This window comes from Macaca thibetana, chromosome 1 (assembly GCF_024542745.1).
Source record: "Macaca thibetana thibetana isolate TM-01 chromosome 1, ASM2454274v1, whole genome shotgun sequence".
Taxonomy (NCBI): domain Eukaryota; kingdom Metazoa; phylum Chordata; class Mammalia; order Primates; family Cercopithecidae; genus Macaca; species Macaca thibetana.
The window spans coordinates 192,695,611-192,767,699 of record NC_065578.1 but is presented as its reverse complement, the minus strand read 5'-3'; the positions used below and the strand labels follow the sequence as shown (position 1 = coordinate 192,767,699).

Genomic DNA, 72,089 nt, shown 5'->3' with positions numbered 1-72,089 from the left:
AAAATTGGTTCATTTTATTTAAGTTGTTGATCTGTTGGATTCTACCAAACATGAAAAGAAGAAGTGTTGTGGGAAGTCAGGGGCCCCAAACGGAGGCACCAGCTGGAGCCATGGCAGAGGGACATAAATTGTGAATATTTCATTTTAATATGGACATGTATCAGTTCCCAAAATTAATACTTTTATAATTTCTTACACCTGTCTTTACTGCAGTCTCTGAACATAAATTGTGAAGATTTCATGGACATTTATCAGTTCCCAAATAATACTTATAATTTCTTATGCCTGTCTTATTTTAATCTCTTAATCCTGTTATCTTCATAAGCTGAGGATGTACATCACCTCAGGACCACTATAATTGTGTTAACTATAAAAATTGATTGTAAAACATGTGTGTTTGAACAATATGAAATGAGTGCACCTTAAAAAAGAACAGAATAGCAGCAATTTTCAGGGAACAAGGGAAGACAACCATAGGGTCTGACTGCCTGCAGGGTCAGGCAGAATAGAGCCATATTTTTCTTCTTGAAGAGAGCCTATAAACAGATGTGCAAGTAGGGAAGATATTGCTAAACTCTTTCCCAGCAAGGAATACTAATAATTAATACCCTGGGGAAGGAATGCGTTCCTGGGGGGAGGTCTATAAACGGCCGCTCTGGGAATGTCTGTCTTATGCAGTTGAGATAAGGACTGAAATATGTCTTGGTCTCCTGCAGTACCCTCAGACTTATTAGGGTGGGGATCCCCACCCTGGTGAATTTGAGGTCAGACTGGTTCTCTGCCCTCAAACCCTGTTTTCTGTTGTTTAAGATGTTTATCAAGACAATATGTGCACAGCTGAACATAGGCACTTATCAGGAGTTTTTGATTTCACTCTTTGCTTTGTGATCTTTGCTTTGCTCTTTGCCTTGTGATCTTTATTGTCCTCAGAAGCATGTGATCTTTGTTCTCCTTTTTGCCCTTTGAAGGATGTGATCTTTGTGACCTACTGCCTGTTCATACACCCCCTCCCCTTTTGAAGTCCTTAATAAAAACCTGCTGGTTTTGCAGATCAGGTGGGCATCATGGACCTACCAATATGTGATGTCACTTCCGGTGGCCCAGCTGTAAAATTCCTCTCTTTGTGCTCTTTCTCCTTATTTCTCAGACCAGCTGACACTTAGGGAAAATTAAAAGGACCTACATTGAAATATTGGGGGCAGGTTCCCCCAAAAGAGAAGTAATACCAATTCTGTACAAACTCTTTTAGAAAAATTAAAGAGAAAAGAATATTTCCCAATTTATTATTTGGTTTTAGGATTATTAGGATTCCAATCCAGAAAAAAAGACATAAAGAAAGATAATGATAAATCTAATATTTATAAACAAAGATGCAAAAATTCTAAATAATACTTTATTCAAGCAAATGCAACAATACAAAACAAAAAAATATATACCATGAGCAAGTGGGGTTTGCTCCATGAATGCAAGATTGGTTTAACATAAAAAATCAATTTGTGTGGTTAGTTCACCATATTAAACTATAAAAACTAAACCATATATCACCTGAATAGATTCAGGAAAAGCACATGTCAATATCCACATCCATTAATAATGAAAACTCTCAATAAACTAGGAACAGAAGGAAACTTTCTTTACTTGAAAAAGGGAATCTATGAAAGATACATTGCTAACATCATCCTTAATGGTGAAAACTTAGATGTCTTCCCCTTAAGTAACAGAAGATAATAAAAATGCCCACTCTACCACTTCTCTGTATAATTTTTTTTTTTTTTTTTTTTTTTGAGACAGAGTCTCGCTTTGTCGACCGGGCTGGAGTGCAGTGGCCGGATCTCAGCTCACTGCAAGCTCCACCTCCTGGGTTTACGCCATTCTCCTGCCTCAGCCTCCCGAGTAGCTGGGACTACAGGCGCCCGCCACCTCGCCCGGCTAGTTTTTTGTATTTTTTAGTAGAGACGGGGTTTCACCATGTTAGCCAGGATGGTCTCGATCTCCTGACCTCGTGATCCGCCCGTCTCGGCCTCCCAAAGTGCTGGGATTACAGGCTTGAGCCACCGCGCCCGGCCCACTTCTCTCTATCATTATACTGGAGGCTCTACCTAGTCCGTGAAACCTGGTAAGAACAATAAATGAAAGTTATCTAGATGGAAAGGAAAAAATAAAACTGTATTTGTTCACAGATAATATGGCAATCTATGAAGAGAGTCATATGGAATTTATGAAAATGCTACTAGAACTAATAAGTGAGTTTAGCAAGATTATAGTATACAAGATTAATAAACAAAAATAAATGGTATTTCTATATACTAGAAACAAGAAATAAATTGAAATAAAAATATCATTTACAATAGCATCAGAAAATATGAACTACTGGAGGATAAAGCTGACAAAAGATTTACAAAATCTATACACTAAAAGCTATAAAATATTGCTGAAATTAAAGAAGACCCAAGGAAATGGAGAGAGAGATTGTATTTGTGAGTAGAGAAAATCAACAGAGTTAAGACATCAAATCTCCCCAAATTGATCTATAGATTCAATAGATTCAAACTCCCAGCAGGTCTTTTTAAAACAATAGAGAAGCTGAGTATAAAATTCATATGAAATTGCAAAGAACATAAAATAAACAAAACATCTTTGGAATAGAATAAAGTTTTAAAGTCAGGACTTATTTACAGCTACACATAAATCATGACATTGTGGTATTTGCATAAAGATATAAAAATAAATCAATGAAAAATAATAGAGTTCAAAAATAGATACAAACATATATAGACAACTGATTTTCTACAAAGATTTCCAAGGCAATTCTGCAGAGAAGGGATACTGTTCAACAACTGGTTCAGGAGCAGTTGAATATTCAAATGCAAAGTATGACTATTATCATACTTTTTATCATATGTATAAACTAAAAAATGATCGCAGAACTAAATGTAAATCCTAAAACTATAGAACTTTCTGAAGAAAAAAATAGGTGAAAATCTTTGTGACCTTAGATTATGCTAAGATTTCTTAGATAGGAAACCAAAAGCATGATCTGTAAAACAGGCCCCCAAAAGTGATAGATTCATGAGAATTAAATATTACTGCTCTTTGAAAGACGCTGTTAAGAACATGAAAAGACAAGCCACAGAATGAGAGAAAATATTTGCAAGTAATACATCTAAAAAAGAATTTGTATCCAAAATCTATACAGAACATGTAAAAGTTAGTAATAAGAAAACAAACAACCTAATTTTAAAAATGAGAAAAGATTTGAACACACACTTCATCAAAGATATCTGTGTGGCAAAATAAGAACACAAAAAGATGCTCAGTATCACTAGTCATTAAGGAAATCCAAATTAAAACCACATCACTGGACACCTGTTAGAATGTGAAACATTAAATAGACTGACCACACCCAATATTGGTGAGGAAGTGGAGGAACTGGAATAGCTGATGGAAATGCAAAATGATGCAATCATTTTAGAAAACAGTCTGGTAGTTCCTTAAAAAGTTAAATATACACCAACCACGTTATTTCTACTCTTTCATAGAAATGAAAGCATATATGCATACAGAGACTTGTATACAAATATTCATAGCAGGTTTATTTGTAATAACCAAAAACCAGGAAACAATTCAAACATCCATCAACAGGAGAATGGACAAGCAATGTGTGTTATAGCCATACAATGGGCTACTACTCAGAAATAAAAAGAAATGAACTCTTGATAAATGCAAAAATAAGGATGTATTTCAAAATAATTATAATGAATGAAAGAAGCCAACAATAAGAGAACATGTACTGTATAATTATATTTATATGAAACTCAAGAAAATCCAAACTAATCTATAGTAAGAGTAAAAGATCAGTGGTTGCAAGGGGAAAAGGAAGAGGGAGGAGGGACTGCATGGGCGAGAGAACACTTGTGGGTGACTGACATACTGCACTCTCTTGATTATGTTGGTGGTTTCAAACATATATACATTTATCAAAGTCTATTAAATTGTGTATTTTAAATACTTGAAGTTTATTTGTGTCGATTAAACTTCAATAAAGCTTCAAAAAGATCCATTTTTCTCAATTGTTTACCTGCCTTTTTCAGTGCTGAAAATTGAACCTTAATTAAATATTTGCTTTCTGTCCCCTATTTCTCCCAGAAACTTACCTTTTGCTTAAAATTCTAAAAAAAAGAATGACTCCAGCTGACAAAGATCTTGGGGATGTTACCAGTGCCACTTAACTGTTGATTAAGAGTATTTCCAACTCTTAGTTTTATGTTTCACTAACTTTTCATATCAAGCTAAGCAAAGAACTATAAGTTGATTATTACAGAAATTATCATAGATATATATCTTCCTGGGGCATAAAAGCCACCAAATTACACTAATTTTTCGTGGAAGACAAAAACTTTCTGTATATTATTTCCATTCACCCATTATTCATTAATTCAAACAAGGGATAATTATTGAATGCCTACTACATGCTAGGCACTATGATATTGTTGAGTGCCTACTACATACTAGATAGGTACTATGCTCAGTATTTAGTCCTTAAACTCTTGAGTGTAGGTATTTATTATTACCAATTTATAGATTAGCAAAGTGAGAATCATAGAGGTTAAACACATGCCAAATTTTATACTACCTAGGACACAGGAAATCTTGGAATAGTGATTTTTTTAACAAAAAATATATAATTAAAAAATCTCTTCCTCCTAGTCATCCACAGGTCTTTATCTGGTTCTCTGGTTTTGTAGAGATGAGTATTTGTCAATTACATATTCACACACACACACACACACACACACACACACACTCAGAGTTTTTTAAGGCATTTGAAATATTTTTAGTTTTGTTACTTTATTCCCATTCACCAGGACTGTTTTCATTCATTTGAGACTCTGTAGTTTCAAGGTTGTGTCCAGCTTCCAACCTTCCCCTGTGAAGTGAAGGTCCCAAAAACATAAAGGAGCTTGGTTAGCAAGTGTCAATAATGTACTTAAAAGGAATTGGGATATAAAAGGAAATTGAAAGCTGTTATTCTTCCTGTAATAGAAGAATTGATTGAAATATTGAATTTTCATTAGAACCTTTCTTGGTAAGATGGGTTACTGCCAAAGGGTCTAAACAACTAGTGGTTTAGTGTATGGTAAATAACACTATACACTAACATAACAGCTGAACAGCATGAGGTGCAGGTATTTTTCAAAGTGAAATAAGATTGGAAGCAAAGGGGTCAAGCACCTTGCAGTAAGGTGAGATATCAGTTTTGCCTCATGGGCTGTTCAAAGGGACACAGCAGCTGTGAAGAAGAGGAAGCTGGACTGAAGCCACATAATATATGCCCTAATTTCATTCATGGAACAGACTGAGCACAGAGCAGATGGCCCCTTACTTTGATGAATGATCAGAAAGGAAGTCCATGGATGCCATAGAAAACAGGAATATACAAAATGTTTTTAGGGGACCATGTGTCAAGAATTCTAGATGAGACGAGATGGTTAATTCCTTCTTCTCACCCTTAGATCAAAATTCATCAAGACATTGCAATTGGAATGAGTGGTCAGTAAAGAGACAAATAAACAATGTTAATGGTATGGAGTGAATGTCCCATTCTTCATCAGCTTTCCTTCCTTGGCACCTAAACCTACATTCTCTCTTTTTAGAGCCTTTGTCCCTACAATTTCTACTCTCGCAAAGCCTGTCCCTGCTGCTTCTACACAATCTGAGCTTACCTGTCCTTCAGGACTCTGCTCAAATTCCATATTTCTTTAGTTTTCTTAGCCCGTAACGATTGTCCCTTCTTTATTCCCAATTTACTCATAGTTTCTATCAACCATTGTTTTTTAACTAATAATAAATGCAGTAAGTGATGTTATTTTTGTATATTCCTAGCAATCAGTAACTTGAAGTCTGAGCTATCTTTACTAAACACAATAAAGTTATCCTGCCTCACACAGTAGTTAGAATACAGCAGATGTGTGACTGTCTTCTTTGTGCCAATTAAGGACATAGTGTAGATATCTTGTCATATTTGAGACTTTTTTACAAAAAAACAGGAAATCCTTAACCCCAGAGAACACACTGAAGTTTGAGAAGCACAGCTCTCAGAGAAAAGCTTTATGGTATGCCCCAGCTATTTGGAAATTACCACAAAATTGATGCCAGGTATTTAATATCCAGTTACCAAAGGCATACAGAAGGAGGCCATTTGGATTCAATGGTGGAAATAAATACAGCAGTACCCCCTTATCCACTCTGGCCGTTTTCACAGTTTCAGTACCCATGGTCAACTGAGGTCTGAACATAGTGAAGGGAAAATTCCAGAAATAAACAATTCATAAGGTTTAAATCACATGTCATTCTGTGTAACATGATGAAATCTCACATTGTTCCACTTTGTCCCACTCAGGATGTGAATCATCCTTTTGCTCAGCATATCCACACCTACCCACCCGTTAGTCACTTAGTAACCATCTCGGTCAGCAGATGGAAAAAACAGTATCTACAATTAGCCCTGCATATCTACAGGTTCTGCATCCGTGGATTTAACCAACAGCAGATTGAAAATACATTTTTAAATAAAGCAATAAAAAATACAGTATGACAACTATTTATATAGCATTTACATTGTATCAGGTATTACAAGTAATCTAGAGAGGATTTAAAGTACATGGGAGGAGGAGCATAGGCTATATGCAAATACTACACCATTTTACATAAGAAACTTGAGCATCTGTGGATTTTGTTATCCACAGGGGTCCTGAAACCAATACCCTGCAGATACTGAGGGATGATCGTACAGGGTTTGGTACCATCCCTGGCTTCAGACACCCATTGGAGTTCTTGGAATATCCTCCACAGAGTAGAAGGGACTACTGTATCTCCAAACTAGAAGCAACTGACTTTTTGGCTTTCCTATTATTCTTGATAATGTTCTTTTATTCATTAGGACTTTCTTCAGTTGCTAGCAACAGAAATAAACTCTAACTGGCTTGTGGAAAATGAAAATTCTTTCATTCACAAAGCTCTGGAGCATACATGAGCAATGCACACAACTGAAATGAGAGATACAAGCATCAGAGCCTCAGGACCTTTAGCCAGAGACTCAAAGCCACAAGATTTCTTCTGTCTCTGTCTGACAATTGTCTCCAGTTGGCTTCACTCTGCAAGCAAATTCTCTCCACACTTCTGCTAGCAGCCCCATGTTCCTATCCTCCTGTCTTGGAAATCTTAAAGAATACATTTAGTTCCAGGGAAGGATTACGAGTGATTTTTCTTGGGTCACGTACCCATCCTACATCCATTCACTGTAACTAATGAAATGGAATACTATAGGTAGACCTGAGCTACCCACCTTTCCACCCTTTAGCCAGGGAACAATATTTGTAACAGGAAAGGAGGAACAGAAAGTTTATTATTCCAAGAAAAATAATAATTTTCATGGTTCACTGTGAGTGTGGCATGCATTGTTGGATGATAGGTAAGAGAGTTCAAATTGAGAGGGATTTGTGAAATTGTTGAAATGAAGGAAGCACTTTTACTTATACAAGCTTTTATCAAAATGTTCTCCTTTGAGCCAGGCTGGGGACATTGCACTGCTGTCTTCCTGGATGTCACCTCCATGTGGAGGACAATAAAATTTCCCAAGTTTCTGTGAGCGATGTGAGTATCTAAGTTATCCTGAAACCCCTAGAATCCAAACCTGTTAAGGAACAAGGTGAAGTAATTTTGTTAGTGATGCCTGACGACAGCTTATCAGGATGATCCCAGAAAGAAATGTGTGTTACTACCTTGAAGGTGCTGTAAGTCCTACAGAACTGACACACAGGTCATATGAAGAGCACTAAGGAAACAAGTATCATGGGGCACCATTCCCTTTGATTTGACACACTGATTTCATATCTACTGAAGAAAGTATAAAGGTAAATCCAGGGAACAGTCTTATTTTTCTTTGTTCTCATTTCCTGTAAAACTTGTTGCCACTATCGCATTAAAAGATGGCAGAAATTCTAGAGAAAGTATAAATTTCTTCACAAAATACTAAGATACTTCTGTTTTTCAAATTTCTTTTTGCAAAGATAAAAATCATTCCAACTGATTGAATATCATTGCTGAGAACATTAACACATCTGTAGGTACATCACCGTAATTTGTATCTGAAAAATGGGCATTTGATTATGTTTGTTTATAAGTATATACAAGAAAAAACAACTAGGAAATTCTGTCTTGCATTTCATTGGGGACCAACTCTCTGCTTTGAAGAAGCACCTTAACTATACTATAGAGCCCCTGTATTGTCTGTTACTCTGCTTCTCGGTTTCCTGGATAGAATCTGTAGCTCACGCTAAACTATTACATTTTTAACTGTGCTATAAGCATCAGTTTGTCAGTTGAGATAGTTTTCCAGCCTCTAGACACATGTTCAAAGTAAAAACAGGCTGGGGGGAATTATCTGTTACGGGTTTACTCTTACCTGAATGGGTCTCCCAGGAATGGATTACTTTGCTGTTTAGCATTCCTCTTTGGGGTCTATTTTCAGAGGGTTCTCAATCTGGCTCCCTTTATTCTCTCAGTAACCCAGAGTTTTCCAAGGTTTCTATACAGAGCTTTCAACTTTGTTAGTTTCTAAGAAAGTTTAATGCCTACCCACCACCTGCATCTTTTCCCACTGGGTCTTTGCACCAGGAGACAGATGCAGTGTTAAATAACTACTCCATATATCAAACAATGACCCATCCTTGGGACTCTCTAGTGCTCTAAATCACAGACTACACTGAGCAACAGGTAAATGGCCACATTTTTCTTCATTAGTCAACATGAATAAAAGGAATGTCTCATTTAGGAAAAGCATTCAAGCCTAAAAGCCTCAAGAATCAGAAGTCATGATTGGAAACTAATTCTAGAAAGATTGAAAAGGGAAATAACCCTTAGACATTGATTTTTTAAAATCTCCAATTCCCATGGAGTAGCCTCCAAATTATTAAAAATTCCTTTAAAGGGAGTCAAGTTCAAATGAACTATTTCCAAGCTCAAATGAACTATTTCCAAACTCCTTTCTCATCTCTTCACAGGAAAAAAAAAGTAGTTTTTCCATAATGTGAACAGAAGTCCCTTCAGAGCATTTTCCCCTTTCCTTTACTGAAGTATACATGTGCTTTCATAGATCTTCTCATAAAAAGGAAAGAAGTATACATGAATCATGATTGTACAACTGAAATGTTCTCAAAGTCAATGCATCCATGTCAATGGGGAAACTATAACAATGAGAACTCATCACAACTTCCAGAAGCTCCCTTGCAAGTCTTTCTAGTTATTATGCTATACCCCACCTCCCAACAAAGGGTAACAACAGTTCTGACCAAAGATAATTTAGGCTTGTTTTTGAAATGTGTACTTCTGTTCAACATATACCCTTTTGTGACTTGTGTCTTTCGCTCAACATTTCGTTGAGTGAGATGCATCTATGTTGATACATGCAACTGTCGTTTGATTGTCATTGCTATTTAGTACTTCATTTTAGTACATCATTGGCACAGCCTATTTAGAAAACTGATACTATGTATTAAAGATGAACATATGTGTTCCCTATGACCTAGCAATTCTATTCTTATATATCAACAGATGAATAACTAATTATGTATCTGTTGATATATATCTGTTTTTAAAAAGTATATCCCTATTCAACATGTACCATTTTGTGTCTTGCTTCTTCTACTCAACATTACATTGAGTGATTTTTATCCATGGTGATTCATTTAACTGCAGTTTGATTATTGTCATTGTTATTTAGTACTCCATTATATATGTGAAGGACTATTTATTTATTCATTCTGTTATTATGAACATTTGGCTTATTTTTTGTTAGACTGTAAGTGTTGTCACAACAAAGAATTCATCTGAACTCAGTGGCGGCTCTAAAACCAAATGTTCCTTCAGAGTTTTACAAGTTGGAGCTAAGAGCAGGGCTTTTATAACCTCCATTAATTAGACAAAGTCTTCCTTGGAAAGGTGGTGTGACATCAGTGGAGGAATTCCAAGAGAAGGCAGACAAATAAATGCTTTTATCTAACAGCACTCCTAGCAGCTAGAGAAATAATTATCCTTTCCACCTCAAAGCAGGGTGTGAAAGTGAAGGTTGGCCACGTAGCACAGTATGCACTAAAAATCCTTTCCACATGCACAAAGATTTCCAAGAAAATTCTTAAGTCAACATTTGCCAAAATTATGAGGTCACATGTCTCCATCATATTATGGTGAAAAAAAACTTATCAAAGGGATGACTAGAAACCTTTACAGAACAAGTTTCTAATTGTAACCCAAATCATAGTAGGCATAAATGAAGTCACGGACATTTAAAAACTCAATTTTTGACTGGGCGAGCTGGCTCATGCCTGTAATCCCAGCACTTTGGGAGGCCTAGGTGGGCAGATCACCTGAAGTCAGCAGTTTGAGACCAGCCTGGCCAACATAGCGAGACCTCATCTCTACTAAAAATACAAAAATTAGCCGGGCATGGAGGTTAGTGCCCATAATCCCAGCTACTCGGGAGGCTGAGATAGGAGAATCACTTGAACCCGGAAGGTGGAGGTTTCAGTGAGCCGAGATCACGCCATTGCACTCCAGCCTGGGCAACAACAGTGAAACTCCATCTCAAAAAAAAAAAAAAAAAAAAAACACACACACACTCAATTTTTAAAGAACTTTTCTTTTTCTGCTCCTGGATACTTTAAACCTCACAATTTCTCTCAGTGATTTCTGCAAGATCCCAAGAGAGGTTTTTCTCTGTGTGAGAAATCAGTAGGCTCATCCATCTCTTTGACAGTCTCCTTGTCAAGGCACTCCACATTTGCGTGTTCTGACAGTGCTCTGCCCTGCCGGGAAAAGCAGTCGGTGCTGATGGACATTTTGCCCCTCAGACTGCTAGACCTGCATTGTAGGATGAAGCACAGAGGGCTTCTTTCCTATTCTATGCTGCATTTTGTCACTGGGCCTCACAGCAGCTCTGCTTGTGTGCAGATTCCTCTAAAGCCTTTCTTGGAAATAGATCCTAAAGTTTGGTCTATAGTATCTCTCTACAAAAAGGCTAAAAACAGTTCATTAGACCAGATGGGAAAAAAAATAATAATGCCATTGTCCTGGCCATTGTTGTTTACCCTGATTTTTGCTCTCACTCCTAACTCTTCTCTCTGCCTCCTACACAAAAGCCTATACATATGGGCCCTCCATATTCATGGGTTCTGCATACCTGGATTCAAATAACTACAGATAAAATATATTGAGCAAAAACAATAAAAAATAGCTACAATAATAAAAATAATACAAATTTTAAAATATAGTATGACAACTTTTTTTTTTTTTTTGGAGACAGAGTCTTGCTCTGTCGCCCAGGCTGGAGTGCAGTGGCCGGATCTCAGCTCACTGCAAGCTCCGCCTCCCGGGTTCACGCCATTCTCCTGCCTCAGCCTCCCGAGTAGCTGGGACTACAGGTGCCCGCCACCTCGCCCGGCTAGTTTTTTGTATTTTTTAGTAGAGACGGGGTTTCACCGTGTTAGCCAGGATGGTCTCGATCTCCTGACCTCGTGATCCACCCGTCTCGGCCTCCCAAAGTGCTGGGATTACAGGCTTGAGCCACCGCGCCCGGCCCTAGTATGACAACTTTTATATAGCACTTACCTTTTATTGGGTATAAGTAATCTAGAAATGATTTAAAGTATAGAAGAGGATGTGCATAGGCTATATGTAAATACTATTCCATTTTATATAAGGGACTTGAGCATCTATGATTTTGGTATCTATAAGGGGTCCTGGAACCAATTCCCCACAAATACTGAGGGACGACTATACTCATATCAGTTCATGCAAACAGTTACTTGCAGAGATCACAGGTCTGTCACCTCCACAGACCACCAGACTATGAGTCTTAGCTTGCACTCACCAGAGAGCCCTGCCACACTATTAGCAGAATCTTTCAAAATGCTTATTGTTGAAACATTTGAGACATATATTTTTTAATTCCTCTATTTTAAAAATTTTATTTGTATAAATATGTAGTGGACAAGAATAATTCTTTTACATGGATATATATTGTGTAGTGGTGAAGTCAGAGCTCTTGTGTGTCTATTACCCGGTTAATGCACATTGTATCCATTAAGTAATTTCTCATCATCCAACCTGCTTCTATTCCCTACCCTTCCAGGTCTGCAGTGTCTGTCATTCTACTCGACACCCATGTGTACACATAATTTAGATCCCACTTATAAAATTGGTAAATGCATAGAATCATAAAAATCACACTTTTACATGGTTATAGGCAGAATTGTGCCCTGCCTCCTCCCACCCCCAAATTCACATGTTGAAGTCCTGATCCCCAGTACCTCAGAATATGATTATTTAGAGACACAAGTCTTTAAGAAATAATTATGTTAAAAGGAGGCCATGAGGGTGGGTCCTAATTCAATATAACTAGTGTTCTTATAAGATAGTAGAATATAGACACATATAGAAGGAAGAGGACATGGAGACACAAGAAGGAGCAGATAGCCACTACAAATTAAGACAGAAGCTTAGAAAAAAAAAAAAAAAAAAAAAAGACAAACCTTGCTGAAACTTTGATCTGGAACTTCTAGTCTCCAGAATTCTGAGAAAATAAATTTCTGTTGTTCAAGCTTCCAGGTCTGTGATACTTTGGTATAACAGTACTAGCAAACTAATACATACATTTTTATTTTTTGTTGTTGTTATTTTTCTTTTTTTAATGGAAGTACGTGTATTTTAGAGAGCTCTATATTGCTTGATAAATAACTTGTATTTAAATATGGGGTTTGATCATATTTCTTTAAAAGGCGGGCATTAGTGGGAGGCTGAGGCAGGACAATCACTTGAACCCGGGAGGTGGAGGTTGCAGTGAGCCGAGATCGTGCCACTGCACTCCAACATGGGCAAAAAGAGTGAAACTCCATCTCAAAAAAAACATCAACAACAAAAATGGGCATTATGACCTTGATCAATATTGTAACCCATCTTTTTCTTTTTATTTTCTTTTTTTTTTCTTTTTACACTTTAAATTCTGAGATACATGTGCAGAATGTGCAGCTTTGTTACATAGGTATACACGTGCCATGGTGGTTTGCTACACCCATCAACCTGTCATATACATTAAGTATTTCTTCTAATGCTATCCTTCCCCTAGCCCCCCCACCCCCAACAGGCCCCAGTGTGTGATGCTCCCCTCCCTGTGTCCATATGTTCTCATTGTTCACCTCCCACTTATGAGTGAGAACATGTGGTGTTTGGTTCTCTCTTCCTGTGTTAGTTTGCTGAGAATTATGGTTTCCAGCTTCATCCATGTCTCTGCAAAGGACATGAACTCATACTCTTATATGGCTGCATAGTATTCCATGGTGCATATGTGTCACATTTTCTTTATCCAGTCTATCATTGATGGGTATTTGGTTGGTTCTAAGTCTTTGCTATTGTGAACAGTGCTGCAATAAATATATGTGTGCTTGTGTCTTCATAGTAGAATGATTTATAATCCTTTGGGTATATACCCAGAAAAGGGATTACTGGGTCAAATGAAATTTCTAGTTCTAGATCCTTGAGGAATCACCACACTGTCTTCCACAATGGCTGAAAAAATTTACACTCCCAGCAACAGTGTAAAACTGTTCCTATTTCACCACATCCTCTCCAGCATCTGTTATCTCCAGCATCTGTTATTTTAATGATCGCCATTCTAACTGGTGTAAGATGGTATCTTGCTGTGATTTTGATTTGCATTTCTCTAATGACAAGTGATGATGAGCTTTTGTTCATATGTTTGTTGGCTGCATGAATGTCTTCTTTTGAGAAGTGTCTGTTCATATCCTTTGCACACTTTTTCATGGGGTTGCTTTTTTCTTGTAAATTTGTTGAAGTTCCTTGTAGATTCTGGATGTTAGCCCTTTGTCAGGTGGATAGATTGCAAACATTTTCTCCTATTCTGTAGGTTGCCTATTCACTCTGATGATAGTTTCTTTTGCTGTGCAGAAGGCCTTTAATTTAATTAGATCCCATTTGTCAATTTTGGCTTTTGTTGCCATTGCTTTAGCTGTTTCAGTCATGAAGTCCTTGCCTATGCCTATGTCCTGAATGGTGTTGCCAAGGTTTTCTTCTAGGGTTTTTATGGTTTTAGGTCTTATGTTTAAGTATTTAATCCATCTTCAGTTAATTTTTGTATAAGGTGTAAGGAAGGGGTCCAGATTCAGTTTTCTGCACATGACTAGCCAGTTTTCCCAACACCATTTATTAAATAGGGAATCCTTTCCCTATGGCTTGTTTTGTTCAGGTTTTTCAAAGATCAGATGGTTGTAGATGTTTAGTGTTATTTCTGAGGCCTCTGTTCTGTTCGTTGGTCTATATATCTGTTTTGGTACCAGTACCATGCTGTTTTGGTTACTGTAGCCATGTAGTATAGTTTGAAGTTAAGTAGTGTGATGCCTCCATCTTTGTTCTTTTTGTTTAGGATTATCTTGGCTATATGAGCTCTTTTTTGATTCCATATGAAATTTAAGGTAGTTTTCTTCTAATTCTGTGAAGAAAGTCAATAGTAGCTTGATGTGAATAGCATTGAATCTATAAATTACATTGGGCTGCAGTATGGCCATCTTCACGACATTGATTCTTCCTATCCATAAGCATGGAATGCTTTTCCATTTGTTTATGTCCTCTCTTATTTCCTTGAGCAGTGGTTTGTAGTTCTCCTTGAAGAGGTCTTTCACATCCTTTGTAAGTCGTATTCCTAGATATTTTCTTTTTGTAGCAGTTGTGAATGGGAGTTCATACATGATTTGGCTCTCTATTATTGGTGTATGCCTGTGGTTTTTGCACATCAATTTTGTATCTTGAGACTTTGCTGAAGTTGCTTATCAACTTAAGGAGATTTGGGGCTGAAACGATGGAGTTTTCTAAATACACAGTCATGTCATCTGCAAACAGAGACAATTTGACTTTCTCTCTTCCTATAGGAATACCCTTTATTTATTTCTCTTTCCTGATTGTCCAGGCCAGAACTTCCAATACTATGTTGAATAGGAGTGGTGAGACAGAGCATCCTTGTCTTGTGCCAGTTTTCAAAGGGAATGCTTCCAGCTTTTGCCCATTCAGTATGATGTTGGCTGTGGGTTTGTCATAAATAGCGCTTATTATTTTGAGATACATTTTATCAATACCTAGTTTATCGAGATTTTTTAGCATGAAGGGATGTTGAATTTTGTCAAAGGCCTTTTCTGCATTTATTGAGATAATTATGTGGTTTTTGTCATTGGTTCTGCTTATGTGATGAATTACATTTATTGATTTACATATGTTGAACCAGCCTTGCATCCCAGGGATGAAGCCAACTTGATCGTGGTGGATACGCTTTTTGATGTGCTTCTGGGTTTGGTTTGCCAGTATTATATTGAGGATTTTTGCATCGATGTTCATCAGGCGTATTGGCCTGAAATTTTCTTTTCTTGTTGTATCTCTGCCAGGTTGTGGTATCAGGATGATGCTGGCCTCATAAAATGAGTTAGGGAGGAGTCCCCTCTTTTTCTATTGTTTTGAATAGTTTTAGAAGGAATGGTACCAGCTCCTCTTTGTACCTCTGGTAGAATTCGGCTGTGAATCTCTCTGGTCTTGGGCTTTCTTTGGTTGGTAGGCTATTAATTATTGCCTCAAATTCAGAACTTATTATTAGTCTATTCATGCATTCAACTTCTTCTTGGTTTAGTCTTCAGAGGGTGTATGTATCCAGGAATTTATCCATTTCTTCTAGATTTTCTAGTTTATTTGCTTAGAGGTGTTTATAGTATTCTCTGATGGTAGTTTGTATTTCTGTGGGATCAGTGGCTATATCCCCTTTATCATTTTTTATTGTGTCTATTTGATTCTTCTCTCTTTTCTTCTTTATTATATTGGCTAGCAGTCTATTTTGTTAATCTTTTCAAAAATATAGCTCCTGGATTCAATGATTTTTGAAGAGTTTTTCATGTCTCTATCTCCTTCAGTTCTGCTCTGATCTTAGTTATTTCTTGAGCAGTGGTTTGTAGTTTTTTAGTTTGTTTGCTCTTGCTTCTCTAGTTCTTTTAATGGTGATGTTAGGGTGTTGATTTTAGATTTCCCACTTTCTCCTGTGAGTATTTAGTGCTATAAATTTACCTCTAAACACTGCTTTAGCTGGGTCCCAGAGATTCTGGTATGATGTGTCTTTGTTTTCATTGGTCAAAGAACTTATTTTTTTTCTGTCTTAATTTCGTTATTTACCCAGTAGTCATTCAGGAGCAAGTTGTTCAGTTTCCATGTTGTTGTGTGATTTTGAGTGAGTTTCTTAATCCTGAGTTCTAATTTGATTGCACTGTTGTCTGAGAGACTGTTTGTTATTATTTCCATTCTTTTGTATTTGCTGAGGAGTGTTTTACTACCAGTTATGTGGTCAATTTTGGAATAAGGGCTATGTGGTGCTGAGAAGAATGTATATTCTGTTGATTTGGGGTAGAGAGTTCTGCAGATGTCTATTAGGTTTGCTTGGTCGAGAGCTATGTTCAACTCCTGAATATCCATGTTAATTTTCTCTCATTGATCTGTCTAATATTGACAGTGGGGTGTTAAAGTCTCCCATTATTATTCAGTGGGAGTCTAAGTCTCTTTGTAGGTCTCTAAGAACTTGCTTTATGAATCTGGGTGCTCCTGTATTGGGTACATGTATATTTAGGGTAGTTAACTCTTCTTGTTTCATTGGTCCCTTTACCATTATGTAATGCCCTTCTTTGTCTTTTTTGATCTTTACTGGTTTAATGTCTGTTTTATCAGAGACTAGGATTGTAACCCTGCTTTTTTTTTTTTTTTTTTTTTTTTTTTTTTTTTTTTTTTTTTCCATTTGCTTGGTAAATATTCCTCCATCCCTTTATTTTGAGCCTATGTGTGTCTTTGCACATGAGATGGGTCTCCTGAATACAGCACACTAATGGGTCTTGACTCTTTATCCAATTTGCCAGTCTGGGTCTTTTAATTGAAGGGCATTTAGCCCATTTATATTTAAGGTTAATATTGTTATGTGTGAATTTTATCCTGTCATTATCATGCTGGCTGGTTATTTTGCCTGTTAGTTGATGCAGTTTCTTCATAGTGTCAATGGTCTTTCTAATTTGGTATGTTTTTGCAGTGGCTGGTACCGAATTTTCCTCTCCATAGTTTGTGCTTCCTGGAGGAGCTCTTGTAAGTCAGGCATGACTGTTACAAAATCTCTCAGCATTTGCTTGTTTGTAAAGGATTTTATTTCTCCTTTGCTTATGAAGCTTAGTTTGGATGGATATGAAATTCTGGGTTGAACATTCTTTTCTTTAAGAATGTTGAATATTGGCCCCCACTCTCTTCTGGCTTGTAGGGTTTCTGCTGAGAGATCTGCTGTTAGTCAGACCACAGTGCAATCAAATTAAAACTCAGGATTAAGAAACTCACTCATTTTTTCCTTCATTTGAACCTTGGTGAATCTGATGATTATGTGTCCTGTGGTTGCTCTTCTCAAGGAGTATCTTAGTGGTGTTCTTTGTATTTCCTAAATTTGGATGTTGGTCTATCTTGCTAGGTTGAAGAAGTTCTCCTGAATAATATCCTGAAGGGTGTTTTCCAACTTGGTTCCATTCTCCCGATCACTTTCAGGTACAACAATCATACGTAGGTTTGGTCTTTTTACATAACCCCATATTTCCTGGAGGCTCTGTTCATTCCTTTTCATTCTTTTTTCTCTGATCTTGTCTTCGTGCTTTATTTCATTAAGTTGATCTTCAATCTCTGATATTCTTTCTTCTGTTTGATCAATTCAGCTATTGATACTTGTGTATGCTTCACGAAGTTCTCATGCTGAGTTTTTCAGCTCCATCAGGTCATTTATGTTCTTCTCTAAACTGGTTATTCTAGTTAACAATTCCTCTAACCTTTTTTCAAGGTCCTTAGCTTCCTTGCATTTAGTTAGAACATGCTTCTTTAGCTTGGAGGAATTTGTTATTACCCACCTTCTGAAGCCCACTTCTGTCAGTTCGTCAAACTCATTCTCCATCCAGCTTTGTTCTCTTGATGGCGAGGAGTTGTGATCCTTTGGAGGAGAAGAGGCATTCTGGTTTTTGGAATTTTCAACCTTTTTACACTGGTTTTGCTTCATCTTTGTGGATTTATCTAGCTTTGGTCTTTGATGTTGGTGACCTTCGGATGGGGTTTTTGTGTGGATGTCCTTTTTGTGGATGTTCATGCTATTCCTTTCTGTTTGTTGGTTTTCCTTCTAACAGTCAGGCCCCTCTGCTGCAGGTCTGCTGGAGTTTGCTGGAGGTCCACTCCATACCCTGTTTGCATGGGTATCGCCAGCAGAGGCTGCAGAACAGCAAAGACTGCTGCCTGTTCCTTCCTCTGGAAACTTCATCCCAGAAGGGCACCTGCCAGATGCCAGCCAGAGCTCTCCTGTATGAGATGTCCATTGACCCCTGCTGGGAGGTGTCTCCCAGTTAGGAGGCATGGGGATCAGGGACCCACTTAAGGAGGCAGTCTGTCTCTTAGCAGAGCTTGAGCACTGTGCTATGAAATCCACTGCTCTCTCCAGAGCTTGCAGGCAGGAATGTTTAAGTCTGCTGAAGCTGTGCCCACAGCTGCCCTTTCCCCCAGGTGCTCTGTCCCAGGGAGATGGGAGTTTAACTGTAAGCCCCTGAGTGGGGCTGCTGCCTTTCTTTCAGAGATGCTCTGTCCAGAGAGGAGGAATCTAGAGAGGCAGTCTGGCTATAGCAGCTTTGACGAGCTGCTGAAATTTATTCAGCATTTCAAGTTGTTTGCAGTTATAACTTCCAGGCAGCTTTGTTTACACTGTGAGGGGTAAACCACCTACTCAAGCCTCAGTAATGTCAGCCACCCCTCCCCCCACCAAGCTTGAGCATCCCAGGTCTACTTCGGACTGCTGTGCTGGCAGTAAGAATTTCAAGCCAGTGGATCTTAGCTTGTTGGGCTCCATTGGGGTGGGATCCACTGAGCTAGACCACCCATCTCCCTGGCTTCATCCTCCTTTCCAGGGGAGTGAACAGTTCTGTCTTGCTGCTGTTCCAGGCACCAGTGGGGCATGAAAAAACAAAAAAACAAAACAAACAAACAAACAAAAAACTCTTGCAGCTAGCTCAGTGTCTGCCCAAACAGCTGCACAGTTTTGTGCTTGAAACCCAGAGCCCTGGTAGCATAAGCACCCGAGGGAATCTCCTGGTCTGCTGGTAACAAAGACCATGGGAAAGCATAGTATCTGGGCCATAGTGCACCGTTCCTCATGGCACAGTCCCTCAGGGCTCCCTTGGCTAGGGGAGGGAGTTCCCCACTGTCTAACCAGTACTAATGAGATAAGCTGGGTGCCTCAGTTGGAAATGCAGAAATCACCTACCTTCTGCGTTTATCTTGCTGGGGGCTGCAGACTGGAGCTGTTCCTATTCGGCCATCTTGCCAGCCACACTCTCTCTTTGTTTTTTAGGAGCTTTATTATGATGTTCCTTTATTATGGTGTGGTTTACTTCATGGTTTTCTATGTGGAATTCACAACTCTTCTTGAATCTATGTCTTGATGTTTTTCAGCAGTTTTGGAAAATTATCAGCCATGTCTCTTCCAATATTGCTTCTTCCCCATTGTCTCTTTTTTTCTTCTTCTAAGATTGTGATTACACATTTGATATTTTCATTATTTCTTATATGTCTCTTATCCTCTGTGCTTTCCTTTGCTTTGTTTCTCTATACTTTTTTCTGAATATTTTCACTGACTCATCTTCTAATTTACTAATTCTATTTTTGGCTATGTCTAATTGGCTCTTAAACCCACACATTGATTTTTAAATTGACTTTTAAATTCATTTATTGCATTTCTACCCTAGAATTCCAATTTCATTATTTTTCTAGATTCCAGTTCTATACCAATTCTCTTTACATTGTCCTTTTAGTTAGAACATTTATCATAGTTACTTAAAGGTCCATGTCTGATAATTCTAATAAATGTCTCTCCTATAGGTCTGTTTTATCTTATTTTTTCCTGGTTTTTTTTTTTTTTTTTTTTTTCTTCTCTTCAGTTTTTATCATTTGCCATTGCCTCCTGGAAGGTGTGGTAATATTTTATTAAATGCTAACATTGTATATGAAATATTTTAGCAATACCTTTATGCTTTTGATGATGTTATCTCCCTCCATATAGTATTTATTTTGCTTTCAGTGTACTATTAGCCTAGGAAAACTGCTTTAATATAACAAGGGATCCAACTGACATGACAGTTTGTTTCAGTAACTGGAAGGACTTACTGTGTTCATTATTGATTTCAATTTGTATCCCTTTAGGGATCCCAACTGAAAGCCTGGTTGTTTACCAGGTCCCTGACACATTCACAGATTCTAATACCTAATTTTTGTCCCCTCGGTCCCATGGAACTGCCAAAAGCAGCCCTCATTTTCTCAATTTTGTTGACCTGGATAGGAAAGGCAGCACCAAATTTCAGGCTCCTCTCCTGGTTCTTTTATCATCTTGACAATCTTGAACTCTCAATTTTTGACTGGCTTATAGCTCTCCAATGTCATCAAAATGATTTTTAAAATTTATTCAGCATTTCAAGTTGTATTTCCTGAGTAGACTTCTAAAAGCATAATTTCTTGGTCAAAGTTACAAACATTTTAAAACTCTAAAACATTTTTGCCCTATTGCCTCCAGAAATATTTGGCTATCTATAGTCTAATAATTAGGCTTGGTTTTAAGTGACTATCAATAACTTTACTTTTTTTAATTTGAGAAAAACATGAAAATATTTTTATCCTGGAAAATATTTTTCTCCATCCATCCAGCCATAAAATTTTATTAATGGAATTTTTACTTTATTCTTCACACACGGCAAAAGATCTCTTTGGGCCTGATTCAAAATATATTAAACTTCACTCATAAAGATATTTTATTCCTAGGAACATGTTTCCATTTATATCAAACAGGGAGTTCCCATGAAATTCATGTTGTAAACTTAAATGCAATTGCTTCAATAATTGCTGAAATAAAGGTCTGGTGGGCAAAGCCTAGGAAGCAGAAAAGTAACTTAAAGTTTTGCACATGGTCCGACATTTCAAACATACATGGGTGGCATGACACTTTCCATGCATCTTCTGTTGCCACCCATTAGGAATACACCTAATTGAACATGTTAATAAGAGTCCGTACGTGGCTTGATTCAGCTCAGGAGAGGTAGAAAAACTCAAGTTCTGAGCTTTGTAATGACAGAAACAAATGCTATATGGCCTCTTAAGAAAGCTACAAGAATATGAGGTGGTTTAGGGTACCTCAGCCAGAGAGGCTAACTTCAAATTACCAGACACATCTATTATGAAGTGTTGAAAGGAAAAAGAAAAACAAATAATAAAGTTACAAAATAAAGTTTATTTTATCAAAATTAAAACGGCTTCCTTCCCTCCACTTCAGAGTAACCTTGAGATGGAACAGTCTGAGGATTACATTGCTATAATCCCTTAGCAGTTAGTTCCACAGCAGGAGGTGCCTGCTACAGACAAAATTATAGGGTTAGGAATGTTCACAATTCAGTGACCCGATTGGCTGACTATTCCTTAGAGCTTTAGAATCAAATATTTATACATCTAAATGGGAGCAAAGAAAGGAAAATGGTTCATAAAGAGAGTCCCAGAGCATGTATTATTGAAATAACAGATGGAAATATTATATTTTTGAAACATTCTTTCTATAAAGAAGTCTTTTGAAGTGTGTTTTGGTAGGATAAGCTGAGCCAAAAGTGGAGCAGAGTGAGAGAAAAAAATAAGGTTTTATATTCAAATGTTTGGTGTCAGCAGAGTATAAAGTTAGCACTTCCCAAAAAAGGCATGTCCCAAAAAGCACTGCAGCACAATGTGTTTGCTCTACTTCACATAACAGTCCCAGAGGAGAAATATTTCAAAATACATTTTACCATCACTGCTCAGTTTGTGTGTGGACTCTCCCAAAACTTGACCTCTGACATCTTTGCAGAGGGTGTATGATCTCCCACCATTGAATTTTTTATGTTTCCTAAAATGACTGAAACCTAAGCTAAGACTCAGTCATTATCTTGAAAAAGCTGTTGGCTACCTCATACTTGCTGAGAGTTGGGTAAGAAGTATATTTAAATTGTAGGTTTTATGCCACATGGACAATAGTGATTGGTCATCTAGGCAGGGCTTACAGACTAAAAATGGAGACATGCAGAAAGCAAGAAAGTAGGCAGAAGGCCAGATGAAAAATTCATCACACTTTCTTTATTTTCCTGTACATGGGAGCCTGTACCCATGACAGAAGTAACAATTCAGAATTATTCTGTTGTCTTTCCAGAAAAAATATCCCATTACTAAGCAATCAATTTGAAGTGCTCCATGGCCAGTCCAATTTCTCCATCATTTAGCTCTGAGGACATGGTTCACGTATCCTGCTAGTCTCAGCTATTAGCTGGATCTGCCATATGATGATGTGATTTATTTCATGGCAACTGGTAGTCACTCTGGTTGAAAAAAGAAAAAGAATCCACAGGAACACAATGATTTTGATCTTGTATCCAGACAAGATTTATATCTGTGACAGAGATCTGAATGCAATTCCTACTTGAGTCATTCTTAGGGGAAACAAAAGGAAGACTAGCCTGGGAGAAGGACTACTGGCTGGGATGTAAGAAATGAAGGAATTGCTGGTTCTCTTTCCTTCAGTACCCTGTTAAGTCCAGGGTATTGATAGATTCACATCAGGTGATCTAGGTATTGATAAGAGTTTGGGGATGTGGTGTTTGTATACAGGCCCTCAGCACCAAACAATAGTCAGTTGGCAAAGGGCATAAATCCAGTAACCTATGGCCTCTGAAAATTCAGAATTGAGTAACCATATGGCAACTTCTAACTTCTGCCAAAAGAAAGAAACAAGAAAGAGAAAAAGAGACAGTAACTCACTTGCACCCACCAGTGAGGCCACCTCAGAGCAAAGCAAAAAAATGCTTTAGTGATGGCTTCTTGGGTGACAGCATCTGTTCAGGGAGTTGACTCAGAGAGCCTCAGAAGCTCAGGGTTCCAGCCAGGAGCAGAAAGGACTCTTGGCAGAGCTATTTCCTGTACCTCTTTTGATCATAAAGCTCAGTTTTGGAAAGGTTCTCACCAGTCTTGTGGTTTCCTGGTCGTGCGTCAGTACATTCTGGCTGAAACACTTCCCTTCCTTCAGGCCAGCCCCTCTGCCAATGGCTCCCAGTTCTATGGTTCACTCTCTTCAGCTTTGAACTAGACTCCAAGGACACTGCTGGCTGCAACATAAACCTTGAATGAGAGTTTGCAGCTGGGATGGTAGCCCTCCCCTCCTTGTGATGGGGATCCTAAAAAGAAAAAAATAAGGGTAAAACCAAAAGTCCATAGAAGCATAGAATTTTAGAATCAATGAGTAGTTAGCATACAATCTCTTTTCCAATATAGTATGCAATACAGTCACCTGGGCAACTGGTTAAAATACAGAGATTCTTACACCAACCTCAGACCTTCTAAATGAGAATCTTTAAGTAGAAAGTGGGAATCTGTGTTTTCAAGAATCTCCTTGGCAATTCTTACGTAGTCACTGTATAGTATAATTTACCAAGTTTTGTAAATTAGGAAACCTAGGTACAGAAACATTAATTAACTTTGTCATGGTAAAATAGGTGGCCTAAATCTCACGTTGTGCTCTTTCTATTGTACCACATTGTTCTCTACTCTTCTTTCTTGTGATTCTGTAATCGGGCTTGGGTCTCGTGCTTCCTAATCATGCACTCTTCCTGTGATGTATTTCTCTAAAAAATAACTCAGTCTGTTTATATAAGGTCACTTTCAAATCCCACTACCCTCAAACACAGGCCGTATTAGACAAATGTATAAGCTCAGAACAGCTATTAGAAATGGTAATGTTCTTATTCATCTGTTCCTGGTGAGAAGGTATATATGATGTGACCAGGGACACTGGCAGTTTGGATAGCTCACATATGCTCTCCCCCACAAACCAAAATAAAAAGGAATTCTTCAGACACTTTAGTAAGTGATAATTATATACAGTCATTCAAAGTTTTCAGGGTTATTTATAGAACAAAGTTTCTGCTGGATGGCTTGGGTATGCTACAAAGTAGAAATGGTTAAGCGGAAGACCAAAAGATTCTCCAGTGAAAATGGGTTATTTTTCTCTAGAAACTTAATGGTATTAGAAACTGTAAATTTTGCAATGGATCAGAACCATCATAAGCTGAAAGGAGCCCTAAGGATGATATATGTTTCATCATTCCCATGCTTATAGACCAGAGTGTGAACTGTGCCAGGACTCACAGACTAGCTCAGAGAAGTCATAATACCATGTGATTAAGTACTTCATGGTATATGCATAGAGGAAACTTTTAAAATAATGCAAGAATAAAATTGTGGTTGACACTGCAACTTTTGGAGTCAGATAGATCTGAATCAAAATCCCAGATCTACTACTCACCAGCTGTGTAGACTTGAGGAAGTTTTAAAATTTCTTTAAGTCTTAATTTCATCCTCTATAAAATGAAACCTGAGAGGGCTCTCAAGAACATTAAAGCATGAGAGTGGGAAGAATGTGTTGGGGAGGGGGTGATGGGTTTTGGAAGAAAACAACAGACAAAGCGAGAAATATAGGTAAACCAAAGTTATCCAAGGAGAAATACAAAGTTATCCAAGGAGTAACAAACTAAAAATATTTGTATGATAATTAACCTAAAATATTAATGTGAGTTTTGACACCAAATCCCATGAGTCCTGTGCCCACATTAGGATATGTAAAGATTGTCAAATATGGATAACATACACGTATTGTATAAGCCCCATGAAATTAGGGAGTTTTATATGTTTGTTCACTCCCATGCTTTCTGCTCAGTTATGGAATGAATGAATAGGTTGGTAGGATCTAAAAAGAGCCAAAGTCTTGATACCTCGACAAGAGAGGAGGTCAATTAATATGTAATGAATATATAAATACCTCTGAGCCTTCTGGGTGACTGCCTATCCTGTGTGCAGTTATGTGTGCCAAGTCTCTGCCATACAGCCAAGAAATGAAGGTTAGGTTCTGTTGTAAGAACAAAGTAGATTCCCTGTTGTGATGCTAAAATGTCTTAAACTCTGCTTCAATACCAATGAACTTCGGGAACACCTGCTTAGATAAAAGTTCTAATATTAGTAACAAATTGCTTAATACTTGATATTATCTCAAATCAGATGCCACATCAAGAAAGCCATAAGTTTTCCTGAACATTTCCAAAACATTGCTACAATATAATGGAGACTTGGTGAAAAGGTGTTGGAAGTAAACCATAATTTAATAAATCCTTCTTGTATTACAGATGAAGTCCAAAGCCATTAAACTGGCAGAAAAAAAAGTGAGGAGAGAAGAAGGGGGAGGTTAGTAGAAAGAAGGAAGGAATGAAAGAAGGAAAAAGGAAGGTAGACCAGCAAAGAGAGTATAGGATCATATACTTAAACAAAAATATAAGTAAACTAAAACTTGCAGTTATTTTTTAATGTATATTCCCTTAACATATCATTACCTTAAGTTAAATTAGTCACTATAAAATGAGTGAAAGTGTTGCGAAGAACAAGAGTAGTTCCCTCTTCACAGCTCATTGATATGTACCTAGTGCCTTGGTAGTGGAAGTGGTACAGCATGCTGGTTATGAGCTCAAACTTGGGGTCATGGAGATGAAGATTGGCTCTGCCTCTCACTAGTTCTGTGACTTCAAAGAAGCCACTTATGCTGACTGAGCCTCAGTTGTTTTTGTTTTTTTGTATAAGGGATATAAGAATATATACCTCATAGATTTGTATAAAGACAGTTTTGATAATAAATCCCAAAACATGGTACACAAGGCTCAACAAATGGTAACTACCATTTTCATCATCATCACTAATATTCTTGACATCTTGAAACATCTCAATATCTGAGATCCTGAAATCTCTGTTTTATTATTTAAAAATGTATTATGTGTGTTGGTATGGAAAATGGGGCTGCGAAATGTATTTATTGCTGGAGCTCTTGGGAGAAAGATCTAAAACGCTGTACCCCTGTGGCAGTTGAGATGACTATACTTAGCTTTTATATGTATCCTGTGCTCACTAACTGCATGCAAGTTTTTCTATCCTTTGTATTCGACCTTCTGGTTACACACAATAGATTTTACCTTTTGCTGATGAAGCAACTAAAGGAAAGAAAAATGAAATATTTGGCCTGGGATCATAAGATGAGCCATAATTATCTTAATTCCCCAAATCCCAGTCCTGCGTTTAGCCAAACAAACTGGAGTTACCATGGGGTAAAACAATGAGTCAACCACAGAGATATTTGGGACAATTTTAAGACAATCCAAATACACTTTGCATTTCTTAGTTTGTATTATACAAAAAAAAAAGTAAACTGAAACAGAGGAATGGAGAATACAAGGCTGTGTAGTAAAAATAGTAAGGAGTCTTTTAGATTCTACTGTAAAAACAAAGTAGATTTGATTCATGAGCTACAGGAAGATTATTCTGCCAAAAGAGAACCAAAAGAATGAGGTAAGTTTTAGAGAAAAAATGATTAACATAGTCTGTGTGGTTACTAAGGTTGTTGCATGGAGACTTAAAATATTTAAATGAAATAAGAAATTCTGAGAGGCCAGAGAGTAGAATAGAAGAACACAGAAATAAGAGTAAGGAGGCCTGGCTCTGTTCATCATGAATTGAACTGCTTTTTGGAGATCACATATTTGCTAAAATGGGGATATCTATCCTAACCCTAAAGAATGGTTATGAAGATATAAAAACAAAATACTAGTTTTTTAAAAACTAAAAATAATATGCACACTAGGTATTATTGAAACTTACTTATTAGGAAACATTGCTTATTTCATGTGACCACCCCTGTCTCCACCAGAAGAAACCCTGGAAAAAAATGTAGCCTTGAATCCCATTCTCCTTTACACATAAGTAGACATGTATTAAATACTAATTCTGGATATTGTAAAGGATTCAAAGACCTACAAAACATGAATTCTGCCCTTCAAAAATTTAGTTGGAGTATAAAACATAAAAGGTATATAATTACAGAAAGATAAATTATTTGATAAAGATAAATCATAGTTTGATAAATTGCTAAAAGATTTCCACAAAAGACTACCATAAAAATTTTTTCATGTTGATGAAAACTAAAATGGTTAAAGGGAGAAAAATAAAAGGAAGTTGAGTTTGTGATAAGACATGGAAGAATTAAATTGTTAAAATGAAAGTGTGTTTTTTTAATATCATAATGAAAAGTTAAACATTCATCCGATAGAAATTGAGGAAAGTCTAAAAAATATTTTAGTAAGAATGAATCTTTTGGAAGACTCATCTAGCACTGGTGGTTTGGATAAGGAATAAAAGCAAGGAGGCTCATTAGGAGACATTTGTGATAATTCGAATACAGGAACAAGTGCCTGAAATACAGTTATGGCTGTAGGAATTAAAATGAAACAAGTATATGAGAAATTTTTAGAGAGATTTCTTACAGAAACAGTCTACAAAATCTGACATTTGATTCAGTGAATAAAGTAAAAATCAGGATACAAATCAGACAAAAGAGACTATGGTTTTAAGCGTCAGTTCAGAAAAACATGGTCCTACCTATAGATATAGAATGTCACAAGGAGAATGTTTTGCTATTATAACATTTAAGAATAAAATTTTCAGCACAATACTTGGGGAGTAGTAATAGCTCTAAAAATTACTACTGTCAGATATACTTAGAGATGTCTCAGTAAATCAAGGGTAGGTTAGAGAAAATCAGAGACCTGGCAACACAAATTCCAATAGTCTGCAAATATGCTATCTACCTTGTGGACTGGGCATTATCCACTGTGACATAAGCAGACATATCAAGTTTACATGGCCTTAGAAAAATGAATAGTTAAATTTGCTTAGGTGTTATCAAAGCCTAAGTGTTGTAGTGTCTTTCAGAGCATGTGGGATGTGTATCAATAGATTATCTCTTCTTACAGTACATTCTAAGAATGATGATGTATTCTCCCAATAATACACAACAAAAACTTGAATAATTGTGGTCAGCAGAATAATAGTTCCCCAAAGATGTCTATTTCCTAACCCCTGGGACCTTGAATATGCTACTTTACATTGTAAAAGGGTCTGCAAAGATGATAAATGTAAGGATCTTGTGATGGAAGATGACACTGGATTATCCAGTTGAGCTTACTATAATCACAGGTCCTTTTAAGTGAAAGAAGACAAGAAAGTCAGAGTTAGAGAGAGATTTGAAAATGCTATGCCTCTTAATTTGACGATTAAAAAAGTGGCTATGAGCCAAGGAACGCAGGCAACCTGTAAAAGCAAATAAACAGATTCTCTCTCCCTAGAACCCCTAAAAGATAGGCAGCCCTTTCAACACTTTAATATGAGTCCAGTAGGACTTTGCAGGACTTCTGACCTACAGAATTCTAAGGTAATAAATTTGTATTCTTCAAAGCCTCACTTGCTACAGAAAAAATAGGAAATTCACACAATAATATTACGTATATTTGTTGAATAATACATGTTAATTGTTGAAAATTAAAAGTCTATAAAAATAATATTTTTAACAATACAATGACCAAATTTACTTATCTGGCACTGACAGAATAACATGTACCTGATTTGTCTTCTTATAAGCAACTAGAAACTCGACAAAATGTGAGAAACAACTCTTTTCAGATATATGACTATATTCTCTACAAGAGAGTAGGAAAATGAAGTGAGCTCTACAATCCCCCAGCTGTCTCCCTGAAAACACTTTTGAGACCACATTTGAAATTCCAGCCATCCAGAGGGAAGAGACTTTTTAGAACATCTGTACCATACAACAGAGACTCAAGAAATATTGTACCTTAGTTGCAGGACTAAACTAGCTCCAGAAGACAGGCAACTCTAGACCTGCACTGAGAAAGTTTAAAAATAAGCCTGAAAAAATTAAATGAAATCTCGATTTATCTAGCTGGCACTCAAAACAAGAGTTAACACTCTTCAAATGGAAGGAAACAAAATACACAGACTCTTCAATGTAATATTCACAGTGTTTCAGCAACCAATCAAAAAATACTAAATATGCAATAGGCCAGGAATTATGACCATAACCAAAATAAAAATGAATGATAGAAACAGATGCAGAAATGATAGAGATGGTAGAATCAGTATACAAGGATATTCAAACATCTATAATAAATAGGGTCATGAAGTTAGTAAAGCACGAACATAAGAACAAGAGAAATCAAAACTAAAGAGAGAAATTGAACTTCTAAAACTGAAGTTCATGTCAACTTCACTAGACGGGAATAGCAGCCAATTAGACATTACAGAATAAAAGATCAATGAATTTGAAGACATAGCAAGAGAAACTATCCAAACTATAGCACACAGAAAAAAAAAATGGTAAAGAAAAAGATAAGACTCAGTGACTGTGGAGCAATATCACATAGTTTAACATACATGTAAATGGATGCCCAGGAGAAAAACTATTTGAAGAGGTAAAATCAGAAGTCTCCCAATTTGATGAAAACTATAACCCATGTATCCAAAATGCCCATGCATTCAAGAAGCAAAATAAAAGCAAAAAGAACCATAGGAAGTCCTATCATTATCAAATTACTGAAAATCTGTAATAAAAAGAAAATATTAAAAGCAGCCAGAAATAAAAAGACACATTAAATTCAGGGAAACAAATATAAGAATGATTAGGCCTGGCGCGGTGGCTCAAGCCTGTAATCCCAGCACTTTGGGAGGCCGAGACGGGCGGATCACGAGGTCAGGAGATCGAGACCATCCTGGCTAACACGGTGAAACCCCGGCTCTACTAAAAAATACAAAAAACTAGCCGGGCGAGGTGGCGGGCGCCTGTAGTCCCAGCTACTAGGGAGGCTGAGGCAGGAGAATGGCGTAAACCCGGGAGGCGGAGCTTGCAGTGAGCTGAGATCCGGCCACTGCACTCCAGCCTGGGCGACAGAGCGAGACTCCGTCTCAAAACAAAAACAAAACAAACAAACAAAAAAGAATGATTAATGACTTCTCAGAAATAAAAAAGCAAGAATACAATGAAATAGCGCCTTTAAAGTGCTGGATACAAAAAGTGTCAACCTAGAAGCTAATATACAGAAAAAATAACCTTCAAACATGGAGATGACCTAAAAGTATTTAAATACAAACAAGAACTGATATAATCTGTCACTAGAAAACATACATTAAGAGAAATGTCATGGAAGTTCTTCAGGGCCAAAGGAATATCAGATGGAAACTTGGATTTATAACAAAAATGAAAAGCCCTGAAAATGGCATATGTGGATAAATAGGATAAATTTTTATTTAACTGTAATTTACTTTACTTTTTAAAATCTACTGTTTAGAACAGTAACAACAATATATTGAAGGCTAATTTGTGTAAAAATATAATCTATGACAATATTAGCACAATTATGACAATTTTATGGAAATAAAATTATATGGTAGTAAGAGTCTTACATTATACATGAAGTAGTATATTATTTGAAGGCAGACTTAAAGAAGGTAAAGGTGCTTATTATAAAACTTGAGTAGTCACTACAAAAAAAGACCACATTGACAATAAACAAAAAAAGGAAATAGAATATTTAAATATACTCCATTAAGACCAAAAAAGCCATGAAAATGGTAAACATATATAAGCAGGAAAAATGAAGAAATATTTAGGATAGTAAACAAACATGATGAAAGGATTAAACTTAACTGTACTGATAATTACACTCAATGTAAATGACCTAAACATCTCAATTAAAGGCAGAGATTGTCACATTGGATAAAAAAGCAAAACATAACTCTATGTTGTCTAAAAGAAATACACTTTAAACTTAAGAACATACAGAGGTTAAAAGTGAAAGAATAGAAAAAGATACCACAGAAACACTAAAAAGAAATCTTATATGGCTATATTAATATTGGGCAAAATATAGTTCAGAACAAGGAATACTATCAGGAATAACAAGGCCATTTCATAATGATAAAAGAGCCAATTCATCAAAAAGATGTAACAATCCTAAATGTGTATGCACTTTATAATACAGCTTCAAAAATACATAAAATAAAAACTAATAAAAATGAAAGGAGAAACAGAAAAGCCCACAATTATAGTTGGATGTAAAAACACATCTCTCCTAGTAATAAAACAGGTTGATAGAAAATTAGTCTAGAAAACTTGAACACTATCAACCAATGTGACACCTAATTGACATATACCAACAATGGCAGGATAGACTTTTTTTTACATGCAAATTGGACATTTACCAAGATAGACCATATGCTGAGACATAAAACAAGTCTAAACAAGTTGAATGGATTGAAATCATATGTCATATGCCCTCGGACCTCAACAAATTTAAATAAGAAACTAATAACACAAAGATGTATGAAAAATCTCCATATTCTTAGAAATTAAACATACTTCTCAATAACCCATGAATGAAAGAAAAACATTTAAAGGCAAATAAGATAATTCAAGTTGTTTGAAAAATGAAAACACAACATATCAAAATTTATGGGATACAGCTAAGTGATTGCCTGAAGATAAATGTACAGTTTTAATGCTTATGTTAGAAAATAATATGTAATGTCAGTGATCTAAGTTTTCCTTCAAAGAAGCTAGAAATCAATTAGACTATTAAGCATAAAATAGAAAAAAGAAAATAATAAAGGCAAGAGCAAAACTCAATGGAATAGAGAAGAAAAAAAGGAGAGAAAAACCAAGTATCTAAAAGATACTTATTTTTAAAAGATCAATAAAATATAGATATCTGGCTAGATTGACCAAGAAGACAAACTTTTTAAACCATAACAGAGAAAAAACAATACATTTGACTTTATAAAAAAAAATTTTTTTAACTCGCCAAAAGAGAAAATTAGGATATTAAAATGCAATCCATAGACAGGGATATGGAGGGATATCTGTAATATATATATTTGATAAAAGGCTTGTATCCAAAATATATACATATAAAATTTTTGCAACTCTTTAATGAGAAAAGAAGCAACCCAATTTTTTGAAAATGGGCAAAAGATTTGACTAATTTCTTGCAAAAGAAAATGTATAAATGGTAAATTAATGGGCGGAAAGATGATCCACATAATCTGCAATCAAGGAAATACAAAAAGCAAGTCCACAGTGAGATATTACTAGACAGGCATTTAGAATGGCTAAAAATACTTAAACTGTCAATATTCATTGTTGTTATGAATAAAAAGTAAGGGAAATTTTTATATGTTGATAATGAAAGTGTAAAAGGTATACACCATTTTGGAAAAGAGTTTAGCAATTTGTGTCACAATACGCTTACTGTTTGGCTCAGTGATTTCATTTATTGGTATTTACCCATGAAAACTGAAAACATATATTCACAAAAAAAAATCTGTATACAAATGCTCATAACGGCTTTGTTCATGATGGTCCCAAACTGGAAACAACCTAAAGTTCCATTAACAGATAAATGGCTAAACAAATTACAAATGCTGCTTAGCCAAATGAAACAAACAAACAAACAAAACAAAACAAAACAAAAGAGAAAGAAAGAAAGCAATGAACTGCTGACATATGCAACAGCAAGGATAAGTTTCAACAATATTAGGTTGACTGAAGAAAGTTAAAAACAAAACAGTACATACTGTTTTATTGTATGTGCATTCCATTATACTGTTACACATTGCATTATATGACATCTAGAATAGGCAAGACTGATACAGTGACAGAAAGAAGGTCAGTAGGTACTTTGCTGAGTAAAGGGAGGGATGCTGACGGCAAATGGGCATAAGGGAAATTTTGGGGGTGATGAAAATATTCTATATCAATTCAAGTGATTGTTATATGAGTTTATATGTTTGCCAATACGTATTAATTGTTCACCTAATATATATGCATTTTATTGTAGGTAATTTATATTTCAATAATGTTGATTTTAAAGAAAAATCTATTTAAAAATCTATAAATCTGTCATCCAATTTTGTTATAATTATTTCTAATTTTTTCAAACTTCTAATTCATATTCAAGATTCTATTCTATGTACCATTTGATACCTGTTTCTCTACCTGTACCATTTATAAGCACTTGATGCATATCATCCATAATTATTTACAGACATTTGCTAACTTAATGATCCCTATGATCCTTTATTATTTTAATAAAAATTTGTCTTATAGTTTGGTATTTAGATGTTCAGTTTCTCATTTTTAGAAATAATACTCCAGTCATCACCTCTACACATAAAGCTTTGTCCACATTTCTATCAGTTCCTTGTGAAAGATTTCTAGAAAAGCAATACTGGCTTAGGTTGAAGGATCCAGGAAGAAGATATTTATATGTGGCCCCTACTTTTCTGGAATTTTACTTATAAAAATTCTGCTTACAAGGTGAACCACAATGACAAACCAAGACTATGATTCTTATTTCAAGATGATTTGCTTGGAAGATACATTTTAATTAATTAGCCCATTAAAAATTGGGGCAAGATGGCTGGGCACAGTGGCTCACAACTGTAATCCAAGCACTTTGCATCATTGTCTGATGCAAAGTTTGCAAATATTTTCTACTATTCTGTAGGCTGTCTGTTTAGTCTGTTGATAGTATCTTTTGCTATACAGAAACTCTTTAGTTTAGTTAGGTCCCACTGTCAATTTTTGTTTTTGTTATAATTGTTTTTGTAGTTTTCATCATGAAATCTCTGCCAGGGCCTATGTCCAGAATAGTAATTCCTACATTTTCTTCCAGGGTTTATAGGTTTTAGGTTTTACTTTTAAGTCTTTAATTTATCTTGAGTGAGTTCTGTACGTAGTAAAACAAGGGTGTCCAGTTTCAATCTCCTGCATATGGCTAGCCAGTTATCCCAACACCCATAATTGAATGAGGAGTCCTTTCCCATTTCTTGTTATTGTCACCTTTGTCAAAGATCAGATGGCTGTATTATAGATGTGCAGCTTTATTTCTGGGTTCTCTAAGCTGTTCCACTTGTCTATGTGTCTGTTTTTGTACCAGTACCATGCTGTTTTGGTTACCATAGTCTTGCAGTTTAGTTTGCAGTCAGGCAGTGTGATGCCTCCAGCTTTATTCTTTTCACTTAGGGTTGCTTTGGCTATTCAGGCTTCATTTTGATTCCATATGAATTTTTGAATAGTTTTTTCTAATTCTGTGGCAAATGTTTTTGGTAGCTGGATAAGAATAGCATTAAATGTGTAGATTGCTTTGGGCAGTATGCCCATTTTAACATTATTGACTCTTCCTATCCATGAGCATGGAATGTTTTTCCATTTGTTTGTGTCATCTCTGATTTCTTTCAGCAGGTTTTTTTTTTTTTTTTTTTTTTTTTGAGACAGAGTCACACTCTATCTCCCAGGCTGGAGTTCAGTGATGCCATTTCGGCTCACTGCAAGCTCTGCCTCCCAGGGTCACGCCATTCTCCTGCCTCAGCCTCCTGAGTAACTGGGACTACAGGCACCCACCACCACGCCTGGCTCATTTTTTTTTTGTATTTTTCGTAGAGATGGGGTTTCACTGTGTGAGCCAGGATGATCTCAATCTCCTAACCTCGTGATCCGCCCGCCTTGGCCTCCCAAAGTGCTGGGATTACAGGCGTGAGCCACCGTGCCCAGCCTCAGCAGTTTTTAAATTCTCATTATGGAGATCTTTCACTTCCCTTGTTAACTGTATTCCAAGGTATTTTATTACTTTTGTGGCCACTGGAATGGGATTGCATTCTTGATTTAGTTCTCAGCTTGGACACTGTTGATGTATAGAAATGCTAATGATTTTTGTACATTGATTTTGTATTCTGAAACTTTGCTAAAGTTGTTTATCAGATCTAGAAGCTTTTGGGCAGAAATTATCAAGTTTCCTAGGTATAAAATCATATCATCTGCAAAGACAGTTTGACTTCTCTTCCTGTTTGGTTGCCTTTTATTTGTATCTCTTGCCTGATTGCTCTGGTTAGGATTTCCAGAACTATGTCAAGTAAGAGTGGGCATCTTTGTCTTCTTCAGATTCTCAAAGGGAATGCTTCTAGCTTTTGCCCTATCAGTATGATGTTGGTTGTAGGCTTGTCATAGATGGCTGTTACTATTTTGACATATGTATCTTCAATGCTTAGTTTGTTGAGGGTTTTGAACATAAAGAGATGTTGAATTTTATTTAAATTCAACATTCTATTGAGATGATCATGTGGTTTTTCTTTTTAGCTGTTTATGTGATGAATCACATTTATTAATTTACATATGTTGACCCAACCTTGCATCCCAGGAATGAAGTCTACTTGATCATGGTGGATTAGCTTTTTGATATGCTGCTGGATGTGGTTTGCTAGTATTTTGTTGAGAATTTTTGCATCTACATTCATCAGGGATATGGGCCTGAAGTTTTTTTTTTTGTGTTGTGTCTCTGCCAGGTTGTGGTGTCAGAATGATGCTGGCTTCATAGAATGAGATAGGGAGGAGTCTATCCTACTCCAATTTTTGAAATAGTTTCAGTGGGATTGGTATCAGCTCTTCTTTATACATCTAATACAATTCATCTATGAATCTATCTGGTCAGGGACTCTTTCTGGTTGGTAGGTTTTTTATCATGATTTAATTTCTGAACTCTATTGATCTGTCCAGGGTTTCAATTTCTTCTTGGTTCAATCTTGGGAGGTTGTATGTGTCCAGGAATTTATCTGTTTCTTCTAGGTTTTCTAGTTTGTGTGCACAGAGATGTTCACAGTAGTCTCTGAGGGTTTTTTGTATTTCTGTAGGATCAGTGGGATTGTCCCCTTTGTCGCTTCTGATTGTGTTTCTCTGTATCTTCTTTTCTTCTCTTTGTCTACTTAGAGATCTGTCAATCTTATTTATTCTTTCAAATAATCGGTTTTTTGTTTCATTATCTTTTGTACGTCTTCTTACATCTCAATTTCATTCAGCTCTGATTTTGGTTATTTCTTGTCTTCTGCTAGTTTAGGAGTTGGTTTGCTCTTGTTTCTCTAGTTCTTTTAGGTGTGGTGTTAGGTTGTTAACTTGAGATCTTTCCAACTTTTTGATATGGGTATTTAGTGGTATAAACTTTCCTCTTAACACTGCATTAGCTGTGTCCCAGAGATTCTAACTAATGTTGAATCTTTGTTTTTATTAGTTTCAAATAATTTATTGATTTCTGCCTGTCTCCTTCTTTATTCAAAAGTCATTCAGGAGCAGATGTTTAACTTCCATATGATTTTGAGAGATCTTGTTGGTATTGATTTTAATTGTTATTATGATTTAATAATAATCATAATAAAATGTGATTTTATTATGTGGTTTTACACATATTATTTTATATTATTTTACACTGTGGTCTGAGAGTATGGCTGGTATGATCTGGGTTTTTAAAAAGTTTTTTGAGAATGGCTTTATGGCTGACCATGTGGTCAATTTTAGAGTATGTGTCATGTACAGATGAGAAGGATGTATGTTCTGTTGTTTTGGTCTGGAGAGTTCCGTAGATGTCTATTAGGTCCATGTGGTTAAGTGTCAAGTACAGATCTCAAATATTTTTGTTCATTTTCTGCATCAATGATCTGTCTAATACTGTCAGTGGAGTGTTGAAGTTCCCCCACCATTATTGGGTGGTTATGTAAGTCTCTTCATGGGTCTCTAAAGGTTTTTTTTTAATGAATCTGGCTGCTCCAGTATTGGGTTCATATATATTTAGGAAACTTAAGTCTTCTTGTTGAATTGAATCCGTTAGGTAATGCCCTTCTTTGTCCTTTTTGATCATTATTCATTTACTGTGTGTTTTGACTAAAATAACAATAGCAACCTTTGCATTTTTTTGTTTTCTGTATGCTTGGTAGATCTTTCTCCATCCCTTTACTTTGAGCCTATGGGGGTCATAGCTTGTGAGATGGGTCTCTCGAAGACAGCATACAGTTTATCTTGCTTCTTTATCCAATTTGCCACTCTGTGCCTTTTAAGTGGTGTTTAACCTGTTAATGTTCAAGATTAATATGGATATGTGTACATTTGATTCTGTCATCACATTGTTAGCTGGTTGTTATATAGACTTGATTGTGTAATTGCTTTATAGTGTCAATGGTCAATGTGCTTATGCGTGTTTTCGTGGTGGTCACTAACAGTCTTTTGTTTCCATGTTTAGCATTCCCTTAAGGATGTCTTGTAAGGCTGGTCTGATGGTAATAAATTCCCTTTGCATTTGCTTGTCTGAACAGGATTTTATTTATCCTTTGATTATGAAGCTTAGTTTGGCTGGATATTAAATTCTCAGTTGGAATTTGTTTTATTTAATGAGGCTGAATATAGGCCTCCAATGTCTTCTGACTTCCACAGTTTCTGCTAAAAGGTCCACTGTTAGCCTAATGGTGTTCTCTTTGTAGGTGACCTGTCCATTCTCTCTAGCTGTGTTTAATATTTTTTCTTTCATGTTGATCTTGGAGAATCTGATGACTATGTGTCTTGAGGATGGTCATCTTCTACAGTATCTCACAGGAATTCTCTACATATCTTGAATTTGAATATCATTCTCTCTAGCGAGGCTGGGAAAGTTTTCATGGAAAACATCCTCAAACATGCTTTCTAAGTTGCTTCCTGTGTATCCCTCTCTTTCAGGGATACCAATGACTCATAGGTGTAGTCTCTTTATATAATTCCATATTTCTCTGAGGTTTTGTTCATTTTTTAAATTATTTTTTCTTTATTTATTTTATTTATTTATTTTTGAGATGGCATCTCGCTGTCTCCCAGGCTGGAGTGCAGTGGCTGGATTTCAGCTCACTGCAAGCTCTGCCTCCCAGGTTCACACCATTCTCCTGCCTCAGCCTCCTGAGTAGCTGGGACTACAGGCACCCACCACCATGCCCGGCTAATTTTTTGTATTTTTAGTAGAGACAGGGTTTCACCGTGTTAGCCAGGATGGTCTCGATCACCTGACCGCATGATCTGCCCAGCTTGGACTCCCAAAGTGCTGGGATTATAGGCTTGAGCCACCACGCCCGGCCTTTTTTCATTTTTATATGACTGAGTTGATTGGAGGATCCAGTCTTCAAGCTCTGAGATTCTTTCCTCAGCTTGTTGTATTCTACTATTAATATTTCAGAATGTATTATAAAATACTTGTGTGAGTTTTTCAGCTCTATTCAATTAGTTTGGTTCTTTCTTAAAATTGCTATTTTGTCTTTCAGTTCTTGAATAGTTTTACTGGATTCCTTAGATTCCTTGGATTGGGTTTCAACTTTCTCCTGAATCTCAACAAGCTTCAATGCCATCCAGACTTTGAATTCTATATAAGCCTATTCAGCTATTTAAATCAGGTTAAGAACCATTGCTGGGGAGCTAGTGCAGTCATGTGGAGGTTAGAAGACATTCTGACTTTTAGAGTTACCAGAGTTTTTACGTTGATTCTTTCTTATCTCCGTGGGCTGATATTCCTTTAATCTTTGTGTTGCTTTCTTTTCAATAGGGCTTTTTGCTTTTGTATTCTCTGATGCCCTTGAGGGTTTGACTGTGGTTTTAAGCTGGGTTTTGTCAACTGGCTTCATTTCTGAATGATTTCAAGGGGCCAAGGCTCAGCTCAGCACTTCTGGGCTGCATGCTCTATACCTGGGGGCCTGGGATCAGGCCCACAGCATTTTTTCTCAGACTCCTCAAAGTTAAACACCTGCTGTGCTGGAGGGGCTGAGGTGTTCCCTGTCCACTGGCAATAGCACTCCAATGGGGAGTGTCAGACAAAGCACTTAAGGCAGTGGCACCAGGGTCCATGCCAGCAAAGCATCATGGGAGGCTACAGGCAAGCGTGTTATGGCAAATCAGTGGAGTACAGCTGCAAGCAGGTGCATGCTGGCAGGGGCCCATCTTCAAAAGCTCTGAAGATTAGGCAGGGTCGTTTCACTATGGCAGTGGCCACCAGGAAACACCCTGTTTGGGAATCTGAAGCTTCATTGCAAACAAGTTCAGCCAGGCAGGAAGTCTGGGAAAGGCTGGTGGCAGACAGGAGAATCCTCAGATCAGATTGGCCTTGTCCCACAGGCAAAATATCCCTGTTCTATACAGGTCCAACAGTCAACAAAGACCAAAGCCTCCTAGAGGAACATGGCAAGCCTTGAGGAGTAGGCATCTCTGGCCATGCTCCATTGCAGCCATTCCCATGCCAAACCCTGTGGGTTCCATGCAGGCTGTAATCCCATCCCTGCTAACTCTCCAAGCCATTCTCTCTGCCAGCTTAAATGTCCATGGGGGTTGCCGGCAGGTCTCCTGCACCCAGGATTCTGGAAGTCCATGGAAAGAGTGGTCCACTGCATACCTATTTAACTCACCCTCCCTCAGGAGCCATTTGGGGGCAGTAACAAATACTGGAGCTCACTATTTTTTATTTACATATGTTATAGGTATATTTGTTATATTCTCCAAAGTCACCCCAAGAGACATAAGGAAATAATGAAGAGTATCATGGCAAACAATAGAACAGAACAAATAACCAAAGAAGTTGAAGGAGAGTGAAAACTTAAGGTCTTACAATTCATAAACCATTTAGATATTAAGTCCACAAATTCTTGAAAGGCATATTGTAAATAGTAGGCTAAATTCATGATTAATAAAAACTATTTAACAGGATTACATTTTCTATGCTAAAGTTTTATATTAAAATCATCTTAGTGCCTCCTCCATCCTGAATAGGTAAGGCTGAGAACACCGTAACGTGAGTATCTCCAAAGGAGGGCATTTTCTGATCAGGATAACACTTTCCATAGATTCCCTGATTATGATAGTAGTAAAAATTCTAGATGATTCTTTATTATTTTTTGTTTAATGAAATCAAAAGTTAACATACTTTCTTATTCTAAGATGCCATTGACTGTCATGTGCACTATTAATAACAACTTTGGGTACAATAAATAAACAAACATTAAACATTCACATTGAATTTAAGACTCATTCCAGTTATGGAAAAATAAACTATGGGCAAAGTACATTTTATCGTTGAGGACACTGTACTTTTAAAATAGCTGATCTGATTTCAAAGAGTTCGCTATTTAGTAATTTTGAGGCAGTAAATATCAAAGTATTGGATCTTTTTTGCTCTCATTTGCTTGACTTCAAAATGAGACTATTCTCTGCCTTTCTGAAAGTAGAGAAAGAAAAGGGCTAAAGGAGGACAGGGCAGAACAGATAATATTTGAGGAACAATTCTAGCTCTAAAGCTCTTAGGTTACAGTTCCATGTTTCTCAATAACAATAAAATTATTGAAAGGGAACAGATGCTCATTTGATTAGTTCATACAAACACTTGTTTTAACTTTCATTCTCATCTGAATCTATTTGCAGTTATCAGAGAATTTCTACCTCTGTAACCCATGATTTTGAAAGGGACTTTAAAAGTTGATGATTTTAGGAGTTGATGAGTCATTCTTTCTTCATAAAATCTTTGACGACAAGCTCCAATAGCTAAAGTAGACACAGCTTCCAATGAGCAGGACAGCAGCTCTACTTCTAATAAGTTAATCCAATGGTTTTTGTCATGAGCAAAACAAGAAATCATGTTTTTAATAATACTAAAAGGTCGCTGCATCTTGTTAACATCTGGAGTTCAATCACTTCTGTGCTAAAAACCGGGGAATGCTTCAGCAGGGCATAAATCTTGCCCCTTATTGTACATACGATCCAGATGCCGGAGGAGAATTAACGTTTGTTTGTAACACATCTGGTGTCGGCAGCTTTGAGTAAGCTCTAATAGAAAGAGTGTGGAACTAACGCAGCATTACACCTTCACTCAGGCCAGGAGTTCTAGACTGAAGGTAAAAGCCTTCAGGTGTCCCTTGGGGTTTAGCAATAAACTGCACTAATCAGCACTGGCATTGTGTTAAGTGCAGGGTGTTTTGAATTTTCCACATCAGTTTTGCAGCCCTGTAATTCTACATTCCAACTGTCTGCTTTTGACAACTTTGTAGATTTGCCACCATCTTAAGCTCCAAATGAAAGAAAGGCCCAGATTCACTGTCAGAGTTCAGACTATCCCATAAAATGGAGGAGGACACATGATCACTACCAGAGCAGTAGTGAGCAAATAATAACAAGACTGGCCTTATCTGTAGATATAAAAAGTGACTTGGTATCCTATCCATGAAAAGCAATAGATGAAGTAGAAAGAGTGCAGAATTTCAATTGGGACATCTAAGCTCAAGTCCTATCTCTGGTACGTGTGCAGAAGTCCAAAATTAACTGGGTCATGTTTTCTCACAAGGGATGTGTAAGAACCAAATCAGATGATGACTTTTGTAACAAAAGGATCAGGTCCAAATTTCCTGGAATAGTATTTTAATTAACTTTGTAATATAACCCTCCTTCCTAATCTTTGTTATCGTCAGCATATTCTGGGTTTTAAACTATAACAAATACCTTGCACCTTAAAAACCTGCCACATAATTTGATGTTTTACAGTCTTTGTCCATGTTGTTCCTATTGGTTATAATGTTTTCTTCAATCCATTATTACTTTCTGGACACTTTGCACTAAGATTCCTTCTTTATAAAGCACTTGTGCATGTCTCTAGCATAGTAGTACTTTTCATGGAGTATCATATATCGCCCATTGTTTTCTATGCCTTTCTCCTTGGCTGGACTGTGATCCTACTTCATGATATCTGTGAAAGAAAAGGTGGTAACTATTAGAGGCACTGAATAATAAAGTCTTTTTTTTTTTTTTTTTTTTTTTTGAGCTAGTGTCTCGCTCTGTCACCCAGGCTGGAGTGCAGTGGCATCATCTCAACTCGCTGCAATCTCCCCTTCTCACGTTCAAGTGATTCTCCTGTCTGAGCCTCCTGAATAACTGGGATTACAGGTGTGTGCCACAATGCCTGGCTAATTTATTTATTCATTTATTAGTAGAGATGAGGGTTTACCATGTTGGCCAAGCTGGTCTCGAACTCCTGACCTCAAGAGAGCCACCCGCCCCAGCCTCCAAAAGTGCTGGGATTACAAGCATGAGCCACCACGCCCAGCCCATTTAATAATAAAGTCTTAAGGATACATTTCATGTTGTTGCAGATAGCCTCCAATTAAATCACACTTCTATGAGAAAGTTATTTGTGATGGTCAAATGATATGGCAGCAAATGCTACTGGGTAATTGGGGGATTTTATAGTAGCATTTAAAAGAGCACCTAGCTCACTGTAAATGTGTTTTTATGATGGTGTTATGCTCTGTCAGGGGTCAGGCTCTGAAATCAGAGAAGTAAGATACTCCCACCAGCAGAGGCATATAGGAACCAAGATCATCTGAACCAAGGACAGATTCATGTGTCCTAATTCACACTGTCTGGCTCATGTGTTCATTGAGGAAAATGGTGGGTAAAATCTTCCGCCCTGTTCAAAGTGTTCTTCATTTTAAGTTCGCACAGCATGTATGGTTGGCTGAGTTAAATATGCATATGACATGGTTCCACTAATCACATGTTTTAAATTTGGTTTTTGTAACTGTAACTGGAAACCCAGAAGAGGCTACTTTCCAATTTAGACTTGAAAACTGCCACAGCACCAAATGAATCATATAGAATAAAATTATAAGACATGAACATTGGAAGAAAAAATGCAGAGTACAAAAGTAAGATTTAAAAAGGTATTAATGTCTCAAAGAGACTGATTTCTAGTACTAATATGATTCTAATAACTTCACTTTGTTTTTGGAGAACGCTTGTATATTTCTCAGTACTTTCATATGTTTTTCATTCATTTGTCTTCCCTGCCTACCTGTGGAATAATGGGCAAGACCACACTTAGGGTGGAAGGAAAAGCAAAGAATGGATACATTGATCTAAAAATAGCCACATAAGTTATATCAGTTTTCCAGTAGAAAGTTTTCTAGCTTATAAAGACATTATGGAAAAGAGCTTGGATTGAAGAAGACATGTTTAATTCAGGTATGAAGAATAAATAACTAGTAGAAGATAAAACTAATGAAGTGGTGAAACACACACACACCCAAGGCTGACAGAATTCACAACCAACAGATCTTCACTGTAAGAAATATAAAAGAACATGTTCTAGACTGAAAGAAAATAATAAAAGTTGAAAGTGCAAGAAGCAATGGACATCTTTGTGAAAGGTAAATATGTAGATAAATATAAAGTACTGACTGTTTAAAGCAAGAACAATTGCAGTATTTTATGGGGATTATCACATGCAGAAGCATACGACAATAGCAAAAATGGCAAAGGTGGAGTAGAGGGTAATAGATGTGTACTGTTCTAGATGTTTTACATTGTTGGAAAAGCCAAAAAGGTATTAAGATAGACCATCATAAGTTAGCATGTGTCTTATAATTTTTAGTGTATCCACTAAAACAATTATATTAAAAAGCATAACAAAAGCCTACCAGAGGAGAAAAAATGAAATATAAAAAGCAAGTAGAATTATTACAAAGCAAGTATAATAAAGAAACAAAAACAAGGAAAAATAGAAAACAAATAGCAATATGGGAGACTAAACCCAACTACATCAGTAATTGCATTTTACGTAAATGGATGAAACACTTCAGTTAACAAGATTTTCAGCTCACATTTTTAAAAAAATACAATTATGGCTGCTTATAAAAAGCACACCATAACTATAAAAATACATAGTATTTTAAAGAATGTAAAAATGACATACTAAGTGAACATTAGCCAAAGGAGAACTGGTATGACTAAAGTGATATCAAAGTAGACTTTAAGATGAGAAAAATAGGCCGGGCGTGGTGACTCACGCCTGTAATCCCAGCACTTTGGGAGGCCGAGGCAGGTGGATCACAAGATCAGGAGTTCGAGATCAGCCTGGCCAAGATGGTGAAACCCCATCTCTACCAAAAATACAAAAAATTAGCTGGGCATGGTGGCACACGCCTGTAATCCCAGCTACACAGGAGGCTGAGGCAGAGAATTGCTTAAACCTGGAGGGGCGGAGGTTGCAGTGAGCTAAGATTACACTACTGCACTCCAGCCTGGGTGAAAGAGTAAGACTCTGTCTCACAAAAAAAAAAAAAAAAAAAAAAAATTATAACTTCTCCAACTTCTCCTATAGATAACATCATTATTGTGAAAACTAAAAAACTGGTCTTTGAGATATTTTTCAGATTTAGCATTTTGACAGACCAAGAGACAAAACTTGGTCCTGAGGCCAGTTTTTGGAAGTGACTCAGTCACACAAAGACAGTTTAGACATCCCTGTGATTTCATCCCTAGCCAATCATTGTTTCAATTCCCCAGCCCCCTGCTTGCTAAAATATCCTAAAAAAACCCTAGCCTCTGAAGTTTTAGGGAGATGGATTTAAGAAATACCTCTCCTCCTCTAGCTTGGCTGGCCCTGTGATTATTAAACTCTTTCCTTGCTGCAATATTGCTGTTCTCAGTGAATTGGCTTTTCTGGGCAGTAGGCAAAAACCCATCAGGCTGCTACACAACCAGATGATTGAGGCTAATGTACCATCTTAGGCTAACCAAAACAAAAGGTGTTTGGGACTCTGTGCAGGGAAAGTAAGAGCAGGATATTATGGTAAATAAGACTTGTCTTATTATGCGGATAAGATCTCTCTGGTGATAATAGTTGTCTCCAGGATTAGCTTTCTTCCCAGTAGGGAGACATCTTTACGAATGGAAACTTATTTTATAAACATAAACATCCTTTACAAAAGGGGAGATTTATATTCTATTGTTAGGCATTTAGGGGAAGGTAAGAGCTCTTCCTGCACCTGCAGGTTCTCAACTGTCTTTATCTCAGAATATTCTATGTAACAGAGTCATATATTTTGAGGTGGGCATATTCTGGTATCTTTCAACAACATCTTTAAATAGGTTCTCACTCAACTCACCTAATAAAATGGCTTTGTAGGGGTTCTAGCCAAGATGGCCAACTAGATGCAGCCAGTAAGAGCATCTACCACAGAAAGACCAGACCATCAAGAAGACTGGCACACTCCAAGCAGATCTTTGGAAGGAAGGCTTTTGGAGTTGACAGAAGGAGGACACAGACTCTGGGTTGAAATGGGAAGAAGCTGGGAACCCTGCATGGGGCTGCTGAGCACCATGACTCCTTCCTGGGCCCCAGCAGCTTCTGGGGCAAGAGTGAGTTGAAAAGGTGAGGAGTGACCTAATCTTGCCACAGACCTCTGGAATCCTAGCTGCAGGAGACCCTGTGACCCCTATGGACATTTGAGCTGACAGGGAGAGCTGTTTGGAGAGATGGCAGGGACAGGAACTCCAGCCTACATGGAACTCAGAGGGTTTGGTGTGGGAATAGCTGCAGTGGGACATAGTCAGGGAGGCCCATCCCCTAAAGCTCATCACACTCCTCTAGGTGGCTTTGGTCTTTGTTGACTGTCGGACTTGGAGAGAAAAAGGCTTTCTTGCCTGTGGGATGGAACCAGTCTGATCTGAGCACCCTCCTGTCTGTCAGCCTCTCCCAGAGTCCCTGCCTGGCCATGCCTACTTTTGGCACAGTCTCAAATGCCCAACCAGGGTGCTTCCTGGCGGCTGCCACCATAGTTCCTTTGTGTGGTGGCTCATGCCTGTAATCCCAGCACTTTGGGAGGCCTAGGCAGGCAGATCACTTGAGGTCAGGAGTTCAAGACCAGCCTGGCCAACATGGTGAAACCCCATCTCTACAAAAAAAAAAAAAAAAAATTAGCTGGGTGTGGTGGTGTGTGCCTTTAATTCCAGCTACTCAGGAGGGTGAGGGAAGAGAATTGCTTGAACCTGGGAGGTGGAGGTTGCAGTAAGCCAAGATCACGCCACTGCACTCCAGCCTGGGTGACAGAGGGAGACTGTCTCAAAAAAGGAAAAAGAAAAAAATAAAAGGCAGGGAGAATAAAGGAGTGAAGGACATGAACAGACACTTCTAAACTTCTAAAAAGAAGACATACAACTGAGCACGGTGGCTCACGCCTGTAATCCCAGCACTTTGGGAGGCCAAGACAGGTGGATCACCTGAGGTCAGGAGCTCAAGACCAGCCTGGTCAACATGGTGAAACCCCATCACTACTAAAAACACAAAAAAGTAGCCGGGCATGGTGATAGGCACCTGTAATCCCAGCTACTCAGGAGGCTAGGCAGGAGAATCGCTTGAACCCAGGAGGCAGAGGATGCAGTGAGCTGAGATTGCACCATTGCACTCCAGCCTGGGTAACAACAGTGAAACTCTGTCTCAGAGAAACAAACAAACAAAAAAAGAAGACATACACATGTCCAACAAGTATATGAAAAAATGTTCAACATCACTAATCATTAGAGAAATAAATATCAAAACCAAATGAGATGCCATCTCATACCAGTCAGAATAATGCCTATTACTAAACAGATAACAAAAAATAGATGCTGGCGAGGTTGCAGAGAAAAGGGAAAATTTATACACCATTGGTGGGAATGTAAATTAGCTCAGCCACTGTGGAAAGCAGTCTGGAGACTTCTCAAAGAACTAAAAACAGAACAACCATTTGACCCAGCCATCTCATTACTGGGTATATGCCCAAAAGAATATAAATCATTCTACCATAAAGACACATGCACGTATATGTTCAACACTGCACTATTCACAATAGCAAAGACATGGAATCAACCTAGATGCCCATCAACAGAGAACTGGAAAAAGAAAATGTGGTACATATACACTATCAAATACTATATAACCATAAAAAAAGAAGGAGATCATGTCCTTTGCAGCAACATGGATGGAGCTAGAGGCCATTATAATAAGCAAATTAATGCAGGAACAGAAAACCAAATACTGCATGTTATCACTTATAAGTGGAAGGTAAACCTTGAGTAGACATGGATGTAAAGACTGGAACCTACCTGATTGTGGAGGGTGAGGATCCAAAAACTACCTCTCAGGTACTATGCTTATTATCTGAGTGACAAAATAACCTGTATACCAAACCCCCACAACACTCAATTTACCCATATAACAAACTAGTACATGTACCCCCTGAACCTAAGATAAAAGTTGAAAAAAATGCTTTGTAATTTTTATTTGTCATCAATAATAATGTATCCTTTGTATTAATTCAAAATATTAAAAGCAGCTCACCCTTTACCCCTACATACATGTATTTTTTAATGGAATTTTGTGTTAATATTCCCAGGTACCTAAAGCTACTCTTAACCCACTATCTGCATCCTCTACCTTTCCTAAAAAGCCTTTTTCCAGGATTTCCTAAATGTAAATATAAACAGCTTACATAAATGTAAGCATATTTTTATGCAGCACCCAGTCATTCTTGTATTTACTTAGCAAAGAGAAAGTAATGGTAAAAGCCCAATATTCCCATTTTGCTACAGGTTACATTTTAGAAAATAAAGTTAAAAAGCAGCAACACCAACACAGACCATTCTTATTTCAATTTTCTTTACAGTTTTTTCCTACTGCTGTTTATTTGACAGAAAGTCAATTGCTTACTGCGGGGTGACTGCATGAGAAGAAATTTTTAAAACATTAATAAAAATAATAGCTTAAAGTATGTGGCCCTTAATGCAACAGTAGCTTTCTTTTTATTAAACAAGTGTAAGACAGGGAAGGAGGACTTGAGACTTGATTTAAGCCTCTAAGCATTAGGCCATTTAAACTCAAAGAGTTGTAGGGAAGAAAAATAATTTTTTTCTTCACCCCTCTAAGGTTCTCAGTTGAAACAGACCCCTTAACAAAAGACAGATTTACAAGAGAAAAATAAACAGAAGTTTATTAACATGTATACCTCATGTATAAATGGGAGCCACCCAGGGAATGAATAATTTTCCTAAGAAGTAGCTTTAAGTTCACGCATCATCTTCAACTGAAACAAAGAAAGAAGGGTATGGGGGAAGGCCTACTATGGGGAGATGCACAGAAAAAAAACATGGTAAAACAAGGGTAAGGTTACTGTTTTAAATTAGTGCCTTCTCCACTGATGAGGGTTTCTAGTGATTTCATCCATCTCTTCCTGGTACAGAGAGGAGATGCTTTTACCAACAGGTATTTCCTTTATAGATGTCAATTTCTCTAACAAAAGGGTAAAGGTAAACTTCTACTCTGTTTACAGAGCTCCTCCTGTGTGTAAGATTTCTTTAAAAAGCTAGGTGTGGTGGTTTACGCCTATAGTTCCTGCTACTTGGGAGGCTGAGGTGGAAGGATCCCTTGAGCCCGGGAGTTCAAGGCCGCAGTGAACTGCCATGCCACTGCAGTTTAGCCTGGGGAACAGAGTGAGACACCATCTAATTCTTAAACATTTTTTTTAGGTGGCATATTCTGGTCTCCTGCAGTAGCTATGACCACATTGCCCGCCAATAAAGTTTAACAACGTACCCACCTACTAATTATGTATAAGAATGCCCGTCACTTATCCTCATCGGCACAGTATGCTATTAAACTTAATGATCTTTGCCAATCTAGTGGGTGACCAGGGGTATTTTTGTATTACCCCTTTCCATGAGGATTGAATGTAATTTTTGTGTTTCTCTTGTATGGGTCTGGTTAAGTATCTTTCTACCTGTTTAAACTAGATTTGTTTCCTTCCTTTATTATAAACTATTCATTTCAACTCTTCCAAGACACCTGTTTTATATATAATTCCTAGGCATGAAGCTGTGTTCTTATTAGATCAAATCTGAAAACAACAAAAACTTAGGAATACACTTAACCAGAAATAAATAAGGAGTGAGGAAAATTTTTAAATGCTCCTAAGAGTCACAAAATATACAAATATATTCACATACACACATAGCATAAACACACATGAACACATACACACTTAAACAACTGGGAAGGAATACCATGTATTTGAAAAGAAATACCTGCAAAATATGAAAGTATCAATTTTACTTAATTTATAAATTTGATATATTTGTTTTAGAGGGTTGATAAGACTAAGCTAATCTCTAAAGATCATCAGAAAAATAAGCAAGTAAAAATTGCCAAAAATTTCTGAAAAACTAAATCAAGAAAGGAAGCTATTTCTATCATATTTTAATATATATTATAAATATATTAAAAATTTAACAGAATTTTTTAAAAAATTGATACTTGTACATGAATACACAGATAAGCTTATGAGAGAGAAAAGAAAATCCAGAAATAGATTCAAATACATATAGTTACATAGTAAAAACACAGGAACATTTCAAAGTAGCATTGAAAATATGGATTATATATTAACCTTATGGGAAATCTGGGTAGCTACCTGAAAAAAAAAAAAAATTTAGATTTATATCGTTTACCAGAATATATCTGAAATTGATCAAATATTTAAGTATAAGAAATACAATTGTAAAAGTAGTAGGAAAAAAGCCATGAAAACATTTTAGTCTTTCAAGTGAGAAAATTTAAGTAGAAACAAAATCCAGAGGTCATTAAAAAATTGATAAACTTGATACAAAAAATTTAAAGAAAACATTCTACATGGCAACAATCACAATAAAGTTAAAATCAGGCAAAAATGGTGAGAAAATATTTGCATAAGAAATAAAGAGATAATTTCTCTAATACATAAAGAACTCCTATTTATCAACAAGAAAAAACCCAACCATTCAGTAAATTAATGAGCAGAGAATGTGAGCAAACTGATCATAGAAAAGAAAATATAAACAGCTCTGAAATATATTAAAATAAGTTCAGAGTTGAAAGAAACACTCTCATACATAGATTGTGAACATTTCAACCAATAAAATCTGTTTGCAGGGCATTCTGACCATGCCTATCAAAATTATAAGCGCACATACCCTTTAACCTAGCAATTCCACATTTAGAATATACTCTACAGATTTACTCATACATATAAAAAATGAAATGTATACAAGATTATTTATTGCAACTTTGTTTATAAAAGCAAAATATAGTAGTCTTCTAAATATCCATCAATAGAATATTGTTTATAGAAATTATAAGGTATACATATAATGGTATATTATGAATAGTAAATAAGGAATAAAAAAGATTTTCATATATAGATATGAGATCATCACCAAAATGTTTTTAAAAGAGAAAATTATGTAGAACATTGTGTATAATATATAAACATTTGAGTAAAAATTAATTGATTGATAGATAAAATACATATTTTAACCCCAGCCACTACATTTCAATATCAACAGACCATGTACTATTCCCCATATACACCTTTTTGTTACCACTATTATACTTTTGATTACATTATTCCCTACATAGATAGACTTTCATCTTGATTTTTGCTTGCTAAAATTCAACCCATCTTTGGATCCTGTAAATTAACCTTTCTCTTCTGTTCTTTCAATACAACTTTCTGAATATAGGTTCTTTTTTCTAATAAAAACTAGTAAAATCTATTAATTCCAATAACACTAAAGGAAGAGAAGGGAGGGAAAAGGAACAACTACTAAATACATGTCTGCCAGACACTTTAATGCCCTATGACATTTAATTCTAGACAACTTTTTAATTCAGGTTTTATTCCAGTAACAAACATTGTTACCAGTTTGAGAAGATTAGAGAATGTTTGCAATGACACAAATCTGATAATAGGAGGTACAGAGGTTTAAACTCAAGTATCTAGGATTATAAATCCTTTTCTGACTATACAACCTTGTACTTGATGGAATTTCTGCCACGTTTCTTTAGAATCCGAACCTTTGAGATCATCTAGTTTGACGCTCTCAATTGACAAATGAGGGAAAGAAAGTAGGAGAGGTTAAGAGCTTTGCAAACTAGTTTGTTAGTGTCAGTGGGGTTGGATAGGGGTCTATAAAAACATATGTATGTAATTAGGACTAGGATGTAAGGTCAACTTGGTACTTTACACTTTTATAATAGAATTTAGGATTAACAGGATAATTGATAGTCTTTAAAATTAAAAAATTGGCACATACCACAGATGGGAGTTGTTTCAGGAATGGAAAGCATAAACATCTGAGAATGAATGTCTATCTGTGAAAATTAACACCCATCCATAACGTTCATAAGAATTCTTTAGTGTCATTAACTGTTTGCCAAACATCTTCCTGTGCTAAAGACAAAATGAGTTTTTGACATTCTCATACGAAGTCCATGTGCCCTACAATAAAATCCTGAGGTCTCCAGCACTTACTTGCCTCCTCCCTCCAATATCTGGCTCCCATCCCATAGCCTCTACCACACTGGCTCAGGAAGTAGGCAATTTCCTGCCTTGGCTGAGCCGGATATTAAGACTTCTTTGTTCCCTTATCTCTGAGAAATAACACCCCTCTGAAATACTCCAATAGCTGACTGATTCATGCTCAGACTTACCTAAAGGACTCTCTGCTGTTCTTTAATGTTAGTGTTGGCTGAGGCAGAGCAATTCAGCCACATTCTAATCGTAAAATGTCGTGGGGTGATATGGAGCACTCTGGATAATTATAGTTTGTAGACTGTCTAATATTAGAATAAAGAAGATTTTTTTAAAGAACTATTGAGCTAGGGGATCTTCCTCTCTGCTCCCACCTCCCCTCACTGACCCATCCACAAACAAACCCATTTTATGTCCGTTTGCATTTATAAAAGCATCCTTTCTCATACAAGACATCTTAAATAGATTCATTCATATTGGTACAGACTAAACTGAAATTTCTAGGCTATGTAACACAGGCAATTTGGCTATTCTCCTTGGAGGCAATACATACAGAAATAACAACTGCTGACAACTTCTTGGTACCTCCCAATGTATACAGACACTTGACATATCGATCTATACACATAGCCTGTGTTCTCTATTTGACTGATGGTTAGTAATACCATCTGCACATCCACAGCTTGTCCAGTTTCCAGGTTTCTTCCATTTAGTGGAATGTTCTTAATACAATATTCCTATTCAACACTTCAAAGCCCTTTCAAAACATTTCACTTTTCATGTAATGCATGCCCTACATTCCAGCTTCTTTTGTTTGGAGTTCTGATACGAGGAAAAGCTAAAAACAATACATCATGATGACCAAGCCCAGAAAATGCAATTTAGAAGTAAAAATGATGAGAACACAATCTTCCCTCTTCCTTCACTGGCAAGGTTAAGTGAACCAAAATATTCTAGAACTAAGAAATTTTAAAGACCATTTAGTCTCACCAGCTCATTTTACAAGTGGGGGAACTAGGCTCTGGGTGATGAACAACATTTTAGGTTGTGTAATGGAGTAAGTTCCAGGTAAAAGAAACAACATCTGCATAGACACAGGGATGCTGATTGTGCCACCAGAGGAAGACTTTGACTCAATGGGCTATCAGGAAGAATAGAACAGAAGATTAAATAAGTAGAGTTGAACAAATTTACAAGGGACCTTGGAATTTCCATTTGCAATTTGTGGGTCAATTTTCTACTTTCATGAAAATGTAGACATTGTATCATATAGGTTAGATTTGGAAAAGAACTCAGGATCTCAGCTCTTATTTTTTTCCTTCATAATACTTTAATATAGTTATAATTTTATATTAATTTAACCTTAAAATCTTTGTCATTCACTAGTTTGTAATCTTCATAGCATCTGGCACAGTTGACAGGCATATAGTAAGTACTCCAAAACTATCTGTTGAATGAATGAGATCATCTGAATTAACTTTCTACATAGAGATGGCGTCTTTTCTTAGAGTTTCCTGAACAGTTGACTCTCTGTGGTCTCTCTGAAAATACTCAGTGATGAAGTCTGGCTATCACCAAGGCCCCTGTCAAGGCCATCCTTACTGAGAAGGTGGTAACTTCTTTTGGAAGAAGGAGGACAGACTTTAGGTTACCAGGATAGTCTAGGTCCAAGAACATTAGAATATTGAATATTTCTATGTTTCTAGTAGGCACTAGTGTTTAGTTAAGATGCAAGGAAATGAAGTATGTGAGGACGTTTTTGTACTTTTTCAAAAAGCTCTATAGAATTAGGCATTACTGGCCAGGCTCAGTGGCTCACACCTGTAATCCCAGCACTTTTAGAGGCCAAGGCAGGCAGATAACCTGAAGGTCAGGAGTTTGAGACCAGACTGCCCGACATGGTGAAACCCCGTCTCTACTAAAAATACAAAAATAGCCAGGTATGGTGGCACACACTTGTAATCCAAGCTACTTGGGAGGCTAAGGCAGGAGAATCGCTTGAACCCAGGAGGCAGAGGTTACAGTGAGCCGAGATTGATTACGCCACTACATTCCAGCCTGAGTGACAGAGCAACACTCCATTTAAAAAAAAAAAATAGGCATTACTAGACACATTTCACATATGAGGTAATTGAGGCTAAGCTTTGAGTACTTTATTCAAGGCAACACAACACACAGTAGTGAAATTAATTTGAAATTAGGTCTGGGCTTTGAAGATCAGGTTCTTCCTAACCTGCTACACTGCCTCTATTAAAAACTATAAAACAGAATTGCTACCCTCAATGATACACAATCTAGCTGGAGAGACAGATTTGGAAACATCCATTATCATGCTTATCGCCAGTATGTAAAACGCAGTAAGCACAGAGATGCAAGCTGTTCATTCTTCCTGGAGTTTGAAAATGTCATGAAAGGTTTTACCAAAGAGGTGCCTCCTGACCTGAGTTGTGAAGGTGATTGTCAAGTGGAATCAAGCAGACTCAACCAAAAAAGTTTCTCAGAGGAAGAAGTCCAAGAACTCAATGCTGCCAGATTTTCTCATTGGGGCATAATATGTCCCAGCCAGGCAGGAGGCACACCTAAGTCAAAATGCAATAATTTCAGTGGGATTTTTATCAGATTTTGCTTGCTTGCTATGTAAGTACCCCTTCAACTTCACCCTGTCACCCTACATGCACACGCACACATACACACACACACACACTCACATGGAAAGAGAGAGGGAGCAACTACCAGCAGCATATACGTCCTATTGCCATGACTAGATAAATTGCCTCAATGCCTTTTCTACTACACTCGCTGTCTCTGACCATTAATAAATAAGGTACTCAGTTTATGTAAATATAAGAGTGTAGCTAAAGGAATTTTAAATGCCAGACATGGTCAATTTAGCTGTTTTAAATGCTGCAGTGACTAGCCTGCACCAAACTTTTAGAATAGGGAGTAAATACAGACTAGGCAACAGTAGGGAAATTTCCTGGACTTCTCAAGTTCGTGATGGAAATTGGTGAATGTCTTCGACAATTTGCTCTTAATGCAGATGGAATCAGTTTCTCATGGAAACAGATACCTTCCTTTACATTTATTGCATGTGAAAAAACTGTGTCTGGCTTTAAGGCAGTCATGGACCACCTTACTCTCTTCCTTAGTAGAAACTCAACAGAGAATTTAAAATTAAAACTCCAGCTTGTTCGTCACACAGATAACCATACAATACTAACAAGCTAAAAATAAATCAAATTTGCTGTATTATAGTATTCAAATTTGAATATAATATTTGAATATAGTATTCAAATACTACATGTCCTTGGAAGAAAACATTACATTTTAGGTTTCTTCCATGCAACACAAAATGATACAGCAGCTGATAAAGCGGAAAGTAAATGCGTACCCAGGATGCACTGGATGTAACACCCACTTTTATAGCTCATCAAGGATACTGAGGCTGAGGGTGGGATGTGTTAGGGATCTTGGTACAATCCCCTGCCACCAGGTTAAGAAAAATATTGAAAAATGATGGTGGGAAGTGATATGAACAGTGTGTGGAAAGAAGTCTAATGTGAGAAAGGACATGATTTCCTCAGTCTTGAACTCGATAGGCCTCAGATTCCCAACACTCCGTGGTTTGTACAACTGGATAGTCTTAATGAGGTCATGGAAGATGATGTGGAAGTGGCATTAAATCTTTACAGTGAGTCTTTAGAGAGCAAGTGTTGCTGCTACTGAGGAAAGTCCAAAGAGTTTGCTAATACATGGAACTCTAACATGTTCAAAGGGACCAAATACAGTTTTGAAAAAGAGACCCTACAAATGGGAACCCTAAAAAATGGGAACCATAGCAGTGAAGTGTTAAAGAAGATGCCAAAAGCACTGACCTACAAAATTAAGTGATGTCAAGAAAGAGGATAAAGCAGATGCTTTTAGAAAAAAAAATTATTATTTCTGGATTCACCGAAAGAAGCAGAAGGGGATTAGCCCAGGATGAGAAAGTTGAGAAGACTGCCTTAACAGCATGGTCTCTCTTTCAGGTTGTCACACTTTCTCTCTCAGGGAAAACAGTCTTGGAACATTAGAACCATAATGAATATTAGAGATAATCTGTCCCAACCCCATTATAATATAGCTGGGGAAACTGAGGCACTGCAGGTAGTGATTAATTCAAGGTTACACAGCTAGTAACAGGTCACTCAGAACTGGAGCCCACCTTTCAGACTTCTTGTGTTCTCTGGTTTAGAAATTAGAAGACTGGATCTAGCTCTGGTTCCTAAACCAACGAGCTATCATACATTTAAAAGACTATAATCTCTCTATGCCCAGTTTTCTCATCTGCTCTGTTTCATGGTTAGAATAAAATGAAGATGTGGCATGTAGCATTCATTATAAAAGACAAATAGTACTATTCAAAAGTAAAATATTTTTATCAGATGGTATCTTCTTGAAGTTTAAGGATGGGTATTAACTTTGTATCTTTCCCAGGTTCTAGCACAGACATTACATACATTTCAGTGAAATGAACTGAACTATCTTCAGTTTTTATGAACTCAAAATAACCCAATTGTGTACAACAGGGAAACTGTCCAGCAGAACTATTTCCAAGAAGGCTATATTGAATTCTCAAAACAATAAATGTACTCTTTGGGGAAAAGCAATACCCATCTGCAACATAGTCTTAGATCTGGTGATCGCATCTAGTAGGAATTCAGTGATATAGAGCTGGGTGGGAAAAAAAATTTATTACATTTCCAGACGTTGGAACCCAACAAATAATTTCTAATTATTATGCAACTTATTTTCCTTATTTCTCTATTTCAGTAGCAGAAACTTCTACTGAAACTAATCTTTCCTATATGAGCAAACCAAATAAAGTTAAAAATACAGGACCACTAAATCAGGTAATGATTCAATATAATTGACATCTACTTAAAAATACTATCAGTCTTTATGAACCAACTCATTCATTAAATATCTCAAATAATAATTCAGTTTAAGCTAAGCATTTGAACTTTCTGAAAACAGAATCTACTCTGTTGAGACAAACTGACATTATTTCATTTGCTACCTTGTTTTAAGTGGGAGAACATACAAATTATTTTAAATTCATAAAATGTTGGTCTTTTGTTTGTCTCTGTATCTTTTAAAATGTCTTTCCTGTAAATCAGGACATCAAATGTCTTATGCTAATGTCTATTCTGTTGCATCTTCTCAGAGAACATTTATCATTCAGCACATAAGAATGACACTTTCCTTCATTTTGAAATTGGCTGAATCTCGATATATTAATATTTTGTGAAATCCAACCAACTTGCCACTAGTACTATCAGGAAATAAATTGGTCCAAATTAACAAACTTGATTTTACCACTCAGCTCTGGAGCATAGCAACATTAGTTAATTTCATCAATGGAAAGTTCCAGAACCAAATTCTACGAGATAAAATGGTACTAGTGCAAAGGAAATAAGATACCTGAGAGAAACCAGATGATCTTCAAATTTGGTTTCCCTCACTGAAGAAATTCCTGATAGCGCATTATACACAGCATCCCCTACCATGATCAAGACTTTCTTAGGGTCTTACATTTCTGTCAACTGACATTTTTCAATTCTCAAAGGTGGAAAAATGCTCCCAGAGACATGGTCATCATTCCCATATCTTGTGACAGCAATGCTCTCTCTAGGTTGTTCTCACCCAAGAATTTTGATGTGTTAATTATGGTCATGGGTAAACTTTGTTTACTCAAAACATAACAATATTTTAATGTCTATTAGCAGCTCCCTGAATATTTAAGTTTAGGGAAATCTTATTTTACTCACAGAAGTTCCAGAGGAGAGAAACTGCTTCTACAGGATCAAAGAACACATCCCACATAGTTTGGCCTGAGCAAACTATAACAGGGATTTGCTTAGCATAGTCTCTACATCAGGGTGATAAGAGGAAACGAGACGAATGAGAGCATCAACATGTGACCTGTGTATTGCTCAAGGGGGTGTGAACTATTTATTTATCAAAAGTAGGACAAGATAGGTGAAGTAAATTGATTGACTCTAGAAGTAGTTCAGTGAGGATCCTCAGGATCCTGTAAGAGAAAGGGTCCAATATTACTGCTGAAGGCTATATAGAGTCACATTGCAGACCAGAGGCTTCGGAGTCAGACAGATCTCAGTTTGAATTCTGGCTGCATCACTCATGAATTGAGTCACCTTGGACAAGTCCCTCAACCTTTCTGAACCTGTTTCTGCACCTGGAAAGTGGGGATAACATGATTACCTCAGTGGGCTGCTATGGGAATTAAGTGGCAGGTGTCTGTGAATGCTTAACCCAGTGCCTGGCACATAGCAAGAGTTGAGAAAACATCTCATCGAGGGAATTGGAGATGTGACCAAAAGATTTTACAAAAGGTTACATGTACTAATCAGAGAGGAGTTGTGTGCTATCTTTATAAGTGAGAGGGCATGACAAGTCCAGAAACTCCATTTAAATCTGTTTTTCTAAGTAAAATGATTATTAGTAACCATGTAAATGAAGTTAAGACTAGAATTTAAAAAACAGATTTAAGTAATAACTGGGGATGATTTTAAGAACAATATGGGTAGAGGATATCAAACTATATTATCTTCTGACAATGAATAAGTTTATCAGCTAAAGAAGACAAAAAGAACACTGCACGACATAAACACTCAAGTGATTCCATTGATGTAAGCTCAAGTATCAGCTGATAATTTTTAATATATGAATTGTTACTTGCAATCATGGTCTTCCATCAATAAACTTTCCTGAAGCATTCAGAAATTTGGTAGCAAATGAGATACCAGGACTTTCCATTTATATAGTTGCTGTGCAAATCATCTCAAACCAGTTGTTTTTGCCCAAAATCTGTCTTTTGGCAATAAACGTGAAAGTACAATAGCCTTCAGAATATTTCTAACTAATAGTTTCAATATACCCCTTAGGAATTCCTTCATGTGTACTTGGCTGGATAAGTAGAGAATGATATGATAGTCTTTTCATTGTCTTCTGAAGTCAGTTGTTGCCCATCTATCTGAAAACTATTTGTTCAATAGATAAGAAACTAGGCTATAATTTTCACATATACATAAGCCAAATCCATATTTTTATCCCTAAAAGGGCTAAAAAACATATCCTGGCCTCCCAAAATTTAGTTTATTCTAAACATTTGAGAAACTGCTCTTCCCATTTTTCAGGACAAATTGCATGTTTAGAAGGAGGCAATAGAACCTAAGAAGGGAATGTATGTAGTTTGAATAAAACATGTTCAACATTCTATTTTTTTAATATTTAGAAACCAAAAAAAATGATAAAGGATTTTCCAAAAGCTACAGAAAGAAAAAGGCTCAGTTAACTTTCTCGACTGGTAAAGGAACCCAGAAAACAAATAGAGCAATGATCACTCCCTATCTCTTCACCTATTTGGTTTTCTCTTTTTGCAGGCAGAGCATAAAATAATTTCCAGAGAAATAGGAGATTTTTCTTTTTCCAAAAAGGGCAGAGGTTATAAAAAGGTTGAAAAACACCTATAGAAACATATCAGCTGGATAACTATGTAAACATCACTAGGGACAACATATTCCCCCCATGAGGCATGTTGCAGGAAGGAGATGAATTGTAGTCTTTAATCTCCTCTGTGTTTAGTGGAGCCCCCAAAAATCAGATTGTAAACATTGGAATACTTGCTTGAGTGGTTCCACCAAAGACTTTATTGCAGTAACTGTATTAGACCTTTGTTGCTATCGGTTCTCTTAGGAGCAATCACTTTAGTTTGGATGAACGAGATCCCTGAAAGGAGATTCACTGCTTTACAGAACTGCTAATCCTCCATTCATTTTAAAAGGAAAAATAAATATTGCCCTGATGATTGTCAGTTTTATGTAAACTTAATACATATTACTATTTTAAAAATGACCTTTCATTTAAATGAGACTTGTATTGATATGCTCAGTTTTATTACAAAAGCAATTTTTTTTATTATATTAAAAGTATGGTTTACTTGTGTTATGAAGTATATGACTTCAGCACCTTCTATTAGATATTTTTTTCCTTGCATCATTGTGACATCTGCTCAGGGTGTTTTCAATCTCATTTCTTGGATGTGTTTCTTCATCAATGTTAGATTTTTAAATTAAAATAATACTTTATACAAAAGAAAAAGTCATCTTTCTTTGCACAAAATGACTGGTCCAAGATCATTTGCACAGATCTGAACAACGATATAATGGCAAGTCTTGATATTTCATCTGCTATGAAATTTCTGAATGACTCTGGAAAGTTTTTAGGTAGATCATGGTTATAAGTGAAAATTCAAATTGTCAAAATTATCAGCTGATACTCGAGCTTACGTCAATAGAACCACTGTGGTGTTTACATTATTATTATTATTTTATGTATTTACTTATTTTTGAGACGGAGTCTCACTCTATCACCAGGCTGGAGTGCAGTGGCACGATCTTGGCTCACTGCAACCTCCGCCTCCTGTGTTCAAGTGATTTTCCTGCCTCAGTCTCCTGAGTATCTGGGACTACAAGCACACACCACCATGCCCAGCTTATTTTTGTATTTTTAGTAGAGATGGGGTTTCACCATGTTGGCCAGGATGGTCTCGATCTCCTGACCTTGTGATCCGTCCACCTCAGCCTCACAAAGTGCTAAGATTACAGGCATGAGCCACCATGCACGGCTTATATTATTAATATAATGGTTATGTAGAATGATTCAAATGAAACAACTGAATTGCATCGATGTTAGGCTCTGGGTTATTGTTGAGTGGGTTGTTACAAAAATTTTAGGTTTTGCTATTCCTGGGTCTTGGTTGATAAAATAGTTCAAATCAGGATGACCTCGAGGTCAAGTGGGTGGTAAATAAACAGTTCAAAATCTCAAACAGCAGTGGAGGCTGTTTATAGAGTTGTGCAGCAGAAATGCTTATGCAGCCCAGCTCAGTAAACATTTTACATCACTTTGCATGAGGGATATATAAAGACAGTGTTTACTGCCGTTGATAAAGCCTCAATGTATATGTGCCAAAGCTAGGACTGACTGGCTGAAACTGCAAAGCAGGGCTGCTCTGCAGATAAAGTATTGAACAAGACAGCTGAGCTCATCCAGAGATAGGCTAAAACAAGACTATAAAATCAGTCATGGAAAACAGAGAGCTTTTGGATCATGTGTAGCAGCTGGGACAGTCTTCTCCTCATGTCCAGCTGGGCAACTCTAAACTCCTTTTCTGTATGCAGATGTTTTATCCCGTGAACAGCTCATGACTAGACAACAACTGCATGAGGTGTACTTAACTCTTGGGATGCTTCATTGGCACCAGGTCCCTACATCAAACTCAGAAGACCTCTTTAAAAATCAGCTGCATAACTTGGCTATTTAAATAAGTCATTGCATTTGTAAGACTGACCACTGGATGTTTTTGTCATTTCAATTGCCTTGCAAGCCAGGACAGGTTCTCATGTGCTTTTCTAGTAAATGAAGGAAGGAAAAAGACATTGAATAAGAGATGTCATTAGAGATTGGATACAGATTAAGGAAGAAATTATAATATGGATCCATACCACTAGAACTACTCTTGAATGGAGAAATAATTTGAAAGGACTCATGGTTAGCTTGGTGAAGAAAATGTAATAAGAGTAGAATCTTCTAAGACTTTAGTCCAGACTTAATTATTTGCTTCAGGAGAGTGAATTCAGGGACTCACTCTTGAATTTAATGATAATTTCTAGATTTTCTTTTGAATCTAATGAATTGTATCTGGCATTTAAGTCTTCACATAACAAAAAAGGGACCCAGTGCTTTTTGAGATAGGGAGAAACAAACAATCTAGATATTAGTTTGCTCTCAATCAATACAGGCTAGAAAATTGTGAGACTATTTTCAGGATTTGACGTCAATTTCTATACCTATCAGCATAAAAGACTAATATCCCATTTTCTCATTTTGTGTAATGTTTTGATTTCAGGAATGCAAGTTCTATTTAACATTTAAGTATCTACAATACTCAAAATACTGATATTTAGATATATTAGGAATGGTCTTTGTCCAAAAGACAGGCATCTCAAAAAAATGTAACTTAACCTCAAAAAGAAATTGAGCTTGTCTCCCAGGGTACAGTTTCTTTTTTTTTTTTTTAAGATTTTTTTTAAATACTTTAATTTCTGGGATACATGTGCAGAAACGTGCAGATTTGTTACATAGGTATACACATGCCATGGTGGTTTGCTACACCCATCAACCTGCCATATACATTAGGTATTTTTCCTAATGCTATCACTCCCCTAGCCTGCCACCCCCTGACAAACCCCAGTGTGATGTTCCCCTCCTTGTATCCATGTGTTCTCATTGTTCAGCTCCCACTTATGAGTGAGAACATGCAGTGTTTAGTTTTCTGTTCTTGTGTTAGCTTGCAGAGAATGATGGTTTCCAGCTTCATCCATGTCCCTGCAAAGGATATAAGCTCATCCTTTTTTATGGCTGCATAGTATTCCATGGTATATATGTGTCACATTTTCTTTATCCAGTCTATCATTGATGTGCATTTGGGTTGGTTCCAAGTCTTTGCTATTGTGAACAGTGCCGCAATAAACATACATGTGCACGTGTCTTTATAGTAGAATGATTTATAATCCTTTGGGTATATACCCAGTAAAGGGATTGCTGGGTCAAATGGTATTTCTAGTTCTAGATCTTTGAGGAATCACCACACTGTCTTCCACAATGGTTGAAATAATTTACACTCCCATCAACAGTGTAAAAGCATTCCTATTTCTCCACATCCTCTCCAGCATTTGTTGTTTCTGACTTTTTAATGATTGCCATTCCAACTGGCATGAATGGTATCTCACTGTGGTTTTGATTTGCATTTCTCTAACGACCAGTGATGACAAGCTTTGATTCATATGTTTTTTGGCCACAGAAATGTTTTCTTTTGAGACATGTCTGTTAATATCTTTGCACACTTTTTGATGGGGTTGTTTTTTTCTTCTAAATTTGTTTAAGTTGTTTGTAAATTCTGGATATTAGCCCTTTGTCAGATGGGTAGATTGTAAAAATTTCTCTCATTCTATAGGTTGCCTGTTCACTCTGATCATAGTTTCTTCTGCTGTGTAGAAGCTCTTTAGTTTAATTAGATCCCATTTGTCAATTTCAGCTTTTGTTGTCATTGCTTTTGGTGTTTTAGTCATGAAGTCTTTGCCCATGCCTATGTCCTGAATGGTATTGCCTAGATTTTCTTCTAGGGTTTTTATGGTTTTAGGTCTTACATTTAAGTCTTTAGTCCATCTTGAGCTCATTTTTGCATACAGTGTGAGGAAGGGATCCAGTTTCACCTTTCTGCATATGGCTAGTCAGTTTTCCCAACAACATTTATTAAATAGGGAATCCTTTCCCTATTGCTTGTTTTTGTCAGGTTTGTCAAAGATCAGATGACTGAAGATGTGTGGCATTATTTCTGAGGCGTCTGTTCTGTTCCATTGGTCTATATATCTGTTTTGGTATCAGTACCATGCTGTTTTTTTTACTGTAGTGTTGCAGTATAGTTTGAAGTCAGGTAGTGTGATGCCTCCAGCTTTGTTCTTTTTGCTTAGGATTTTCTTGGCTATGCAGGCTCGTTTTTGGTTCCACACGAAATTTAAAGTATTTTTTTCCAATTCTGTGGAGAAAGTCAACGGTAGCTTGATGGGTACAGCATTGAATCAATACATTACTTTAGGCAGTATGGCCATTTTCATGATACTGATTCTTCCTATCCATGAGCATGGAATGTTTTTCCATTTGTTTATGTCCTCTCTTATTTCCTTGAGCAGTGGTTTGTAGTTCTCCTTCAACAGGTCCTTAACATCCCTTGTAAGTCATATTCCTAGATATTTTATTCTGTTTGTAGCAATTGTGAATGGGAGTTCATTCATGATTTGGCTGTTAGTCTGTTATTGGTGTATTGGAATGTTTGTGAATTTTGCACATTGATTTTGTATCCTGAGACTGCTGAAGTTGCTTATCAGCTTGAGGAGATTTTGGGCTGAGACAATGGGGTTTTCTAAATATACAATCATGTCATTTGCAAACAGAGATAATTTGACTTCCTCTTTTCCTATCTGAATACCCTTTATTTCTTTCTCTTGCCTGATTGCCCTGGCCAGAACTTCCAATACTATGTTGAATAGGAGTGGTGAGAGAGGGCATGCTTGTCTTGTGCCAGTTTTCAAAGGGAATGCTTCCAGTTTCTGCCCATTCAGTATGATATTGGCTGTGGGTTTATCATAAATAGCTCTTATTATTTTGAGATACATTCCATCAATACCTAGTTTATTGAGAGTTTTTAGCATGAAGGCTGTTGAATTCTGTCAAAGGCTTTTTCTGCATCTATTGAGATAATTATGTGGTTTTTGTCTTTGGTTCTGTTTATGTGATGAATTATGTTTATTGATTTGTGTATGTTGAACCAGCCTTGCATCCCAGGGATGATGCCAACTTGATCATGGTGGATAAGCTTTTTGATGTGCTGCCAGATTCAGTTTGCCAGTATTTTATTGGGGATTTTCACATCAATGTTCATCAGGGAGGTTGGCCTGAAATTTTCTTTTTTTGTTGTGTCTCTGCCAGGTTTTGGTATCAGGATGATGCTGGCCTCATAAAATGAGTTAGGGAGGAGTCCCTCTTTTTCTATTGTTTGGAATAGTTTCAGAAGGAATGGTACCAGCTCCTCTTTGTACCTCTCGTAGAATTCGATGTGAATCCATCTGGTCCTGGGTGTTTTTTTGTTGGTAGGTTATTAATTACTGCCTCAATTTCAGACCTTGATATTGGTCTATCCGGGGATTAGACTTCTTCCTGGTTTAGTCTTGGGAGGGTGTATGTTTCCAGGAATTTATCCATTTCTTCTAGATTTTCTAGTTTATTTGCTTAGAGGTGTTTATAGTATTCTCTGATGGTAGTTTGTATATCTGGGGGATTGGTGGTGATATCCCCTTTATCATTTTTTATTGTGTCTATTTTATTCTTCTCTCTTTTCTTCTTTATTAGTCTGGCTAGCAGTCTATCTATTTTGTTGATCTTTTCAAAATACCAGCTCCTGGATTCATGGTATTTTTGAAGGGTGTTTCATGTCTCTATGCCTTTCAGTTCTGCTCTGATCTTAGTTATTTCTTGCCTTCTGCTAGCTTTTGAATTTGTTTGCTTTTGCTTCTCTAGTTCTTTTCATTTTGATGTTAGGTGTCAGTTTGAGATCTTTCCTGATTTTTCTGTGGGCATTTAGTGCTATAAATTTCCCTCTACACACTGCTTTAAATATGTCCCAGAGATTCTGGTACATTGTGCCTTTGTTCTCATTGGTTTCAAAGAACATCTTTATTTCTGCCTTCATTTCGTTATTTGCCCAGTAGTCATTCAGGAGTAGGTTGTTCAGTTTCCATGCAGTTGTGTGGTTTTGAGTGAGTTTCGAAATCCTGAGTTTTCATTTGATTGCACTGTGTTCTGAGAGACTAACACATACATAGTTGTTTGAGGATGGAGGTAAAAGTTGGCTTTAATGTGTATTTTTTTCCTGCAAAAAAGGAATCATTGCTTTTATCAGCCTAAAAATTGGTCAAGATCATTATTTTGGTGTTGAGTTGTAGACTCTATTTCTATATAGTATCAGATGTCTATTACTTCTGAAATAAGGAGGCTGATAGTTTGTTATAATTACAGACTGTATACAGAGAATAATTGATAAGATCTTAAGAAATATTCAACTATTTTAGTTTGAAAAACTGCTTTTCTTGGAGTAACTGACCATAACTTTGTCATTCAGATAGATCTGGTTTACTGCTTGGGGAAAGAGGGAAAGGAAAAGGGAAAGTCTTTGAACAATTTAAAAGTAAAAAAAGGTCTTAATATATTGAAAAATAATAATTGGGAATGTGAAAGTACTAGTGGGAAAATGTAATTTTTTTCTTTTAAAAAATTATTATTATTTTAATTGACAGATAATTGTATACATTTATGGGTTACAGTGTGATACTTCAACATATGTATACAATGTATAATGACCAAATTGAGGTAATTAGCTTATCCATCATCTCAAATATGTATCATTTGTGTTGGGAAATCTTCTCTCCTACTACTTGAAAATACAGAATAAATTGTTGTTATGTCACCCTATAGTGCTGTGAACTATATTTCTCCTATCTAGTATTTGTATGTTAACCAACCTTTATCTCCCCACCCCCTTACCCTTCTCCACCTATAAGTAATGACTATTCTACTCCATACTTCTTGAGATCAACTTTTTTAGCCTCTACATATAAGTGAGAATGTACAGTATTTATCTTTCCATGCCTGGCTTACTTCACTTAACATTATGTCCTCCAAGCTCATTCATGTTGCTGCAAATGGCACAATTTTGTTCATTTTTATGGCTAAATAGGATTCCATTGTGCATATGCCACATTTTCTTTATCCATTTATCTACTGATGGACACATAAGTTCATTCATATTTTGGCTATTGTGAATAGTGCTGCAATAAATATGGGATAGCAGATCTTTATTAAACATTCAGATTTATTTTCCTTTGGATATATACCCGGTAGTGGGATTACTGGATCAGAAGACATACAAATGGCCAACAGGTATATGAAAAAATGTTCAGCATCACTAATCATCAGGGAAATGCATATCAAAACCATTGGGAAATATCAACTCACCCCAGTTAGAATGGCTATTATCAAAAAGACAAAAAGAACAAACACTGGTGAGGATGCAGAGAAAGGAGAACTGTTACACACAGTTGGCAGGAATGTAACTTAGTATAGCCATTATGAAAAAGTAAAATTAAAAAGTAAAAATAAAACTATCATGTGATCTAGCAAAATGTAATTCTTAACATAAACAGTTGAAATAAATTCTGAACTTAGGACCAATATTAATTATAAAATTGATTTTGGACCACATATACACACGCACACATATATATACACACCCACACAATCAGGAGTTGCTTAACAATGGGGATGCATTCTGAGAAATATGTCATTAGATGGCTTTGTTGTTTTGTGAACATCATAGAGTGGACTTAAACATAGTGGTATAGCCTACTACACACCTAGGCTATATGGTATAGCCTATTGCTTTTAGGCTATAAACCTGTACAACATGTGACTTATTGAATACTGTAGGCAACTGTAATGCAATGGTAATTATTTGTATATCTAAATATATCTAAACATAGAAAAAGGACCACAAAAATATGGTATTATAATCTCATGAGAGCACTATCATACATGTGGTCTGTATTTGACTGAAATGTCATTGCGTGACGCATGACTATATATGTATCATGGATACCAAAGCACCTAAAATTCAAAGCCATAAGGTAACCTTATCATTTTACTAACAGTTTTGAACAGCAGAATCAACAATCTTAATAACATAAGTTTTAAAATATTATGAACAATCTGAAGTAGTCAGAGTCACTATAAAATAAAATGCATCAGAGCAATAAAGGAAATTTAATGACAAAAAGGCTGTCTACTGATTTTCAAACAACCCAGAATCCACTATTTGAAATATTAAGTATAATATCTGGGGCTCCTGGTACTGAAAAGCAAAGACTATCTTGCAGAATTTCATGTCCCTGAAGTTCATGACACAGTAGGCGCTTAAGTATTTGTTGAATGAATTAAGTGAGTCTAAAGATTCCACAGGCTAGGAATACTTGGGTCAGTTGGTACTGACTCCACTGCCATCACAATCGTGTATCAGTTTCAAGTGTTAATATCTGTTGTCTTAGATGAATCCACAGAGAAGGGAGCTCTCAGCAGCATTAAAAATGTGGAGCTAGTTTTTCAGAGCTCAGTCAGAAGGTAAGCAATGAGCTTGGAGGAAAGGGAAGAAGTAAGGAAAGATACTATAAATGAAATATATACATCATGTTTATGAGAACACATAGGCTAGCTTATAGCCACAATCATTATCTGAGTAAAGGGAGTACTAGTTAATTCATTCTTATAAAGAACTACAGTGGTTCCTATCATGTATCAGCATTGGTATGATTTGAAAAATATCTAAAGATGGATTTTTCTTACATATACATGGATACTGAGTAAGGTAAGGCATACATAAATCAGAATCTGATACAAAATCCTACTCATAAATGACAAATTTCCAACAGTCTGACCTTAAGCTTCAGTTAATAAGAGCACTTTTGTGTTTGAAGTATACCTATTCAAAACATGTCATCTTGTTCATATGAATGGAATTGGCAATAGGGGAAACAATGTCAAATCTATGTCGACTGAAAATAGAATCCCCTGTCCTCCCCAATCCGTCTTCTGTTCCCTTGGCTTCCAACAAACAGGCTCTAGGAGAAGCAGCAGCATTAGGATGCCACTGGTGGTGGTGACTGCTGTTGCCTGCATCTTCACCCTGAGATGCATGTCTGTCTAGTGGTGGAAATAAGGGTCTCTGCAACCCAACCAGCCAGTTCTATGCTGCCACTCAGTCTCCAGTGTTCATTATCGAGGCCACGTGAGGGCAAAACCTTCCATTCCTCTCCCTATTCCCCTCCCACAGCTGAGCATGGAATAGACATTAAGTAAGGCCTCCTTCACGGAGAGCATTTCCCCCACTCGAACATTCTCTCACAGGCCCCCTTTGTTCCCTGCCCTCCGCCCCATCTACATGCTGCAGCAGCAGTTGCCCAGATGTTCTCTATCAAAGCCTGAGACATGCCAGCAAACTTTGGCACGCATGAAAGTGCACTGAGTACTGGCCCTCCAGAAATACCTTTTCCCCCCTCTGATTTCTGCAAATATTTTTAAATGTTAATGGGTTCCACTCACCCACAACCTAGGGGGAGGTTGCAGAACAGGACTCTGTGTGTCCAGCAAATTAGCAGCCTGAGGATACTGCTTGGCGCCTGGGTTCTGTCCCACCCTCGGGGCATTGGCTGGGGTTCTCCAACCTTGAACTGTAGAGGCCAGTTTGCCAGCACATAGCTTTCTAGTGACAGAGGTTAGATAGGTCATTGACAGGAAAGTTTCTTCAGGCTACCAAATAAATAAATAAATAAATAAATAAGACCTAAGCTCTCTCAAAAGTTTCTGAGAGTAAGAGAGATCCTTTAAGTACCTCTGAAATAAGATTCTGAAATGTTTATTTTCTCCTCTTAACTCATCCTCTCTCCTCCTCCTCTTCTATTTTCTTCTTTTTAAAAATATACAGTTTTCCTGATTTGGTACATAGGCAGAAAATAATTTGACCTATGCTTTGGTACTTTGTATATCACATCCCTTTTAAAGCCCCTTAATAATAGAAAATGGTTCATTAACAAAAGCCTTGGTACAAATTTCAATAAAATGTAAATTACAGTATTTTAGATGGAGGTGGGAAAATGGTATGTATTTGGAGAGAAAAGGAAAAGGGTGGATGACATGTTTTTCCGGGAGAGAGTTATTCATCTTACTTGCATTGTGACAGTTGTTTTAGGGCCTGGCTAGAAGCCATCCAAAAGATAATGTAAGGCCAACCTGCTATGGGCTGAATGTTTGTGCCCCCCACCCACTCCCCTGCCACCAAAACTCATATGTTGTAACCCTAGTCCTTGGTGTGATAGGATTTGGAGAGGGGGCCTTTGGGAGTAATAGGTCATGAAATTAGTGCCCTTATAAGAAGAGACAGGAGACAGGAGATTCTCTTTCTCTCTGACATGTGAGTACACTAGGAGAAGAAAGCCATCTGTAAACCAGAAAGAGTGCCCTTATTAAGATCCCAACCATACAGGCACCCTGATCTCAGTCTTCCAACCTTCAGAACTATAAGAATAAAAGTTAGTTATTTAAGCCACCCAGGCTATAGTATTTTGTTTCAGTAGCCCGAAGAGAATAAGATACTACCCTTACAGAATTCTTTGTTTTTAATTCTGTCCTAATAGCCTCACTCTGGAAACAAACTGCTTGGGTGTTATTGATCTCTCAGATATCTGAGGGTTTCTCCATAGCTAAAGCTCCATCTGTGCTTACAAAGTTATAATGCTTGAGGTAGGTAACCCATATGCCTCGCCCCTGCCCATGCTTTGAACTTTGTTCAAAGAAGGATGGTCAGTAACTTTTTTGTGAAGGAAAACTGAGCCCTCAAAACTCAATAATAAGAAAATACACAGTCCAGCATAAAAATGGACAAAAAGATTTGAATAGACAGGTCACCAAAGAAATCATACAGATGGCAAATAAGCACATGAAAAGATGCTCAACATTAGATGCTCAACATTAGATGCCAGGGAAGCGCAAATTAAAATCCCAGTGAGATACCACTATACACCTATTAAATGCCTACGTTTCTTTTTAATGATAATACCAAGTGCTGAGAAAGATGTGGAGCAACTAGAACTCTCATATATTCCTGGTGGGAGTTCAAAATTACAGCAACAATAATCAAATTAGTGGTTGTCAGAGACTAGGATTGGGGGAAAATGTTAATAGTTGTTTATATTCTGTGTGCTACAATACAGGTTTATGTTTTATTTCCTGTACTTCTGGTTATTTTTTTAAATTTTGTCCAAATAATTTTTTTTAAGAAAAATGAAGAAATATATACATTGTGCTAGGTAATCTCCATTTGCCTTTCCAGATAAATTCTCTTTCTTTTTTGTGTTTTGTGCCCTGAGAGACTGACTTCTATGAGCTATGTCAGCCAGGCGCTTTGCCCTCTGACTTCCTGTTGGATTAGGCTAGTGGGAGGCACCAGCAGGAGTAAGTGGGTAGGAAGAGAAAAAGGATGGGGTATTTATTCCTCTGGCTCCCTCCCTGGCAGGCCACAGGATGGCAGTGGCTGACTTTCTCTACAGAGGGCCACAGCTCCTGTCAAGGTACCTTCTACAACTACAACTTTAGCAAGCAACAGCCATCAAGTTCTTGAATTCTGGTTACTACTTCCTTTCCTCGTTCCTGTGGCCTTGGTGGTCATGGTTCCTAGCAGTTGCTATCATTCCTTGTTAATTTCCTTTAACATAGCTCACACTTTTGTAAATGGTCCCTTCATTAAATTTTTCTGAAATTATCCAATTTGAGTTTGTTTCTTTTTCTATTACATGCTAATACCTTGCTAACTCTAGGTGTTCCACAATTTTAATCAAAAAGATCTTTCTTTTGGAATCTTTAACAAAAGCCTATCAGATTAAAAAGTAGAAATTAATTCCCAGACTAAAAGTATATGCATCAACTGTAGCACATAATTATCTGTCTATCCATCCATTTTAGCATTAGATAGCCAGACAAAGCCATTGCTACGTACATACCTGGACTACAGTATTTGACCATTCTGTTTGGCCATAGAATTATGCTAATCAATCAGTGCTATGTATATTTTTTTAAAGGCAAAACATGCATTGTACTCTAAATATGTTGAGGACATTGCTTACTAAATTTCATAATATGACCTTTATTATAACTTATGGGAGAAACTTCTCCTATGCTTCAAGTACTTAAATATATATATATATATATATATATATATATATATATATATGACACCGCATATCAATTCCCCCCTCTGTTTTGGTTCTGAAAAGATTCAGAGCAAAAATTATGATCCAGCTCTAGAAAGTATATAATACCTAGAAACACACTGTTTGTGTACTACCCTCATTCTCTGCTATATTTTCTTTTTCCGAGTCTTACTTTCCCTTAAATTACATTTCTTTGTTTTCATATATATAATATAGTTGCACACATACACATATATATTTACATGTGTGTATGTGTACAAATACGTATGTGCCTGTGTATTTTTAAGGCACCTTAAATTCTTTCTGGCCTAAGCAGCAATACAAAGAGTACAAATTTACAGTCTCTTGACAGATGATTTCTATTAACTAAAGGCAAGAGTGTAGTTTAGCCACATTACTATTTAATCTCCATTTTATTAATGTAATCTAAAGATCATCTGGCCCAGAACTATTCTAACCTTAAAATGTGTGCCCTTTACAAACTGTCTACCCCTCTGAATACGTCTCTTATCCACGTATGTTGAAAGAATCTTACATAATTTCAGTTACGGTAAAGAACATTAAAATATATATATGAAATGATTGGCTAACTATAGTAATGACTAGGCTTCTTTAAAAAAATATATTTGAGGCATAAGAGTGTATTGACTAACAGCACAAACCCTTGAGTCAGACTGTCTGGGTTAACCCAATTACTAGATGTAGTAATTTGGACAAGTTACTTAAATTCTTTGTTCCTCAGTTTCCTCATCTGAAAAATGGGAAAATAGTAAGGAAGTTTTTGTGAGGATTCAATGAGATAATACAGAAGAACAGAAACTGTCAAAATAAATATTAGCTACAATTATTTTAATAAAATGGTTTTCCTGGAAAACATCTTTCCCAGAACTATCATACAAATGATGACGATTTTCAAAGATCCAACTCAAACCAGAGCAAGGCAATGGTAAAAATTCTTTATGAATAACAAGCAACATAAATAAAAAGTTACCACTTTAATTTTTTCTATTTCTATTCATTTTGTCAAGCCACTGATTCTACAGCTACGTAAGTTTATGACTAGGCATTTGTTCAAAATGCTCCATTTGATAAGGTGACTAAATCTTGTCAAAATTGTCCCAGGAGGTCTATGCCCAAAGTAATGGTATTAGTCCATCTTACCCAGTTAAACATTTTTTCCTGTTAAACTTGGGCCTTTATAACTGATTGCTTCCATATTGCATGTTTAACAAATATAAAGTCATTCCTCTTCAGTAGTCTCCTGGAATTGGTTGATGCCATTGGCATCAGCTGGTAAAGGGTGATTGTACATATCTCTTCTTAACTCCACAATTCATGTTTACACTATGGAAAGCAACAATCAGGTTTTTTGTTTTCTTTCTGGAGACGCTTTTATTAAACATTACCAGCACATCACTGCCCCTAGTCTAAAAGAACCAGCCTTCGCAAAGTCTCAGAGTTGGAATGCCC

General features: G+C 36.7%; 1 long non-coding RNA gene across 1 annotated transcript; it reads right to left on the bottom strand.

Moving 5' to 3' along the window:
• Positions 1 to 22,274: 22,274 nt before the first annotated feature.
• LOC126950522 (uncharacterized) lies at positions 22,275 to 51,166 on the bottom strand. The gene is made up of 2 exons (XR_007724187.1): positions 50,909 to 51,166; positions 22,275 to 23,387 (listed from the first exon to the last, which is right to left on the bottom strand). It is a non-coding gene; the product is annotated as an uncharacterized LOC126950522 (long non-coding RNA).
• Positions 51,167 to 72,089: the final 20,923 nt, after the last annotated feature.